Below are 72089 nucleotides of genomic sequence, written 5' to 3'. Positions count from 1 at the left end.
TGCAGAGGGATGGAGATATATAGAACTTTCTTTTCCATCTTGATCTTGGAAAGCCTAAGTAGAAAGCATGTGTCTTTGGTAACAGGAAGACTTGACCTCCACTTTAGACTCCACCACTTAGTGACTAAATGAACTTGTGCAACTGCCTTCATCTTTCTGAGGTCCAATTACCTCACCTGAAAAATGAGAATAATAATAGTACCTATCTTACAGGGTTGTTCTGAGGATAAAATGCCAACCTGTTGAAAAGGGCCTGATATGCACTAGTAATAATTCTTCTCAGGCAGAAACTTTCTGTGGCAGTGGCTCATTCACATTGATGATTTGTTCCTTTTACTTTGGTGATAATGAGCCAGGATTTCAACAACCTCAAGCTTACTTATTATCCATATGAATCTTTTCTTCTTAGCTCTAGATAAGTAGTTATCACTCCTGTGAGACCTCATACTCCCTCTTAATAACAAATATTTTGTGACTCTCCCTTCAGTATTCTAAAATGAAGTTCATATATAATATAACTTACCTATACTCATATCTTAAAAAAATCAATATAATGACCAAACTGAAATATAAGTGAGAAATGAATGGAAAGTAATTTATAATAAAATTATATTTATTCCAATATATAAATGCAAGGACATAACTACATCAGACAACAAAATGAAATGCATGATTGCAACAACTTAAATAAGTTTATATTTAAGAAAACTAAGAGGATTGAGAGTCATTATATATAAGAAAGGAAAATAGTAAGATAAAAGCTACTGTTCAGATAAGACAAGGTTAATATAATTATAAATATTTTTTTCCCAACTGTATTATTAGGATTCACTAGAACATTTGAAAACTGGGATACAGGATAATTCTTCATTATACAAGGTTATCGCATGCACTTCAGAACAACTAGCATCACTGACCTCCATCTATTAAACATCAGTAGCACCTCCCAAACATTTTGACAACCAAAATATTCCCACAAATTCTCAAACACATCATAATGGATGAAATTCCGTTAGTTATTAACCAGTACTATAGTGTATGCCCAGTACTAAAGGCAAATCTTTCAAGGGTCATGGAACTTGCTTTCCTAGGATATGGGAATCTCCATGGGTTGGAATTCCTTGATTTTGCAATGTTTCTGGTGATTGTTGTTTGGGACTCTCAGACACAGTGATGAGATCCTGATAGTGATATCAATGAAACAATCATATAAGGGAGACTTTGCTCCTTTATATGCTACTCTCATCTTATTTTATCCTCTCAAATATCTGTTACCAATTCAGCACTGCTTCAGTGATTCTGCCCAGTTTTTTGACCAATGAAGTAACTTCTTTCTCAAGATATGCCCACTATCCTACACATAGCAGAAACTTGGTATCAATTTAATGTCGTCCAATGATCATAATGTCTCTGGCTACCATTTAAGTTTCTGTACCCTCAAACTCCTCATATCCAGGCACTCTGACATCAAGCATTTGGCATCCAGGTGGTGATCATTTCACAGCTTATATGATTTCTTAATTTCACCTTGACAATTTTTTAGGTGCCAAACTTTTATTTTAGTCTGTCATAATAGTATTAAGTTCAAACCATACTCTGTTTTATTAAAGAAATGGTACTGAGCATTATTATTTCTTTGATGTTCCATGGATATTGTTCAACTAGAATTGCTAATTTCATAACTATATTTTTCCAAAATTTTATTATAAAAATCTTCATAATTTTCACAAAGTTGAAAATATTTTAAAATGAACATCTACAATTCCACAACTTAGATTCTACCATTAAAATTTTACTGTATTTGCTTTTTCAGATATACATCAGTATCCCTCTCTTTTCGTCTTATTTTTTGGTGCATTTTAAAATAAATTGCAAATCAATAGACTCATCCTTAAATCCTTCAGAATTAATATCATTAATTAGAATTAAATATTTGCTATAGAGTTTCTTGGATGTAAATTTTATGTACCATGAAATGCAAAAGTCATATATATCCACATTTGAAGAGTTTTTGCAAATTCATACATATGTGTAACCTAAATACTTTTCAATATATAGAACATTACCATCATCTCAGAATTCTCTCATTTCCCACCCCAGACAATCCTTGCCCCATTCCACCAGAGGCAAACACTTTTCTGATTTTTACCTATAATAGATTAATTTTTTCTGCTCTGGAACTTTATGTGCATGTAATAAGACAGTAAGTACTTTTATAAGTGAAAGTTTTTTGACATAAAATAATATTCTTGAAATTAATATATAATGTTCCATGTAGTCTGTAGTTTGTTCCTTATTACGGTGAATAATATTCAGTTCTGTAAATATATCAAAGTTATTTTATCCATTCTCATATAGATAACCCCCTGGGTTATCTCCAGTTCTTAACTATTATGGTTAAATATTCTATGAATTTTCATGTATAGTTTTTATGTGGACATATGATTTTTATTTATATTAAGCAAATATGTAGGATTTCAATTGGTTGTCATAAGATTATTTAATTTGATAAGATATTACATGATCATTTTTCAAAGTTGTATTATTTCACACCCCTACTCAAATGTAGGAAAGCTTTAACTGCTCCACATCCTTGCCCACATTTGATGTTGAAAGTTTTCTTAATATTAACTGTTTTTGTAGGTATACATTAATATCTCATTGTAATTTTTATTTGCTTTTTTCTGATGACTAATGATATCAAGTACTTTTTTGTGTGTATTGGCCACTCATATATTGTCTTCGTGAAATGTCTATTTAAAGCTTTTGTCCCCCTAAAAATATTTCAAGGTAAGTTTAGATTTATGGTAGTCCTGCAAGACTAATATGGAGAGTTTCTGTATATCCATCCAGCTGCTCCTAATGTTAACACATTACATAACTATGATACATTTACCAAGATTAACATTGGCGCATTACTATTAACTTAGTTATATACTTTATTAGAGTTTTATCAGATTTTCCACTAATGTCCGTTTTCTGTCCTAGGGTCAAATGCAAAACGCCACATTGTATTTACTTGTCATAGCTCCTTAGACTCTTCCAATCTGCGACAGTTTCTCAGTCTTTCCTTGTCATTCATAACCTTGGCACTTTGAAGGGTATTGGTCAGTTTTTTTGTACAGTGTTCTTCAATTTGGCATTGTCTGGTATGTTCTCAAGATTAGACTGGGGTATTATGTTAAGGAGAAAAATACCAGCACATCACACCAGGGGGCACATGATATATCCACTGAATCTATCACTAGTAATGTTAATCTCGGTCACTTGGTCAGGGTAGTGTCTTATAGATATTTTACCAAGAAGTTACTCTTCACAATAACATGCGTACTTGCTCAGCTATAGCTCATAGTCTTTCTGATATGATCAAGTCACTAAGTCTAGCCAATATTTAAGCACAGAATTAAATTCTACTTTCTGGAGGGAGGAGTACGAAAGAATTAGTAAAAATATCTTAACCACAGAAATTTATAATATTTGAGGGAGATACAAATATCCCATTTCTCCTTAACATTTTATTCACTAATTTTGACATTCATCAGTGGATCTTGCTTACAGAAATTATCGTGCTATTATAATGGTAATTTTTTATTTCTTTGATTTCTTTTACTTTTACTAATTGGAATTATTATGTAAGAGTTGCTTTTTTTTCTTATTATGTAATTATTTATTTATATCAATAATGAGTCACATATTCTTTGAGTTAAAAAACGATAACACGACCTTTTTTAGTTTGTTGCTCTGATTTGTCCAGCTTCGGCCATTGGGAACTCTTTCAAATTGGGTCTTATATTCATTTGACATAACCTTATTCTTTTGGAATTTTCAAAAGCACTTTCTGTCACTACAAGATACTCCAGTTTCATTTCATAGTTTTCCTGCCCTAGTCCTAGAATCATCCATTTCTCCAAGGAGCTCTGATTGTTTATTATGGAATGGTGTTTAGAAAATGAGATATGTGCCTTGCTGTAACTGGGGTATTACTGCTTCTAGGAGGCCCTCTTGGTGGACAGAGCTAGGAAATCTATGCATATACATACATATTTCTATTTTATTCTATTCCTATCTGTGTGTATATTAAAATAAACATGAATCTAAACTATTTCTGACTCTAATCCAGCAGTATACATTTTATTTTATTTTATTTTATTTTATTTTATTTTATTTTATTTTATTTTATTTTATTTTATTATTCCTCCTGTGGCAGGCAAAATAATCTCCCCACTCAACATGTTCCATCCAATTCTCTGAAACCCATGAATCTGTTACCTTGCTTTATTGACATTAAGTTATTTATAATATTTTATTGTTATCTTTCTTTTCAGAGTTTGAGGTTTAATTAACATATCAAAATCCATCTAATATATGTGAAATAATTCAATTATTTCATTAGATTTATGGAGTTTTGCTGCTATTATGACAATCCAGTTTTAGAACATTTTCATTCTCCTAAATAATTCCCTTGTATCCATTTATAGTTAATCCTGGCTCTCTTATATAATTCTAGGATTATAGTTAATCTTAACCTTAGACAACCTCTGATCAGCTTTCTGTCTCTGAAAATTTACTTTTAATAGATATTTCATATGAACAGAATCATATATATGTAGTTTTTGTATATTGATTCTTTCACTTAGCATGTTATTAAAGTTCATCCATGTTATATCACATACCAGTAGTTCACTGTTTAAATTGCCAAAAGAATTCCACTGTATAGGTAACCTACATTATTTTTTACCCATTCACCAGTTGACAGATACTTGTAATGTTGCCAGTTTGCAGCTATTGTGAACATTACTTTCCATGCCTTTATCTGAGCATATGTTTTTATTTTTCTTGGGTTGATCCCTATGAGTGGAATTGTTCAGTCACACTATAAGTATAAGCTAAATGTAAAAGAAAGTGCCATACTGTTTTTCATAGTGAGTGTACCATTTCACATTCCCATTAGCAATGCATTAGGGCTTCGATTTCTCCACATCTATACCAACACTTGATATATCCTGTCTTTTTCATGATATACATTCTAAAGAATGTGTATTGATATTTTATCATGATTTCATTTTGTATTTCCATAATAACTAATAATATTTAGCATCTTTTCATGTACCTATTAGCCATTTGTTTATTTTCTTTAGGGAAATGTCTATTTAAACCATTATGTAAGTCTTTAATCGGGTTGTTGGTCTTATAGAATTATAATTGTTCATATATTCTGGATAAAAATGCTTAGATGGATATGTGATCTGCAAATATTTTTCTCCATTCCAGCCTTATCTTTTTATTTTCTTAATGTGTTTTGAAGCTCAAATGTTAATTTTGTTGAAATCCAATTTAGAAATTGTTTTATCAGTTATAGATCATGTCCTTGGTGTTGTATCTAGGAAATCTTGGCCTACCCCAACACTATAAAGATTTTTTTCTATAAATTTTGCATTTTAAGTTTTAAATTTAGGTCTAGGATGCACTTTGAATTAATTTATGTGTATGCTGTGAGGTATTGAATATTTTTATCATGAAAAGGTAGTTGATTTTGTCAAATCCTTTTACTGTGTCTATTGAAATGGCCATGTAGTTTTTGTCCTTTAATCTACTGTTTATTACATTGATTTTTACATGTTTAACCAACCACTCATTCCTGGCATTAATTTTTCTTGGTCATGGTATATAATACTTTTTATGTGCTGTTCGATTCAGTTTACTATAATTTTGTTGTGGATTTCTACAACTAGATTTATAAAGGATATTTGTTTGTAGTTTGGGGTTTTTCTTATGATGTCTGCTTGATTTTGGTATCTGGTTAATCCTGTCCTCACAAAATAGGTTGTGAAGTCTTCCCTTGTCTTCTATATTTCGAAGAATTGTAAAAAATTGGTGTTAATTTTATTTTTTAAATGTTTGGTAGAATTCACCAGTAAAGCTCTTTTTCTGAGCTTTTCTTTCTTTGGAGATTTTTATTACTAATTCATTTTTTTTTATTTTACTTATCATATGTCGGTTCAGATTTTCTATTTCTTCTTAAGTCAGTTTTGTAGTTTGTTTCTAGGAATTTGTCCATTTCATTCAGGTTATTTAATTTGTTTGCATACATGTTTCATATTATTAGTTTATAATCCTTTTTATTTCTGTAAGATTTTATTTTCCCCTCTGTCTTCATTCAAGATTTCTTCTTTGTATTTGTTTTTTTACATTCTGAATATATGACCAGATGTGTGTGTGTGTGTGTGTGTGTGTGTGTGTGTGTGTGTGATATTTGTCTTGCTTGGTGTTCTCTGAATTTCCTGGGTCTGTGGTTTGTGATCTGTCAATTTTTTGGAAAGTTATTAGCCATTAGTATTTCAAATATTTCTTCTACCCTGCTCTCTCTTTCTTCTCTTTCTGGCATTATAGTCACATGTATATTACTCCTGTTATTGTCCACAATTTTTTCATATATTTTTCTTTTTTCCCCTCCCACTGTCAGAGCCACTACAGGATTTTTCTTGATACTCATTGTGAGAATATTACGGCATTCTTGGGGAAAAAATAAAGTCAAAAAAAAAAAAAGTAGGGAGACCTCCCCCATGAGTTTTTCACTTCCATAATAGTCCACACTTAACCTCCCACAATTTTTCATAATTACTAGTGAATTAACTAGTTCTACTGCTGATGGCTTCCAGCAGGTCTCCTCCAAGTAAGAGATATGGATGACCCTATCACTCCAGATTTTGAGGTGTTTGTTTGCTAAGCCACTTCAGTTTTCTGAATCCAAAAATGTCATTGATTTTCTTTTACTTTTTTTTTTTTTAAGAAATAAAGCTAACTTTTTCTTTATGGTTATTTATAGCAGTAGATAAAGACCAGGATGAGAAGTGTAGATTTAGAAGTTAGATTTTTCCAACTATATACAGCTTTGTAGATTTGACTTTGGAACCATGTAAATATTTTATGCAATTATAAAATAAATTAAAATTTAAAATGAAGCTAAGATTCAAAAGCAAAAGAATTACTGTCCTAAGGTATATTCCATTAGAGATATACTGCAAAATGACCGTGTTTTAAAGTTTTTTGGAAAAGTCATTGATTTTTCCATTCGTCCAGCATTTTTTTTTTTTTTTTTTTTTGGTAAGGATGAGAATGACAGCTTCCAAGCTTTCTACTTGTAAATACTGAAACCAGGAGTTCCCTGGATTTTTTAATTAAGAGAAAAAAGTCTTTTATGTTGGCTAAGATCTCTACCCTTTTTGATAATCTTTATTTCTTCAAGAGTATCTGATTTTCCAGTGAGATTTGACTTTTCCATTTTGTCTGTAGAAATTCTTTTACCTGTTCTTGTAGTGTAGGTCTACTGATGACTAATTTCTTTAGTTTTCTTATATATGGAATCATTTTTATTTTGCTTTTATTCTTAAAGAATATTTTTAATTGAAGTATTTTTTAATTGCTTTTTTTTTGTTTTTGTTCTTTAAGATGTCATCCCACTATCTTCAGGTTTCCATAGTTTCTGATTAGAAGCCCCTGGTAATTTGAATTGTTGTTCATCTTTATGCAATGTGTCATGTTTCTCTGGTGGCTTTTAAGATATTTCTGCATATCTTTGCTTTTCAGCAGTTTAACTGTGCTAGATATATGCAAATGCTTTCTTATGTATTTGTTCTGCTTTGGGTTCACTGGACTTTTTGAATCTGTAAATTTGTCTTTCATCACATTGTGGAAATTTTGGAGTATTATTTCCAAAATATATTTTCTGTAACTTTGCTAACAGGCACTCCAGTTAATTAAGACTGTTCATTTTCCCTGAATTTTTCACTCTTTTACAGATTGAATACTGTCTATTGATCTACCAACAAGTTTACTGTTTCTTTTCTATGTTGCCATCCTTCACTAAATTCTTATACATCAAATATTGTGTTGTTAATTTCTGAAATTTCCACTTGATTCTATTTTTATAATTTATATTTCACCGCTGATATTTTTTCATTCTTTATAAGCATGTCTTTCTTTTTGTCATTGAGCATGGATATAATAATTTTAAAAAATCTTTTCTGATAATTCAACATCTGAATCAGGTGGGACTTGGTCCCCTTTATTATCTTTTCTCTTCTTACTGGGTCACATTTTTTGGTTCTTTGTTTGTCAAGTAATTTTAGATTGTTTTCTGGATCAATATTATGTTGTGGAAATTTTGGATTATTTCATATTCCTCTGAAGAACTTGGATTATTTCATATTCCTCTGAAGAATTGCAAACAAACATGTTTAATTCTGCTTTGGGATCCCAGATATATGCTTCCTACACACTGCTTCTTTTGAAATATAAGAAAAAGCAAGGGCAATACCACTTATTATTATTAACCTTGGACATTTTTTTGTTTTTATCAGCCATTATTGAAGTATAATTTATAATTCACTAGTTGTAAGCATAGAGTTCTATGAGTTGTGATAAATGTACATAGACATGCGACCACCAACATGATCAAGATATGGAACATTTCCTTCACCCCTCAAAGTTCTCTCATTACCCTTTGCAGAAATCTTGTTCTCCCAACCACAGTCTCTGGCAACCACTGATCTGTTCTTCATACCTATAGTTGGCTATTTCTGGAATGCCACATAAATTGTATTATATAATATACGACATTTTAGGTCTCGCTTCTTTCACTTAGCATAATATGCCTAAGATTCATCTACGTTGCATGTATATATTAATACACTATTTTTTTTTTTTTTTTTTTTTTTTTGCTGAGTAGTATACTTTAGTTGTATGTAGCACAATTTATTTATCCATTCACTAGTTGATGTGTGTTTGGAATGTTTAGTTTGGGGCTATTACGAATAAAGTTTCTGTGAACATTCAAGCTGCACTGTTTGTGTACTAGCCTAGCCCCTCAATTCAAAGCAAAGGTGACTGGTGAGAGATGACTTGGTCCTTGAAAAGACTGTTGGACCAAGAATCCATCAGGACTTAATATTTCTCTCCCTCTCCATCCAGTCTAATTCATCAGCACTATTATAAGAATATTGTTATTGGTGACCACAAGTTGAAAAAAAACAGTGATTTCTCATTTGTAATTGAAGATTTTTATGAATCCAGATAATAAATTGTAGTCACTCAAATATTTGCATTTTCTCTCTCCCTCCTGTTTTCTGTATTTCTCTATTTAAATTTATTTTATTCTATCTCTTACTTATTTTCTCCTTTCTCTTTTCTTCCTTTTCTTCTTTTCCTACTTTTTATATTTGTCCTTCCTTTTCCTTATTACCTCCTTTCTCTTTTTCCTTCCATTTTCTCTTTCCTTCCTCATCACCTTTTAGCATAAAAAATTATATTTACAAAATGTTTAAATCAAGGATGTAGGCAATTTACATAAACTGTTACACACCATAAGCATTTTGTGTGCTGCTAGCACATCACACTTTATTTACTTGTTTTAACTGAGAATACTCATTTCTATCACATCAGTCAATTACACCTAATTTTCTATAGTGATTCTGAGAATTTCAGCCCAATTGAGCTTTTATGTTTTGCTTTAAAGTACAATTGCTAATTCCTACGCTGCCTACTATTGCCAACCCTTCCTGCCCAACAATAAAACTCCTATTCTGACAAATTGGAGTCAGTATTTTAGCCCTCTGAAATAAGTTTAATCATTCGGGTGATGTTCTATGTTCAAATTTTTGTATTAACAAACTCCTCCCCCCTTTTTTTCCTTGTTAAATAGGAACCTGATATTTAAGCCTCCTAGATTAGTGTTACAGGTGCACTTCCAGCCCACCCATGAGCATCTGAGCTCAGATTCCCATGTCTAATGCCAATGAGCATTAGGTGGACTAAAGAAGTTCATTTCATAGCTTTGTTAGAATTGCTCCTTTTGTACCTAGGTACTTTTTCACATGGCTTTGGCTTAAGAGTCTGTGCTAGTTAACTCATATTTTATTTCTTTTCCCAGAGTCATGAAGTTCTTCCTAAAAATAAAATGTGGAAGTGGGGGGTCTTACTATGGTCTGGTCCTGCTAGCTATGAGCAGGGAAGCACAAAAACAAGGACGAAGTGAAAAAGGGATGCAGGGAAATGTGGTGTTAAGGTATGCAAAGAAATAATACCAGTGTCAAAGAACCAAATTAGAACCTCATTATCCTGGAAAATAACCTTAGGGAGAAAGGATGAGAGAAAAGAAGAGGAGAGAAGGGGCGAAGGAGAGGAGGAAAAGGTGGAAGGAAGAGATAAGGAGGATTTAAAGACAACTTCTACACCCTGTTCCTCCTCAAACACATCTCATTTCCAGTCTAATGAAGTCCAGGCTCTTAGCAGTTCCTCACCAGCATGGTTTCCAGACTCTTCAGTATCTTGCTCTTCCCCTTCTAGATGCATTTTAGCTTGTGGCTGCTGCACAAATGTCCCCCTACCCATTTTGCTATTTTCATTCAACATTTCAAGTACTGATCTGCCAAGCACAGAGCTGGGCTGCATTATCACTCCATTTCCAACTATGTCCATTAATGCAAATGAAGATGGATTTAGTTTTCTATGCAGCAACAACACACAACTGAATAATATTGAGCTTACAGTCCTTGAAAATCTCTAAATCTTTTTTATACGTGTTGCTAGTTAGCCAAATCTCACTCTTTGCTTGTGCATCTGGTTGTTTTAGGATCCAAATGCAGGATTTCACATTTATGTTCCATAGTTTGTGAACATTTAAAAATTATTTTTGATGCATAAATTATTAGACTCATTTCAGAGGTTTCTTAAAAAATAACTCTCACCAATTTTGCAGTGAAGTAAATATCTTATTTTGTTTTGTTCTCATTCTGAGAATTAATTTTCAGAATGAAGGCACAGATAATTAAGCTTTCAAGGGCATTTATATTTTCAAAATACATCTTTAAAATGTAAATGTCCTCAAATTTAACCTGTTGATGAATAATAGATTTAAATTCTTCATTTTGCTGTCTGTTTCGGCCTTAGGTGGAAAGAAAGTGACATATGCCTAGTCTGTGTCTAGCCTCCTAAAATGGGGCAATGCTGCAAAAACAACTATAGTCCCTTGTTGCTGGGCAATGAACAGCATCATAAATCAAACTCCCTTCATTTTTGCATCATTTACCTAGCTTAATGTTGAGATGGTCACAAACAAACAAGGTATTTGTTGTGTAAATGGGATGGTTAATGTATTTCAGGACATTTTTAGCTCTTACTTTGTATTTATATGTACTTTCTGTAGTTTTGACTTTGGAAGAGAATCAAACTATTTAGAACCAAAATTAAAATTATATTAAAAGAACTCAATCTAACCTTATTACCTTGTGATAAACATGAGTCTTAGAAAAAACTCTCTGTTTATGTTTTCCATTTAAATGACTTCCAGCAGATGACATTAAGTTATAGGGCAGTGGATTTTAAAAATCACAAAATGATATTCTCATTTTAAAGGAAAATTCAAGTTGTTGTTAGCTATTGTTTCTCTCTCTAAACTCTAAGGGAACACACACTCAAAAAAAATTTTCTCAATCTAGGATCCATAATTAGTATATTTCCAGTTCTGCTCCTTTTATGTCTAGTCCTTTATAACTGCTAAGAATAGTATACAAGAACATCTTTCAAACATGTTATGTCTATTATTAGTTATAATAGCTTTATTATGTATGGTATGTCAATATTCAATCTAAAGACACCTTTTCCTGAACAGATTGTTTTTTGTGCAATTAGTTGCTATATACTAAGCTAGCTAAGAAAAAAGAAAATAAACATTGGCCTTATGTATCTAGGTTCTATTTAACAGCATTGCTATGAATGTAAATGAACAAAATGGACCTATGAGCACATTGGGGGGGAAAGAAGAATGATGTTATACATAGATAATAAAAATAATAAGTCATCAGATCTGACCTAATGAAAACTAGACAGAACTAAAAGCAATTTCACAAACCTTTCTTCTTTTATTGTTTGTTTTATTGTTTTGTTTTTGTTTTGTTTCCATGGCAATCGGTATTTGAGTAAAAGGCTCAACATTTGGATTAAATGCTCCATTAGTCTAACTTTTCTCTCCCCCTTACTCTCCAGAAGCCCCCTACCAACTGTCTGTTTAAACACATATCCATGTAAATTCAACTAAACGACTAGTTAGATCAGTAAATATGGTGAAAATACATTAAGGCTTGACTATTTCAAGATGATTTTGAAGAAGTTAAAGAAGATGAAGGGAAGTTAGCCTTTGAAATAATACCATAGGTAACATGGCCAATTGTACAAACTAGGGATGGATTTCTTCTAGTACAAGTGCCATAAGAATAGTAGAAATCTTATGATTCTGATGATTGTTTTCTTTATTATATCTAAAATTGTAATATGCATGTATATGAAATATATCTGTTCAAACTAGTGGGTTTTTTTCTACTTTTAACATGAATTTATACTTAAAGAAATGTTGCAAAATTAGTATAAAAAATTCCCAGATAGTACCTTTTTCTCAGATTCTCTAAATTTTGACACTTCAGTATATTCGCACTCTTTATTTTTCCTCTCTATATATTACTTTATATATAGTATAATACTCTCTATATGTTTGTATATGTACATATCTAAAATTATATATAGACACTTTTCTTCTGAACCATTTAATAGTAAGTTGATAGTTTAATATCTACATCACCCCTAAATATTTAAGTGTGAGTTTCTTAATGATAAGGAATTCTGATTATGTTTTAAATCTGCCCTAAAATGTTGCACAACTTTTGAAAAGTTTTTTAAATCATAATTTATTTGTTGTCACAGTAGAAAATACAAGGATGAAGAAAAAAAGAACAGCATGACCAATAATTGTCCACCACATAAAAAATGACTGTCATGAACACTCTGTTTTCTTTGAAGTGTTTTCTATGTAACCTTTATAGAATATTATTGTATATACATAACACACCATAACATTTCTCAAATGTTTCATAAAAATAATTTTCAAAAATCTAGTTCATAGTAGCTCACTCATCTTTTACAGGGAAAAATATTTATATTTCTTAGCTTAAGCTTAAAAAGGTAGTAGTTTTGCCTTTCTCATTCTTTCTTCTCCAGTTTACAGATTCAGTGATTTCTATCTTCACAATATCTCCTTTCTTCTTTCCATTTTCATTCACTAATTTACTCAAGATTCCTAACTCCTTTCTAGGCAACAGGTACTGAACTATGATAACACAGGTTTTTGAATCAAATGACCTCATTCGAATTGCAGCTCTACCTCTGACTAACTTGTGTAATTTTGGGCAAGTTTCTTAACCTTTCTGAACCTCAATTTCTCATGTGTAAGAAAGGGATACTAATAACAACATATGGTTATTAAAGCAGACTCTGGCTCCCAGTCAGGATTCAACAAATATTGTTGCTGTTGCTGCTGCTGCCCCTACTGCTGCTGCTGTTGTTATAAGCAACTCACAAGAGTGTTGTGAAGATAAATGTAACAATGTCTGAAAAATGCTTAACATAGTGCCAGGAAAATAATAAGCACATGATAATAGTAGTGATTATTTAGTGTGTTTTTTTTTTCTGTATTAAGCATAGGAGATACACAGATAAATAAATCACCCTCTCTACACTTGGAGAACTAACTATCTAGTATTTACAGCTTCCAGATTCATCTGACCATACTTCAGACTTCAGTTCAAATGTGACATTATCCACAAGGATTTCACTGATCTCCTCAGATGGAAAGAATATTAAGAATACCATCCTTTAGTAAACTTCCATGACCATTTTTTCTGCACTTTTATTATCAAACTTTAGCACATAGTACTTTTATTTTTATTTACATGTCTTTGATCCACTTCTAGACTTTTAGTTACTAGAAGGGCAGTGAATGTGTTTTATTAATCTGTTAGCTGTCAACATGTGTTCAGAGGGTTTTACATTCCTTTGTCCTTCCTTCTTTCCATCTTTCATCCATCTTATTCTACTGAATTTTTGAGGGTTCCTTGTTTATAGTGGGCACTCAATAAAGGTTGGTTAAATGAATAAGTATTAGAGTTAACCATTAGAAATTCAGGAAACTACATGTTATTATCTGTTTCATATATTTTCTGAAAATATAAAATTTTAAAAAGTTAAAGAACAAAAATTTTCACTTCATTTTGACTTTATGCTAAGAGCTACTTGATAACTTTTTGGTGCCTTCTTACAGCTATTTCAAGTGAGATTCTTTTGTGGGGTACATATTTTTAAAATATTGTCATGCTGTGTCCAGGATAGTCACAGAACTTCCACATCAAGTGCCCATTGTTGAAGTACAGAGTTATTAATAATGACAAGTCATTTGGATACTTTAATTAGTGTCCAGCAGTATTTCCATTAGTTAATATGTATTTTTAAGATCATAGCACCTAATGACAATTGTAGCATAGATTTTCCTGGCACTGCAATTTCCCCACTGGAATATGCCATACTAAGTTTCTTGAAATCTTTTTTAAAATACTAAGAAAAAATCTTCTGTAAGTAAAAGTCACATAGTTAATCAAAAAGATTTTTAATGCCAAGTGGCTAAACATTTTACACTACTCCTTTCTAAACATGTAAAAGTCTTTCCATAATTTTTCTCCTACACTCTTACCCTTCCTCCCTCATTTGCTCACTTAGTTTTGAATAGAAGGGTTCAAGAAAAGGAGCTTTGATGGGATCATCCAAAATTTCTTCAGAGTCATCTACACCCCAACCAATCCCAGACACTACCAAATGACATCCAAAAATTCAGCCGCCAAAATTTGCAGCAAAATTCAGTTCTGCATATTTAGTAATGATAAAGTTATGAGAAAATATCTTCTTATATTCAAGCATTATACAATTTATTTACTCATATACTTAGTAAAAATATTTATTGATGAATATGTGGAACTTTTTCTGTTTTAATAACTCATGATCTTCAGAACTAGAAAGCAAAGTAGGCGTGCAATTAATATATTTTTAATAAATGAACAAATGAATAAATCTCATTTGCCTAAGATCTGACAGTACCTAAACACTCTGAGCACTAAGATTATATTTTAGTTGTTTTAAATGAAGAGGTACCAAACAGTTCTAATTTTTATTAGGTGAATCCCATTGAGTGCTTAACTAATTTCCTATAGCAATTTTGAGTATTTCTGAGAATTCAGATGAGAATCAGGTGAAATCATCTTTTGCATTTGAAATGACTGCACCTAATTTTGATTTTCTATTTTCTACACATCACTTCCCACTCTAAACTGTCCTTCTCCAAACCCCAATAGAAGTTATTTGCTTGCACACATTGAAGTCTAAGACAGATTCTGAATTGAAAATTACCAGGCCTCTGAAAAGGGTTTTTTCATATATGGGTATTTAATATGCATAACTCTAATTACAAACAACTCCATCTCTGGTTTTTGTTTTCTATTGAAATAGAAACCCGAACTACTAGGAGCCTGAATTAAAGGGACAGATAGACTCTTGGCTCAAAAAAGTGGCCTCTGAGCCCTGTCCCTAAGGATCCATGCCCAGGATAGTATAATGTCAGGGAGCATTAGAAGCTAGAGAAGGTCATTTACTGCTTGGTTAGGAGCCCTCTCTTTGGACCTAGATCATGATCTGGCCTTTTAATTTTGCACAAATAAGAGATTTTACTAAAAAGTGCTATGGGACACATGGCCATTAATTATCTGTCTCCTGCCTGTGTCTCTAGACTTGTTGTCAACCACTCTCCACACACCTTGTGCAGTCATAGTTTGCATTTCTTTGCCCTGTATTCCAAAAAAAAAAAAAAAGCGAATTATATGGCAGAATGTCAGGTCAAGGAGACATCAGATGGGTGAGGCAGATTAAGCTGAGGCTAACAGAGTTCTAGATTCAGATTTAACTCACAGTTATTGAATACTCATTGATTGATGAGGAGATGGAGACAAAAAACATTCAGTAGCTTGCCAAATGTCACATGAGTACACTAGTAAGTGGCTCTGCCAGGATTGAAATTCAAATCCCCAACATAAAGTTGAAGTCTCTTTCCACAAACACTGAAATATTTAGATGAACTCTCTTACTCTCTAGTTTATAATTCTAATGCACCTAGTTGCTTAATCAGAAACATATTCTCTGTACCCTCAGCCAGGAAGAAGCTAAATATTCTGAACACTTGAGGCTTATTTTATGTACATATTTATATACATGTTTATATATTTGTGCCTTCATTTATATTATGTCTTTCGGTATGTTTGTATACTTATGTATTCAGGTATTTAGTATACTTATGTATTTATATGTGTGTGTGTGTGTGTGTGTGTGTGCGTGCGTGTTCACTTTTTCCATTTATGCACTTGTGTATTTCTTTGTTTTACCTATAGGGCTATGAAGTTCTTGCTCCCAATGTCATTAAAGGAAAACACGTTAGTTAATTATATTTTAATTTCCTATAGTGTTTCTGAGGCTTTTAGCTTAAAACAGGTGTTAAATTTTGATTAAAAGGCCCCAACTCTTGGGCTTCTGGAGGAGAGGAAAGAGAGAGCAGTGTGCAGAACCAAATTGCTGGGCTTCAGAAACAACTTGAAATCAACAGAAGCCTCAGCTATGAGAGCAAGAAAAAAGAAAATAAATACTACCCAAACTTAAAAAAAGAGAGAGAAAACTGATTTTAAAATTAAAACAAGCTTAGGAGCAAGCAAGAAGTATTGTAATGCTGCAGAGGAACCAGGATCCACAGAGATTTCAAGAGATTTAGCTGGTCTGGAGGAGCAGCAGGCAGAACCCAGAGAAAGGGCCACATGAGAGAGCTGATGTTTTCCACCTTGAAAGTGTTACAGGACCATGTGGACATTTTGAAAAGCACACAAGAGAAACTCGTCAAAGACTATGGGACACTGATAAATGAGGTCACAGGATTGAAAGACACCCTAAGAGAGGAAAATTACCAAATAAATATCAAGGAAGAGATAATCAGTACTAATGAGGTATTGAGCTTCAGTCTCAGAAGATAAAAATTTTAAGCAAACACTTCTTCATAGTACAAGAAAAGGTGATGGATCTTGAAAACACATTAAGGAGATAAAATATTTGTGTATCTAGTGTCTTTGAGGTGCATAAAATGAGAATATTCTTGAAACCATTATTAAGGAAATTATTGAAAAAAGATTTCCAGAGCTAAACGTAGATCTCAGCTTAAATACAGAGAGAACTTACAGGTCCTCACTTAAATATACCTCTCAAACTGAAAGTCTCATCCACATAATTGTACAGTTCTTAAACTGAAAGAAAAAGAAATCTTCTTGCAAGCTACTTAGAAAAAAAGGTGATTTTCAGCAAAGTAAAGATAAGGCTGACACTTGACTATGCCTTACAGGAAGAAAGGCTAAGTTGGAACCTGATCTACTGCCAGCTGAAGATCCTGGGTCTGAAGTGCCGAGTGAATCATCCAGCCAAGCTATCTTTTCTATCCAACAGTGAGAGAATAACCTTTGATAATCAAGATGATTTCAAGGCATTTGTCGGCAACACTTCAAAGCTACCGGCTTTACTGCAAACAGCTACACCCTAGGGAGAAGGTGCTCCTGGAGATAAGTGAATAAATTGACTTATAAAATCAAGTTTAAAAATAGAATGTAGATCTTAGTTTTATGATTAATTACATTTTTTTTGGCCAGGGAAATTAATGAAAAATGAAGTAAAACTAGAATGTTGACCAAGTTGTTATTAAGTGTGTCTGTCTATCTATTATCTATCTATCTATCTGTTTATCTATTATCTATCATCATCCATCCATCTATCCATGTATCCATCCATCCATCCATCCATCCATCCATCCATCCAACCTGCATGAAGATGGAGGAAGAGAAAAGTAAAAAAGAAAATGAGAAAGGATGAGAGAGAGATAAATGGGAGAGATGATATGAATACAACAAGATAATAATTAGGGGATATGCAGACATTGGAATGTGATAGATGAAATTAAAAAAAAAATAATTTTATTGTGAATATGAAAGCAATAAATTCTATGAAATTAACAGACTTGTTTAGATAAAGAAATTCTCTCCCTACCCTCTGTCAAGGGTACTTGGATCTTTTAGAAAATTTGATTATATCTTCTAGCACAAAACAAGTAGAACTTGAAGAGAGGTATGTACATCGAAATGATTTCTTATAAACAGATATCTTCAGAAACAGATTGCAAGCAGTGGGTGATGTTGCAGTGATATATTTTTAAATTACTAATTTGTGTTGCTCTTTCAGTTTAGATATCTCCATTTAACTTTAATTATATAATGGATTGATCATACAACAAATTGGAATAAAAAAACACAATTGTTGACTTCTATACTTTCTTTTGAACAAGTGATTAAAAATTCCTGAATGATATCCTGCCTCTCACCTTCGTCCATGAAAATGCCTATAATTTGGATACACTGAAGGCACAGGCTTTCCTGGCACAGGCACGTTAAAGCATCCTGCCCATGTCTGACCTAAATTAATTATAAGAGCCATTCTCCCTGCCCACCCCAGGCAATGGGACTGAGCCCAAATCTTTTCTTCTGGGGCTATCAACTTTATCCAACATAGGCAAAGGGGACATTGAAACACTTTTCAGCCCATCCTCAGAGCCCTCTTTCATTTTATAAGTCTATCTCTGAACCCATACCCCATGTACTCAGATGCACACAATATATAAGCACATGCATATCTTCTTGCTGTTCTTCATATAAACAAAAGGCATCTTGTGATGCTAGGAGGATTATTATTTCAGAATAGTGGGCCAGAATTCTACCTTTTGGGTAAATGGCACATGAGCCAAACAGAACATTGTGGCCCTGCTAGATTAGAACACAACAAGACCTCATTTTCTCTGTCCTCCCATTAATCTTAGGTTAAATTCATCTGCGTAATTCCACTCTTGGCTTGCTTTGCGATAGGCATCCGGAAGCTTGATGATATAGGCCTTTAATGTTTATGGCTCATAATACCTATGGCTCACAATGAGAGTTTTGACTAAATAAGTTTCAGTTTGGTTCATCACTTGCATTTGATTTATTCTAGTAAATTTTCCCTTCACAGTCCTGAAAATACCCTCAGTTACAGCTTCTGGAAGTGACTTAGTGCTCTAAACTGAGCCCTTAATAATTGAAATGCTTGACAAAGAATAAGTTGAAATCCAGGCTCTGTGTGTGGGCCCCAGCTTCCCTTTCCACCTTTAAAAGAAGGTACTTCCTAACTTCAAAGCTAAAATCTCCACCTGGTCTTTCTGTTGAAACTTAAGCTGTCTGGTTTGGCCTCCTCACTGTCCCAGAACACTACTTGTCTAATCTAACCTTAGTTCCTTACTTGTCTGCTCCACATGCCCTCTCCACTGCAGAAGAGGGTGACGGCTGAGACTTACTGGGGAAGGGGGGAGAGAGGTCCTAAACCACATTAATAACTTTTGAATGCACCAAATACTCTAAATATCTGGCGCAGTTTTTAGGTGGCTTACCACAGCACTGAAGTGGAGTGGGGGAGTGAACCACAATGTTCATCACTCTCTTGAGAGTGTAAGAAAATTATCAGGATTATTGGTAGTTCCTGTTTAATAGCGCAAATCACTGTCCTAAAACATAAAACTGGAAGAAAGTGGTTTTCTAGTAAAAGTTTAAGAAACATCTTTCTGGGGGGTGGGGGAAGCCCTGATTTATAGCATTTACTTATTCAGTGGTGTGGTAAATTCTCTGACCATGGCCAATTTTAAGCTACCAATATGATATTACTGAATGCTGGGTGGAAATAAGATGACACATTCATCTCTCTTGAGCCAGTGCTAGCCAGCTAAAGCACATCACTGGGTAGAGGCCAGATTTTCCCTGTGTTTCTCCTGATTGGACTGAAGACAGATTTAAGTTTTTAAAAAATCTCATTATTCTACACTGGACTCAGTTATAGAGAAAGTTTCCCCAGATCACCCTGTGCATATACACGACCCTTGGTGCCTTAGCTCCTTTGAGTTCCATCTTCTTGGAGCTTTTCTATCACTCTTCTGGTCCCCACTACAGCTTTTGTAAGATAGTTGCTCCTTTCTACTCTCTAAGCTGAAAGTCTTTGGAGCTTTGAAAACTTGTTCTACAAATCATATTAGTCCCACCCTCTACACTCCACCACATTCCCTACTTCAATGTGTATAGCATGTACTCAATAAAATCCTGTGTTTAATATTTGTCTCATAATCCATAAGAGTTGATTCTGAAGCTTTTGTTGGAGGAACCCTCTTCTAAAGCCTTGTGCTCAAGGAGTGAAAGCGAGAAGGGATTTGGCTCAGGAATATTTTCTGGTATCATCACTTTACCAGATAGTGAGGGGAGGAACTCCCATACCAGCCTCCTGCTGTTCATTTCACCAGTTTAAGGGGATGGACAGTCAGGAGATCCTGGACACTAGAAATAATTGTTTAATATCACCAATTTTAGAATAATAAAACAGGAGAGAAGCCCAGGTTTCTTGGTGTGTGTATGTGTGTGCTTGTGTGTGCGTGCATGCGCAAGATTCAGAGTCACAGAGTTACAGGCCTGCTGGATTCCTGATTGAGGAAGGCCAGCAGAGCCAATGTAAAGAATTGTATCTCAGTTGTATCACAGCCCTAGACCATATTGGCCTCTACCACCAGCTTTATAATATTGAGCCACTCAAGTTTTCTCTAGGGATGTTAGCAGAGAATATTTTTTTTTTTCCATTTACAGGCAGGCTGCAAGGTTTAAGATCCACAGACGTAGCTCAGAGATGGAACTTCTAATATCTCAATTGCCATAGTTTGAAAGAGCAGCTTCTATAAAACCTGAATAATAAATCGCTTCAAGATTCTATAGTGTCTCAGAGCAAAAGATGAGTGTGAATGGTGTTCTCATCTACATAGTCCCAGGACCTTTTTTAGGCTTTCATGGCCAGTTAGTGGGGATTCTGGACTCTAGAGTCAGGCTTCTGTTTCAAGAACACAAGCCTCAGCCCAAGGACTTATGGAGAGCAGGGGGATGCTATCATTGTCTTTTTTATATTTTATTAATAATGCATTTAATTGGTGCTTTTCTATTTCACTATTTTCACGTTTCTTTAAATTTTTAATTTTTTTTAGTTTTATCAATCTGACCATCCAATGCAGAGACAGCATAGGGTACTGGTTAAGAATATAGGACCACATTTAACATTATATACAAATATTGAATTATTATGTGGTACATCTGAAAATGTAATATTGTATGTCAATTATACCTCAATTAAAAAAAAGAATTAAAGAGCTATGAAGTTGTCGAGAAGTTGTTTAGTTACTTTGCAAAGAAATTTTCAGAAACCATTTCTATATAAGACCCTTTTCAGATATATAGTTGCATCAATAAAGTGGATTAATTTGTAAAAAAAAATGTGAGACTGTATATACAGACTGGATGTAGATACTAGCTTTGCCACTTGTTGACTGTGTAAGTATCAGGCAATTTGCTTAATTGCAGTTTCTTTGTCTGTTAAAATGGGGCTGATAATGATAGTTATCCCATAGTGTTATAAGGACACAATGAGTTAATATTTATAGTGCCTGATACTATTGTAGTGATTTCTACATAAATGTTTTGAAAATTGGCATGCATATTTTAATGACTATAATGATTATCACTGACACATAATAAATATCACTACTGTGTTCCAAACAACTAACGTATTTGGCCAATTTGACCTCCTAAATATTTTAGGAACACTTACTTTTCCCCTCTTCTTTGCTTCCACTGGCCTAGTTTAGGCCCACTGCAACAACAAACTGCTTGCAATTCTCCATACCTTACTTGCTGGTCTTTCCTATTACAATCCTCTGACTCTCATGGCACTCCCTCCTCTGGGTATCTTATTCCTCATTCTCTATCACTGTTTATCCTTAGACTACAAACTCCTTAAGAGCAGAAACTGCCATTCTCTCTGAGTGGTCAGCACCTAGAACAATTCATGGCACAAAGAAAATACTCAGCGTTTATTGAATTAATGAATGCTTGCTGTGTTCCAGGCACTATGAAGTGGTTTACAGGAGGATTTTCATTCAACTCTACCCAAAACTCTGTGTGATAGTAAGTAAAATTATTATCCCTATTTTACAAAAAAGAAAACTGAGGCTTGGAGAAACTAAATAACTTGCCCCCCAAAACACAGATTTATAGTAATATGACTATTCTATTCCTTATAATATAATCCAGTTTATAATGGTGTGTAGGAACACAGGGTGCCAGGAAGCCACCATTGATATCACCTGATGCACCGAGATATGATATTCCATTTTCTGATTAAAAGTGTTACTTTATTTTTACAATTTGATTTTAATTTACTTGTTCTGTAGATAATGTTTAACCTTTTATAAAGATAAAAATATAAATATAAAGAAAAATGTGTCTATTTCTTCCAACAATTGATCTGTGAATCCATTAGATGCTATACTTTGCTCTCATCATATATATCAGAACTTTGGGTGGCATCTTATCCATACGTTACCATTTCAAAAAGTCTTTCATGGTCAACCAAATTAGTGAAAGGTTGTCTACATCATTGAAATCATGTTACTTTAGGACATTTGGGGAACACTTTACAAGTTAATAATAGTAGTAGTAGTGGTAACAGCAGCAGTTATAACTTATTGAGCACTTACCATGTACCAGGCTTAGTGCTCTAAGTTTTACTTGTACTATTCCATCAAAGTCCTGTGCAATAGCTTCTGTTGTCTATTTTACAGATGGAGAAACTGGGACTCAAAGAATTTAACTCATTCGAAGTCACTCAGCTATTGAATAATGGAACCTGGACTGAAATCCAAATTTGTATGTCTCTAAAGCCTGGGCTTTTACCTCAAGCCAGACTTTGAAGTCTGTCCAAGTTATTTCACCTTCTCTAAGCTTCTGTTTCCTCATCTGTAAAATTGAGGGAAGTAACACATCTTGTAGAGTTGCTATGAAGATTAGAAATAGTAGATGCCCAGAGCCCACAGGCACACAGTAGGCATTTAAACCACAGTAGTAATGTGTAAGCATAAGTGGAGTATTAAATGGGCAGAAGAAGATCTGAGGAGTCTACAGCTTTGGCAGTTTTAAGAGCTGGCCCTTTCCCCTCCACAATACAGTGACACAATGAAACTTTGAGCGACAGGCAAGAGGGCAGGGGCCTGAATTTGTCTCCATAAACTTCTGCAGAGTCGAGAAAGAGGCGGAGAGCTGGGAGGGACATAGAAATAAATGCTGATTGTCAGAGAACTGCAGGTGTCAGGCAGAGTTAGCGTGGATGAGCTCTCAGAGCCAGGCAGAGGGAGGGGAGGATGTTGGAGCTGGCCTGTGAGCAAGCAGGAGAGAGAGCGAGGCGGGGCGAGGAGCCTGAGAGGTGTTCTTAGACAGTTCTCTGGCCGGGCAGTTTGCAGCGTCTGGAGAAGCTCACTGGAGAATCTCCAACATCGGAGCCGGCCATCAACTACCGTAAGTACCTGCAAATGAGCGTATAGCCCAGGGGCTGCAAATTAAATACTGGCCATCAGATCCTAAACAAAACCTCAAATAGTCTTCCCGCTGTAATTAATTGCTGTAAATTAAACTGCCTCCTCAGCCTGTCCCCTCAACCCTCTTCATCTCTTCCTTTCTTCTTCTCTCCCCATCCCAGTCTTGCCTCCCTGAGAATCTCTGCGCGCTGTAGATATTTTCCCTTGTCCTTCTCAGTCTTCCCTCCAATTCCTCAGCTGAGTATGTACCCTGCACCTCCCGCTGAGCCCAACTCCTTTGACTCCTGGAGCCATTAAAGCTATGCAGGGGGCAAGCCATTAGACATTTTGGATATGTCACCCTTAAAAGCACTTAGGTGCTGCTTCAGGTTGGGCAAAGCAGTTGGGATGGAGTAGAAAGGGAGGGTAAAAATGCTGGACTGCTGAAATTGGGGATTGGGGTGGGGGGTGCGAGTGCGAAAGGACAAAATGGGCGTGGCCAATTAACTTAAAGCTTGCAGCTGCTTTCCAAGCTCCCTGGGCATAAGATTCATCATCTGTCTGAATATAAATGGTATAGTTTCCTTAGTGATTGGGCTCATTCATGCTGAGTGGCTCAGCTTCCCTGATTCCACTCATGCCCCCAAGAGGCAAAAATCTGGTTTAGGGATTCCAGCAAGGCTGGAATCTCAGATAGTATTCATGGGCTGAATCCCTGGTTGAACCTTTCCTTCAGCAGTGAAACCTGGCTTCCCCAATAAATTCTGGCCCAAAGCCTCAGGGGAACAAAAAGCAACAGGGTGGCATCCAAGCCCGGTCCTGTAGGGACAAGGGGCTGTAAGAGGTGAGATGGAAAGAACATCTTTAGGAACTTATAACAGGTTGATGCCCTCTTTTATGAAATGTTCACTATGTGTCTGGCACTATACATATATTATCTCTGATCCAACACAACAATGCTAGGTAGATATTATTGCCCAACTTTACAGATAAGAAAAGTTCAGAGAAGGTGATTTGAGCATCCTTCAATGCAAAGGGAAAAATGCAAAAGGAAACTGCCTCCTTGGATCTCCGACTGTCCGCCTGCTTCCTACAGCCCAAGTGTTTGAAAATGAATCTTCTTTTCCCTGTTTCTCTATCTGCAAAGTGTTAGCACTGGAGCAAGTTAGAGGCTGAGGCATTAGGATCAGTTTGGGAAGGAAAATCAGCCCCTTTCTGTTCTGGGAACTGCTTTTACCCCTACTCTACTGAGACCAGGACCTCAGACTCTGAATAGAGAGTTAGGGGAGGAGAGATATCCTGAGTTTGTGTGATGCAGATACACCTCCACTTGGCAAAAGGATACTCTGGGTGGAGTGGAAGGAGGCAGGAAAGCATAAAGAGTCTAACTTATGTATATGCAGGGTCTGTGGTCAATAGTGATTTTCAGAAAATGTGGAGACCTCCCTGAACTCAAATCTTTACCATATTCCCTGAAATTCAAACAATTTTTTTTCACATTAGGGGCAATAAACAAAAATGCTTATAATCACTTACATATTACATTAGTTAGCTCAATTGGCTTGATTCTTCAACACCTACTTGAGATGGGTTTTTGAGATTTGGAGGGTAAGTGATAAGAATATTGGATCTGAAGCATTCCACAGAAGGGCAGCCCTAGATGGAAGAAAATGGGTGGGATGCGTGAAGGTGAGAATACGGGCAAGGGCTGCCTGTAGGGGTTTAAATACTGGTTTTAGAGCTTAGGCATTGAAGTTAAATATATATTTGAATGTTGGCTCTGATATTTAATATCTTTTGACTTTGGGCAAATTACAGGTCTTCTCTAAGCCTCAGTTTCCTTGCCAGCAAATTGAGATGGTAAGAACTCCTCCTCTGCTACATTGTTGGAAGACTCAGAAAATTACATATAGATAGAGATAGAGATAGAGATAGAATCATATATATAGATATAGATATATAGATATAGTCTGTAAAGGTGACTCTCTATACTTCCCATCTCCTTCATCCCATGAGGCTTCTGCTGCCCTGGATTCAGTCACCCCTCTAGGCCTTTGAGACCCCAGGGAAAAACAGAAATTTCAACAAGTCTGACATCTTAGGCACCAGCAAAGACCTTGGATGGTGGAGGGGGAAGTGGAGAGAAAGGGCAAAGGGAAGAAGTAGCAGGTGACCTTGTAATACCTTGTGTGCTTGTAAGGGGGTGGAAGGCAGTAGGATTGTCAACTGCAGTTTAGTGATCCCAACTAAACTTGAAGGATCAGAACAAAATACTTGTGCTTTTAGATCTCATCACCTGCTGAGTGACAAAACCCTTCAAGCCTTGAAGTGCCTCATGACCCAGGACAGGCCAGAGGAGGGGGCTACTATGCTGCAGACATTCACTCTCTTGCTCTTTTGCATTCGTGAGTACAAAAGGAAGGGGTGAGGGGCAAGTGATCCTGTCATAAGTAGCCCTATGAGTGGGCACCTTGGGGAGGGAGAAGAGAGTATTGAGGTTTAAGGGTGGGTGGGGACAATGAGGAGACCTTCCTTTACCATAATCTCTCTTTTCAGGGCTGAGTCTGGGTATGACATCAATAGGTAAGTGAGTCCTGCCACCTCAGTACCCTCCTTCCTGAATATTCCAAGATATCAGCCTGCCTTCAATGGCCTGGACATAACTGCCTTGAGATCCCAAAGACAATTCACAGTTTGAGCTGTGAATTGAGCTGTGCTTGGGAATCAGAGACCCTTGCTTCATGACTTGGTTTATCTCAAATATAAAGGAAGCTAGACTTGTACTTTATTCTCCAACTCACTTGGATTTCTTGAACAAGTATCCTGGGGTCCCTATTCAACCCCCCACAAGCAGACATTCCTGTCCTTAAGGGAAGGCGAAAGGAAGAATCTGGGTCAGGGCTAATTTTAAGGGACATCGTGCTACACGTTAGGTGAGAGAGAGGGTTGGACCTCTCACATCTTTGCGATCTTTGGGAATGACAGTGCTGCAGTCTCAACCGGAGCTGTGGATAGAGACAAACTACCCCCATGCCCCTTAGGAGAACATCACACTTTGGTGCAGAAGCCCTTCTCAGATTTCAAGCAAGTTTCTGCTGCTAAAGGATAAGACACAGATGGCCTGTATCTGCCCTTCCTACAAAACCTTCCAAGTTTCGTTCCCAATAGGTACTCTTACTAAGTCCAATACAGGTCGTTACAGGTGCTGCTACTGGAAGGAGATAGGCTGGTCAAAGCCCAGTAAAGTTTTAGAGTTGGAGGCACCAGGTAAGAAGACAGAGATAGTTCATCTAGAATAAACTCGAGCTCCTGGGATTCAAACTTGCTTTCTTAGTGTAGGCTTTGTTCAATTCATTCATTCATTTACCTCAAATGCATGCAGACATACATGTGGGTGTTCCAGAATTAATAAATAAGTGCTTACTCTCCATAGGCGATGCAGAATGAGAATACAGACTCTGGAACAGATCTAGAAGGCAAGCTCTCAACTTAAGGAAGACCAAGATAGGAGAAGGAGGGATGGAAAATAAGGATCACACAAGGAAGGCTAATTTAAGTAGATTTCTCTTTTGCTGCTCACGGAGCATCACTATCATTGCTCTACTTGAATTCTAGTTTATCTCTTTCCAGGCCAGCTGCCCAAGCCCATCTTCTGGATCCAGTCTGAGGACTCTCCTCTTCCTAGATGTAATGTTAACATATTCTGCCATGGCTGGCTGCAGGATTTGATATTCATGCTGTTCAAAGAGGGATATGCAGAGCCTGTGGATTACCAAGTCCCAACTGGGACAGTGGCCATCTTCTCCATTGCCGACAGTGAAGGGGTTTATATCTGCCGCACTCATATCCAGATGCTCCCCTCGCTCTGGTCAGAGCCCAGCAACCCCCTGAAGCTGATTGTGGCAGGTGGGTATGGCTATGGCTGCTGGGGTCTGATGATTGTTGTCCCTGGGATATTGGCTGGATGAGACAGGGTTTCTGATTTTACTTTCCTCGGCCAGTCCCTAGGTCCTGCAAGGCCCATGAGCTAGAGTCATTTGTCATTTTACTGAGATGCAAATTAGAATCACATGTGCTATGAGGAAGATGTGTGAGAGCCAATCACATGGCTAGTGAGCAAGCCCAGCCAAACATCCAGCAGCTTCAGATCATCAAAGTTTTGTTTTTTTCTACTTATTAAATATCATGCATTCATTCATTCACTGGGCTATATTTATTGAGCATGTAATATGCACCAGGCACTTTTTTAGTGTGGAAAATAGAATGTATTCTTCGTAGTGCTGGTGATAAAAATAAACAAAAAAAATGACAAAGAAAGTGATAGTTTATATTTTAGAAATGGCTTATAAATTGCTTTGGTCCTGAATATACAGATCGAGAAAGGCAGTAACAAGCTTCACACACAGTCGAAGGCTCTCTAAATTGTCCAAAAGCCAGACACACACCCCAGCCTCAGCTCCCCAACACCATGGCCTGGATGCTTCTAGACAGAATTTGCCACATTTGCTTTAATTTCTCCATCAAGCTCAAAACACAGAAAGGTGAAGATTTGAGTTCAGGGAGGCCTACTCACTTGAGTTCAGGGAGGCCTCCTCATTTTCTAAAAATCACTATGTATATGCCTTGCATATACATAAGGTAGACCCCTTATGCTTTCCTGCCTCTTTCTGTGGTGTTACAGAAAGTATTCTGTTCTTAGAAGCTGTAATCCTGGTTTCTAGTTCCACCTCTGACACTGCCTCCCTGTGTGACCTTGAGCAAGTGACTTCACCTTTCTGTGCTTTGGTTTCCTCCACTCTAACATGGGATAACAGTATCTCTCCAACCTACTGTATAATGTTTCTCTGTGCTTCACTTTCCTGATTTGAAAAATTGATATAATAGTAATAATAATGCCTACATCACAGGGTTGTTGTGAGGATTTTCCTAAATATAATATGTACAGTGCCTGGCATATAAGTTCTCAATAAATAGTAGATATTAATTTTATTAGTATAGCCTTTTATTGAGGATTAAAGAACAAAGATCTGCATGTACGGATGTTTGTTGTGTGAATGTCCTATCAGCGTAGATTCCAATAACGCAGCACACTTCTGCAGTTACCTGATCACTGGTATCCCCCACTAGGCCATGAGCTTTTTGCTGACAGTGAGTGACTGTGTATTCCTGACTTACATATCTCTAGACCTGTATGATGCCTTGCACATCCTAAATGCTCAATGAGCATAAGATGTAGCTGATTCTTCCAATAATGGATGGGTGGGTCTACCTGGGATTGGGTCAGGAAAGAAGGAGTGGTATGGGAAGTTTTGCCCTGGATTTTGTAGTATCTCCTTGGAAGAACAGTACATGGAAATGAGGGTGTGGCCCCATTAATAGAGATTTCTCTGAGTTGCAAACTTACCGGCCAATCCATCCTTACTGGTTTCTTCCAATAAAAATTCATCTTTAATACTGCTCTACAAAGATGGAATCAAAGTCATTTTTCAGAAGTTTGGTTTCTCAGAGGTTGGAAGAACTACCTTTAACATTTCAGGAACTTAAAGACACAGGGAATTATAGATGTAGATATCCCACTAAGACATACCCCCTGCACATAGTTAGAGCTCAGTGGAGCTGATAGAGTCTGGTGAGACAGCAGGGACATAAGTGTACTTACCTTTGATTACCTCCTAGAAGAGATAGAGATGCAAGGAAAGAGAGGAAGCAGAGGGTAAACTTCAGCTGCCACTTTCTGTTTAAAGAAACTTGGAAAATAAAAACAGGATAATAGGGAAGAATCATGTTACCTCTAATTCAGAGTCTCTTCCCTTTCTAAGACTCTATCTCAAACCAGCTCTGACAGCTTATCCTGGGCCAATCATGACACCTGAAGAAAGCCTGAATCTCAGGTGTCAAGGGCCAATCTATTGAATGACTTTTACTTTAATAAGTCTTGAAGAGTTGAAGAAGCCCTTTTACCGCAAGAGGCCACTAAAAATGAGGCATTTTTCTTCTTTTGGGCTTTGAAAATCCATGGTGCTGGACATTACCTCTGTTTGGACTATGATGTGTCATACAGAGGCTCACTCTTTAGTGATATCCTGAAAATCTGGGTAACCAGTAAGAGATGGAGATGCTATGAGACCTATGTTATAGGCTAAGGATATACAACTCCCTCGGGGACCCTGGAGAACCTAGTCATGCAGCCAGGGCTAACAATCAAGAAGGAAGCTAAATTTCATAACTGGGTTTAGGATGGAATTTGCCGAGAGTGGACTAGAGGAAGAGGAGAACAAGATCCCTAAGCAGTGGGAAGGGAAAGTCATACTATTAGCCCTTTATATTTTGGGTCTCATTCCAGACACTTTTCCCAAGACTTGGCTACTTCCTCAGCTCAGTCCTGTAGTCCAAATGGGTCAGAACGTGAGCCCGTGGTATAGAGGGTCAGTGGATGAAGTGGGGTTTGTACTCTATAAGAAAGGAGAAGACAAATCGCTTCAGCTCTTGGATACTACCAACATCAATGATGATGAGTCATTCTTCCTCAACAATGTGACCTACAGTGATGCTGACATTTATAGTTGCCACTATCTACTCTCCTGGAAGACCTCCATTAGGATGACATCACACGACACCATGGAGCTTGTGGTTGTAGGCAAGTACTAACGACTGTTATTGTTTTTATCATCAATACGGTGTTCTAAAAAGGAACTAGTGGCCCCCCTGTATCCTTTTAGAGTTATGAGCCAAGGGGAAATATAATAGGAGGGCAGTATAAAATTTCCTTTGAAAACTTTAGTTACTTCCTTTTCCAGGATTGTTACTCAAGCTCTACTTCTCAGCATGGCCTGGCCCCATTGTAACCCCTGGAAATGTTATTTTCCTTCATGCTAGGGGAAACTTAGAGGTATGAGGTCCTGACTGAAAGTTGGGCACCAAGAATCTTTAGAGCACTAAGGAGTGATCCAAAAGGGTTCTGATGCATGGTCATATTTTGAAGCCACTGAGCTAGTGAAAGTAGAAAGAAAGAGAAGACCTAATAGGGAGCTGAGAAACATTTGTTGGGGAAAGAGGTACTCAGTTCAAAGTCATATCTAACTCGTCTCTGGATTGGTTGCAGATAAGCTCCCCAAACCCTTCCTGTCAGCCTGGACCATGTCCAAGCTGGGAAAGACCATCACCCTTCAGTGCTGAGTACCTCATCCAGTACTTAAATTTTCTCTGGAATTGGAAGAAAGAGTAACATTCCAAAATTTCTCAGTAGATGCAGACTTCATTATCAATAATGTTGAAGGGAAAAGCACAGGAACTTACAGTTGCTGCAACATCTGGTCACATCGCAGTGAGCCTCTGAAGCTGATGGGGCCAGCAGAGGAGAGGACAATTCTTCATAGGGACATTCCTTCATGGCTTTGGCCATAGTACCCCCGGAATCCTAGAGCACTGCCCAGAAAGATATGAAAAGTAGAATTAGACTCGTAAGTCAGGACTCTTGGATTTGGGCACCCTTCCCTTGGAGTGGTCTTACAGTCATTCAAAGGCAGTGAGCAGGATACTTTCAAGGCTCACATTCTTCACAAGAAAGAAGGCCACTTCTGTCTTACCTTCCCTTCACATTCGGTAACCAGCTCTCCACCTCCCCCTTCCCGCCATGTGTCTTTTCACTTGTGCCTATCCCCATCAAGGTCCCTGCTTCTGGTCTTCTCTGGCCATAGGGTTGCTCACCTGGAATTACGTTCTGAATGAAGCTATCAGGTTGTCTCTAATTGTGCAGCTTGTTGCCTTGCTGTCAGTAGTGCTGTGGATAAGACGGAAGTGTTGGAGACTCAGAATCAGGTAACTGTCTTGTCTCAGACCCCTGTTCCTCAGTCTAGCTGAGTCCAAGCTCTCCAGAAATTCAGGAATGAGTTATTATCCAATTGAGACAAGCCACAAGGGTACATCTGTTGTATCTCCCACTCTCTGGGCTTAATATACAAGACTTTCTCATCCCAACTCTTTCTCTTTCACCTCACAGAGGGGTCAGCAGCCAAACCTGAGGGTGGAGAAATGCATTATACTCAAAGGCTGGAGGATTAATCAGAACCTCATTCATTGATCCTCCCAGGAGAGTACTCAAATCTCCTTCCAATACTACAGTGTCCCTCAGAGATGACTGATGTCTCCCACATTAACTTGGTCAGAACTTTTTTCTTTTGTGATAAGCCATACTTGTCCTGTCACTCAGGATGTTATCCAACTCCCATACCAACTTTCCACCCTTATTCCTAGCCCTCAAGGGATACAGAGCCTTGTGGTTTATCTTAATTGTCATAGAAACCAGTCTTTCTGCCACTCTAGCTTCCAATTATCTGTGCAGAGCATTCTGAGAATATAATCTTAACCCAGATGGGCACTTGACGAGGTAATGGATTGGACCAGGGAATCAGACAGCTTCCTATGACCCAGGAAATGGCAAGCCAAACAAGTTCTCCTGCCACTTCCTAGGCCATCCCCCTCTCTCCCCAATTTCTATGGCCTGCACTCAAGCTATTCTGTTTGAAAATAAGAAGAGAATGACAGCTCCTAGCATGGTGGGGTCCTCGGCTCCTGAATGTCTTGTTTACTCCCCCCGCACACACACAACCTTTGCTTCTGACTGTACCCCCACTACAATCCTTTGAGTGTCTGGGAATATGGATAATGACTATGATTGTGTGTGTCTGTGTTTTACATTGGGATCTGAGAGACAGAATGCTTCAGTAATGAGAAGGAAGCCACCTAAGCTTTTTGCGAAAACCACCACTCTGAGTTTTCAAAGTTTCAGTGGGGGCCAAGTTCTAGTTTTCCTCAGAATCTATCATGAGTCCCACATACACTGGAGTAACCTCTAAGCCAAGTGTTAGAAAAAAACGTAGCTTCACGTGCCTTACTTCAGCCTCAGACCACTGCATTAAAGAATAAGTTCAGAAAGCAGATTTCCTAGAAAGCAGCCTAAAAACATGTTTTCCTGACTAAGAAAGAGGGTCAGTGTTTTCTAAGTAAGTTCTTTCAAATGGATTTTTGCTTAATATCATCTAATTATATAGGACCCACAACTCAAAGCTGCTGCACATTTCTAGTCATAATCTGGGTGAGGGTAGAGATATCCCACTCTGACAAGCTTAGCTCACCACTGACAATCCTCTGGTAAATCACCAGGGCTGCCTAAGCAACCCTTTCATAACAAAGACAGGTAAGGCAGGTGGGTCTGAGGACCAATACTGTCATAATAAAAACTGCTTCCAAACTTAAATTTGATGATGGTGAAACACCCAAGATTTCTCCCTCCATCCCCACACCCACCACCCAGAGCTGCCAATCACATTGAGCTCCAGGGCTTCTGAGAGCTGGAGTTACAAAAGCATTTTCACATCTGACATCTCAGTTCCAGTAACAGCCTAATCAGAGGCCATGGGGAGCTGACATATGATATAGGCTGGGGAGGGGAGGGAGGGTCACGTGGGTCATGAAAGAGCAAGACGTTCGTAGGTGGTGAGGCTCTCAAAAAGAAAAGCCATCGATGTCAGAAAAGATTATTTACCATTATCCTGGCCTTTTCCAATCTCTGTTGGGTGGTGAGTAAGCCAATGACATAAAATGCAGCCCCCTTCTCTCCACCTTCCCCTTTATCCCAGCAACTCCTCTCATCTCTTTTCTGGTCTCACTAGAGAAGCCTGGTTGCTGAGAACAGCTCAAGGGATCATCATGCTCTTCATAATTATGGCCCTTCTATGCTGTGGTGAGTACAAGGGGGTGTGGTAGGGGTCTGCTCAGAAGACTTGGGAGAAGTCCCATAGGGGAGGGGCCAGAGATCTGGCAGCAATTTCTTTTGCAGGACTGTGCAATGGGGTATTGACAAAAGAGACTGGTAAGTTTTTCCTGCTCCAGACTGGGACATTCCTCCCTGGAGATCTGAAATAACTACAGAGTATCAGTATCAGTGGCCAAGGAGAGACTAGTTGGGAGGGAAGGACAGCTAGGAATGGGCACTTTCTAAAGTTGCTGGCATAATTCAGCTTTCAAATCTGCTTTTCCACCTGCAAAATTTTCCCCAAGCTTCTGCACTTTTCTGAGGTTCAGCTGAGACATCAGCTTTCCCTTTCCCCAGCACCTGTGGAAGGAAGGAAAGAGTTTAGAAATGAGTTGAAAGGGGAAGTGGACTGTGTGATCTAGGTAGGGAGTTCAAAGGTAAGAAATGGGGAGGAGGAGAGGGAGGGAAGATGGTTTCACTAACTCTTCTGTTTTTAGAAATAATCATGCCAACCCCTAAGCCTGAGCTGTGGGCAGAGACCAACTTCCCTCTGGCCCCGTGGAAGAACTTAACTCTCTGGTGCAGAAGCCCTTCTGGCTCAACTAAGGAGTTTGTGTTGCTGAAGGATGGGACTGGGTGGATTGCAACTCACCCGGCCTCAGAGCAGGTCCGGGCTGCCTTCCCCCTTGGCACCCTCACCCAGAGCCACACTGGGAGTTACCACTGCCATTCATGGGAAGAGATGGCTGTATCAGAGCCCAGTGAGGCACTTGAGCTGGTGGGGACAGGTAAGAAAAGGCAGAGCACCATTTTGGAGTAAACCTCAGTGCCCCTGGAACACCAACACTGTTCCCGAGGATAGGAGAATGCACAGAAACTAGGAGTCAATGGGCTTGTGCTGCATGTAGGAGGAATGCTGAAATGTGGGAGCGGGGGTGGATAAGATAGTGAGAGGAGACAGGAGGAGCATAAGGGCAATCCAGGATAGATTTTTTTTTTTCTGACAAAGTGACTCCAAGTGTTCCATCTGGGCACCTCAAAACTTCAGACTCCTTTTCATCCCCATTTTTTTCTAGACATCCTCCCCAAACCTGTTATTTCTGCCTTCCCCCCAATCCGAGGCCAAGAACTACAAATTCGGTGCAAAGGATGGCTGGCAGGCATGGGGTTTGCTCTGTATAAGGAGGGACTACAGGAACCTGTCCAGCAACTTGGCGCAATTGGGAGAGAAGCCTTCTTTACAATCCAAAGAATGGAGGATAAAGACGAAGGCAATTATAGCTGCCGCACTCACACTGAAAAACACCCCTTCAAGTGGTCTGAGCCCAGTGAGCCCCTGGAGGTTGTCATAAAAGGTAGAGCTGAAAAGTGTGTGTGAGGAAGGAGGGGGGAAGCAAAACTCTGGGTCAGATACTCTCTTCACAGCGAACTTTGCTGCTGGTCCTAAGAGCCTGTGTCCAATCTTAGAGCCAGGCAGGCGTGGCGCTAGGAGTGCCAGGGCCTCTGGCTGCACGATATTAATAGCTGAAATTGTTATTAATAGCTGAAGTTTGTGGAGGGTGATTTAATTTTTCTAATTATTGTTGTATCAATTATTTTATTTAGCTATAGAGCAAATATTTAAGGGACATTTGGACAAGAAGGGGAAATGGTACCTGCTCCACAAGGTACCATTTCCCCTTCTTGACCAAATGAGCAAACTGAGGTACAGAGAACCAGCAGAGCTCCAATGGCAATTCATTCTTTTCACTAGCCTTCATTGTCTGCCCTGATGATAATGAGGATTCAGCTGTAGTTGAGGAGTGGGGGTGAGGGGGTCCCTGTGAAATGTCCATCTGCAGAGTAGACTAGCCTTTTTTTAAAAAAAAAATATATTTTATTATTAGTTTCAAGTATACAGTACATTGCTTGGACATTTATATAATTTATAAAACGATCTCCCCTAATTGCTCTTTCTCTCCTCTGGCTCTCCACATGCTCCCCATCCCACAACCATCTATCAACTACTAATTTGTACTTTAACTCTTCACTCCATTCTCCCAGCCTCCCAACCCCTCTCCCTTTTGGCCGTCACCAGATTTTCCTCTATATTTGTGAGTCTGTTTTTTTTTTATTAGTTTGTTCTTTTTGTTCCTGAGAGTCCTCATATAAGTAAAATCAAATGGCATTTTTCTTTTGCCTTAATTTTTAAATGCACCTACTTCTGAACAAAACGTTATTTTTTTAAAGAAAAAGGAGCTCCCTGGAACCAATATTTGCTATTTTAGCTATCTTTCTTTCTTTTCTTCTTTTTTTCTTTTTTTCTTTCTTTTGTTTTCTTTCTTTTTTGCCTTCTAGAAATGTACCCGAAGCCCTATTTCAGGATATGGGCCAGCCCGATGGTCACTCCTGGTGCCCGAGTGACTTTCAACTGCTCCACTTTCCACCAGCACATGAACTTTATTCTTTACAAAGATGGAAGCGAAATTGCATCCAGTGACATGTCTTGGGCAAGCCCAGGGGCCAGTGCAGCTCACTTTCTGATCATTTCAGTAGGCTTTGGTGATGGAGGAAATTACAGCTGCCGCTATTATGACTTTGCTATCTGGTCTGAGCCCAGCGACTCTGTGGAGCTTGTGGTGACAGGTCAGGAGTGGGAAAATGCAAGTGGATGTGGTACTTATCCTGGACAATGGGTGGAAGGGCTGCCAGTGGCAGAGCAAGAAGTGCTCCTTCTAAAAGACACCAAGAAAGTGCTTAGAACAGTGCCTACCACACAGTAAACAATCTATGTAAGGCAGCTGCTTATATTATTATCAATACAAGAATAAGAGACAAAAAGGAAGAGCCAAGTAATTCACTTCTGGGGAAAGAAGTGAGGCAGATAAGGGTATCTAATCCCTAGAGCCAAGCTCACATTGCCGCATTTCTGAAATCATTTTATTGCTTGGCCTTGAGTTTTAGGCTCAATATCTACTTTTTGTTTTTAGCTGAGCAGTCAGAGATTGGTGGGCTGAATGGCCCCTAGAGAAAGAGCAAAGACATTGAAATGACGGCTGCATAATGTGCGGCCATTACAAGTGATAATTTTTAAAGGCTAATTAACATCATAGGAAAATATTTACAATAAAAAGTTAAGTGAAAATATTAAACTATACAACTGTGCATACAGTAGGATCCCACGTATGCAAATAGTTACTGCTACAATGACATGGGAATGTATAGAAAACAATGGAAAGGAAATATATAAAAATGTATAAAGAATGTTTATCTTTGAATGGTAGAATTATATTTTTATCAGATATTCCTGTATTTTCTAATTTTCTACAATAAACATGTTTCTTATAATAACAGCGAGAAAGCAATTTGCATAATGTGGAGGGGGCAGGCTTCTCTCATGTTGTGGTCTCTTTAATTTCAGAATTCTACCCCAAACCTACTCTCCTGGCACAACCTGGTCCTGTGGTGCTTCCTGGGAAGAATGTAACCCTGCAATGCCAAGGGACTTTCTATGGAATGAGGTTCGCACTCTTGTATGAGGGAACCCCTGTTCCTTTACAGTTCCAGAGTGCCTCAGGAAACTCAGCTGACTTCCTCCTCCACATTGCTGGAGCAGAAGACTCTGGAAACTACAGCTGTGTCTACTATGAAACAGCCATGTCAAATAGGGGATCACATCTCAGCAAGCCCATTATGATCTGGGTGACCGGTAAGGACGGAAAAAACACAGAACTCAAGATACAACTGGAGTAAAAGCTAGGGAGGGGAATTCTTCTTTAAAGTCTAGGCTAGGCCATAAAAGGGAACTATTTTGTCCAGAAGGAGAAAGATAATGAGTTAATTCAGCAAATGATAAGTTTCCAAACTCACTACTTTACATATTTGGTCTCTTTCTAGACACATTCCCCAAGCCTTGGTTGTTTGCTGAGCCCAGTTCTGTGGTTTCCATGGGGCAGAATGTTACTCTCTGGTGCCAAGGGCCAGTCCATGGAGTAGGATATATTCTGCACAAAGAAAGAGAAGCCACTTCAATGCAGCTCTGGGGAGCCACCAGTAACAATGGGGCATTCTTCATCACCAATATATCTGGTGCTAGCATAGGGCGTTACTCCTGCTGCTACCACCCTGACTGGACTAGCCATATCAAGACACAGCTTAGCAACACCTTGGAACTCATAGTCACAGGTAAGGGGAAGATGCTGCTCTGAAGTGGGCAAGGGGATGTAGAAAGGAGGGAATAGAATGGTAGATGGTTCAGATGGTTTTCAAAGAGCTCTAAGAGAGGCAAGCAATAGTTTTCCTCCTTATTGAACAGAGATTCCAAGGGTGGTGCACTAGAAAGTACCCTCATCTCTCTGACCAGGAGTTAATTTCTTCTAGGTTTACTCCCCAAACCCAGCCTTTTAGCCCAGCCTGGTCCCATAGTGGCCCCTGGAGAAAACATGACTCTTCAATGTCGAGGGGAACTGCCAGACTCCACATTTGTCCTGTTGAAGGAGGGTTTTCAAGAGCCCTTAGAGATACAGAGGCCAAGTGGCTACAGGGCTGACTTTTGGATGCCAGCTGTGAGAGGTGAAGATTCTGGGATCTATAGCTGTGTTTATTATTTGGACTCTGCTCCCTTTGCAGCTTCCAATCACAGTGATTCACTGGAGATCTGGGTGACTGGTAAGGTCCTAGAGACTTCAGTAAGAGTCTAGATTTTGTAGGGGTTTTTTTTAGTAGTTAGCCCTAAATGGGTAAAGGGCTGGGTTCGGGGCCACTTCTTCTAACTCTGTGTCCTGGTTGGTTGCAGTTAAGCCCCCTAAGCCCTCCCTGTCAGCCTGGCCTAGCACTGTGTTCAAGCTAGGTAAGGACATCACCCTTCAGTGCCGAGGACCCCTGCCAAATGTTGAATTTGTCCTGGAACATGATAGAGAAGAAGCACCTCAGCAGTTCTCAGAGGATGGAGACTTTGTTATCAACAATGTAGAAGAAAAAGGTATTGGAAACTATAGCTGCAGCTACCACCTCCAGGCCTACCCTGATATCTGGTCAGAGTCTAGTGATCCTCTGGAGTTGGTGGGTGCAGCAGGTGAGTGGATAATCCCTCCACAGTCTTGGCATAACACATCTGGGATCCTAGAGACAGTCCCCATGGAAACAGCACAAATACGGAGGGAGTAGGGTTTGGAGTCAGAGACCTCAAGTGTGGTTACCTTTCTCTTAGGAATGGTGAGGAAGTGAGACCTCAGTTTCTAGTGAGCAGGATACTTTCGAGGCCTTTTCCACCCCCCAAAAGGAGGGCTGCTTCTGCCTCAGTGTAAGCACTGCCTCTGATTACCCACTCTACAGTTTCAACACATGGCTCCCAATTAAAGCTTGGAGGAGGCCAGATGAGGGCATGAGAGATCAAGTGAAACATATATGTGCTAACCTCTACAGCCTTGGTTTCTGCTCTTGTATCATTACAGGGCCTGCTGCTCAGGAATGCACTATGGGGAACATTGTCCAAAGTAGCCTGATTGTAGTGGTGGTTGTAACTTTGGGGGTGGTGTTAGCCATAGAGTGGAAGAAGTGGCCTCGTCTCCAAACCAGGTAAATGTCTCATGTCAACCTCCTTCTATAAACCCAGGGCTGCTGGAAAAACAATGGTCTGAATGCTCCTCTATCACCTGATCCTCACAATGTAACCTGTTTTCAGGTTGATAGTTCTAGATAATTCCTTAGTCATGTCTTCTTCTCTAAACAGAGACTCAGAGACAAATGGAAGAGACCAGACCATAGCCCTTGAAGAGTGTAACCAAGAAAAAGAACCAGGCACCAATAGCAACTCTCCCTCATCAATTTCCCAGGTGACCTCAGTGGAACTTCCAGTCCCAGTATAATACTCTCCTTTACAAGAACTTTATTCTCCACTCTTTCATCCTCAGAGACCTGCAAATCCAACTTGATAACCCAGGAATCAGGCCCATCAACTGTCCCTTAGCCATTGATCTCCTGAGCTGGGTCAAGGGGATTCTGAGAGTTGAGAGCTCTACCCTCAACTGTAGATGTAGGGTGAGATGTTTCCTGAAGAGAGATTCTCTACTCCTGTAACTCTTCAATGTACTGATTTATTCTATTAAAATGTATTCTTATGAATAAAGAATAGTATTCACTATTTAACTATAAAAAACTATGGCAGTGGTTTTCCATTGGTCTGTTGTCCACTTACAAGTTAAAAGAAATAGTATATTAGAGCTAAACTCTAGGGCAGAATAAGGGAGCATGGGGCTACTAGAACAGAGAAAGGAACTCAAGGACTGAATAAGAGAGAAGGGAAGGTTCCAAAATAGTACTTACTAATTTGATTTGAGACATGGTCATTTAACAAAATGTCCTATTGTTCTTCCACTTCATTATTGAAAAAAATGAATTGAGGAATGAATAAATGGCAAATATTCTCTCCAAGTTGAGCCTGAAGGGAGAAAACAGTGAAGTTAAATCTTTTACACAATACTACTTCTAGGTCCATTATACACCTGCTTTCAAACATCAGGATTAGTCCTCTGCAGAATTTTGAAATCGGCAGAGTGTGCTTTGTGGTCCTTACCTCACAATCATAACATGCACATTAATTAACCCTTAAATATGAACAATTGATAAAAGCTGAATAATTGCCCCTCTCAAAAAATAAATAAATAAATAAAAATAAAGCTCTGTTTTCCCAAAGGAATTGGTCTCTGATGGCAGGATTCTTAGGGTGTGAGTAAGCAGATGAGGTAGTTGCTTTGGAGCAGGTGACCTATCAATGTCCCCGCACAGGACTCCAAATGGAGTCTGGCTCACATTCTGAGCCCCTGATCTCCCTTGTCACTCACTCCATGGGTGGGAATTCACATTAATGGGTTGGATGGGGGGCTTACCTAGTTCCTTGAATCTGTTCAAAACCTCTGAAGAATTAATCTATGGCTCCTAGAGGAGGTCATGATCTCTTCAAATCTAACCATAAAGTTTCTTACCTCCCACCACTGTCTAATTCTAAGCTAACGCTATTCAGTAGAGTGATGTACAAGGGAAATACACACAGTAAATTATTATCGCTGGTTACAGTACATTTTTAAAAGCAACTCTTGTATTCTTACATTAGGAAGATTATTTACCCAGCAACTTAATGGGAAAAAATGCATCCTATCCCTTAATCCTTACGGAATGAAAGATTGTGAGTACTATACGCTAATTTATATTAAGGTCTTTGGAATGTAGAAGTACAAAGTCTCAGTCTGATTCCCATTTGGTGAGATTCTATTAGTCATTTACACTAATTTCTTACAGTATTTCTAAAAATTGCATTTCAAAAGTGCTTTTACATTTGAATTTAGCAAAACCTTATTGTTAATTTCTGCTGAACACCACTCTCTGCCTTCAAATTTTCCATTTTGAACACTGGATGAAGCACCATCCTTGGTTCTTGGCTTTAGGATAGAAATCCTTTGATCAGGTCTGATTTTGTTTTCCAATCATTGAGCATTCCAAAATGTATTGTTAAGGCTAGTGTTACGGCTGTGTAAGTTAGTTAGTGATCACTTGATTAGCTGTTCATCAGGGAAAAGAGAAATAGGAAGAAAAGAGCAGAGGGCCAAGGGCTGAAATTTAGTGAAGCCTCTGAGTTAGAAAAGCAGGAAGAAGATGAGGCAAAAATGACAGAAAAAGACTTGTAAAATTCAGACACTGAATCTGGGATCTCCTTTGTTAAAAAGATTCAAACAGATTCTCATGCAACCAGAAAATTTTGATAAACATTTTAATGGGAAACAAATAGTGAGAAATGTTGTGACACTGGACTATTAGTTGATTTTCTAAAAACACTCACATATACCATTCTCTCACTTAGAGAACCAAGGTCTACATGTTTTAGAAGGGAAGAAATAGTTGTCAATTAACTGTGAAATACTTAAAAATAATGAATGGCTCTGAGATTTACTTTCCTACTAGCTGTCAGAAGTATCTCAGTGAATTAAATATCTATTTATAATGCAAAAGTCATCATAAACTCTCAATGAATTAAATATCTTTTTATAACACAAACTTAGCTTGTTGCTGACAATGCTCCACATGGTATGCTTTTTTTCAACCTGGTTACCATGGGAATCAGTCTCTGTACCCCTGGCTGGCCTCTAATCATCAGCCCAGCCTTAGGTAATTTCTGGGAAATGGAATTTCAGTTAGGGTGGAATGGACTTTTGAAAGGAGAATTTGTTTCTGGGACTCCAGGAACAAAGGCCAAAGATCCTCTTTCCAGTTCTAAAAAATAAATATAAATTTGGCCCCAGCAGCTCAGAGCTATAGATTTCCAAGACGGTGTGGTCCAATCCTTGCTTAGTACAGAATCTCCATTACAGCAGTGCTGACAGGGACACACGTAGCCTCTTTCTGTATACCTCCAGGGATGGGAGCTCACCACTTCATGAGACAATCTGAGAACTTAAAACTGTTTGATCACTCTCTAGTTCTGACTCAAGTTTCCACCCAGATGAAACCTACTTCTTACAAATAGTCTTACAGAGTTCAGAAGATGTGAGTGGTACTCCCTAAGTCCAGAATAGGTAGGTGGGGCAGAGACATAAAATGGACTGGTGTCACACCCACATGTGGCAATTGAGAATCTGGAGAAATATCTCAACTGTGGAGGACCTCAGAGAAGGGAAGAGTCTCAATCTCACACTAGGCTCCCCAGCTCAGGGTTCCGGTGTCAGGAAGAGAATTGCCCACAACTTCTGGCTGTGAAAAACAGTGAAGATTGTGGCAGAGTGAGATGGAAGCCTGAGGAAGTTGCAGACTTTTCTCTTAAGGAGCCCACATGAGTACTTATTCGCTGATGGACTCACTCTCTCAGAGCTCTGGCTCTTGGGCAGCAGCTCGAAATGTACCAGGGACATGTGGGGAGGAAATGAGTGGTCTGGCTTCAGGGTGAGAGCTGGAAGGGCAGCTTTCTCAGAGAGAGAAGTGCTGGCAGAGGGCATTGTTCTCTTGTTGAGCCCTCCCCAAGCCAGCTTGCAGACCCAGGCTAGTGCCATATATGAGTCTCCATCAAGTAACTAACACTGGTCTCCCCACCCTGGTGATTTCCTGAAACCAAACCCCTCCCAACATGGGAGCCCATCCAAGCAGCTTCCAGTGGATTTTCCATACAAACAACCTATCTTGGCTCTTGCTGCAGACTTTCCTAAAATCTCTCACAGGTTCACCAAACCTAAACAAGCATCAAGCCTCAGAGTACCCTATACCTCTAGCTGAGCAACCCCAAGCCCAGCACTAGTGGCAGCTGGACTCAGTTTGCAGCTTGGCATCGTGAGGTACTTCAAAATCCAGCATAGATGGCAGCCATCTGCGAATTGCTTGATGGGTCATGCCAAGTGGTCCCAGGCAGGGCACAGCTTGCAGTGGAACTTGACCTGCAGCAGAGTTCCTCCAAGGAGGCCCCGGCCTGTATGCCCAGTGGCTGGCTCTAGTTTAAGCTGGGTACCACCTAGGGTGACATCTGTTGGATGTTACACTTAAAGTGCAGACAGGGCAGGCACCACAGCCCTGCTAAAGTGAATCCTGCTCTATAGGGTCAGCCCCTGCACAACATCTCCTCCACTGCTCATGGCCAGTCATCACACCAATTAGCCTGGGAGTCAATTCTCCCATTGATGAGAAAACAGGAACCAAGGCTCAACTACAGCAGGAGAGCACACACAACCCATACAAGGTATATATGCCTGGAGAATCCAGAGCAGGTGACCAAGAAAGACTGTGCCACTGAGATTCACAGCATGCCTACTACAGAAGGCCACTCTACTAAGACTGGGAGACACAGCAGCCTTACCTAATACATAAAAACAAACACAACTAGGCAGCCAAAATTGGAAGACAAAGAAACATGTCTCAAATGAAAGAAGAGAAAAATCTCCAGTAAAATAACTAAACAAAATTGTGACGAGCAATCTACCCAAATGCAGAGTTCTAAACACTTGTTATAAGAATGCTCGATATAATGGAATATTACTCAGTCATAAGAAGAGATGAAATTCTGCCATTTGCAACAACATGGATAGTCCTCAAGATAATCATGCTAAGTGAAATAAGCCAGACAGAACAGATGAAAATCCCATGATATCACTTATATGTGGGATATAAACCTAAAAGCAACAAATGAACAGGACAAACAAACAGAGACTCATGGACATGAACTATAGACTAGTGGTTACCAGAGAGAAGGGGGTGGGGGAAGGGGGAGGTAGATGAAGTAAAGGGGGTCAAATATAGGAGGGTAGAGGAAGGGTGAAGTGAGTAAAGGGGATCAAATATATGGTAGCTGAAGGAAACTGGACTTTGAGTGGTAAACACACAATAGAATATAAAGATGTCAAATTATAATGTACAACTGAAAATTATATAATTGTATTAACCAATGTTACCCAATAAACTTAATTTAAAAAATGGAAAAAAGTAGAATGCTCAATGAACATAGGAGAAGAATAGATGAACTCAGTGAGAACTTTAACAAAGAGAAAGAAAACATAAAAGTGGAAATAGAAAACAAAAAAGAACCAGTCAGAGATGAATAATACAATAAGTGAAATCATGAATACATTAGGAGGAATCAACAGGAGATTAGATAAAGCAGAGGAGCAAATCTGCAACTGAGGAGATAAGGTAGCAGAAAACACCCATTCAGAACAGCAACAAGAAAAAAGAATCCAAAAAAAAAAAAAAGGAGAAGGGACCTCTGGGACAACTTCAAATGTGCCAACATCTGCATCATAGGCATACCAGAAGGAGAAGAGGGAAAGCAAGGAATTGAATATCTATTTGAAAAAATAATGACTGAAAACTTCCCTACCTGGTGAAGGAAATAGACATATAAATCCTGGAAGCTCAGAGAGTCTCAAAAAAGACCCAAAAGAAGCCCAAACCAAGAGATCTCATAATTAAAATGCCAAAGGTTAAAGACAAAGAGAGAATCTTAAAAATAGCAGGAGAAAAGCAGTTCGTTACCTACAAGGGAGCTCCCATAAGACTGTCAGCTGATTTCTCAACAGAAACATGTGAGCCCAAAGGGAATATTCAAAGCAAGGACCTACAACCAAGATTAATCTACCCAGCAAAGCTGTCGTTTAGAATAGAAAGACAGATAAAGAGCTTCCCAGACAAGAAAAAGCTAAAACCATTCATCATCACCAAGTCAGTATTATCGACAATGTTAGAAGGATTTCTTTAAGAAGAAGTAAAAAAAAGATATTTTTTTGAGGTGATCACTCATCAGTTATATTGAGGTGAGTTTTATTGAGGTTAGTTTTATTGAAGTGATCACTTCATCAGTTATATAAATGTGTAATCACTGTTGTACACCTAAAACTGATATAATATTGTATGTCAACTAAAATTGAAAAATATTAATATATAAAAACTTAATAAAAAAAGAGAATAATACCTTGCTGAGAAGGTAACATTTGACTTAAGATTTGAAGAATGAGAAGGAGCAAACCATGCATATATCTATCTAGGTAAAGTGGGTTCTGATAAGAGAGAAAAGCAAGTGCAACAGCCCTGAGACAGGAGAATGCCTTGCTGCTGAAGAACTGTGACTAGACTGCAGTGGCTGGATCAGAGTTAGCAAAGGGGAGAGTAGAAAGACATATGGTCAGAGAGGTAACCTTTGTCTTTGTAAGGACTTTTACTTATACTCTGAATGAATATAAGAAGCCACAGGAGTGACAAAATTAGACTTACATTTAAATAGTGTCATACAGTCTTCTGTGTGGAAACTAGACTAAGGAGCAAGGATGAAAGCAGAGAGATCTGCTAGGACGTTATTGCAATAATCAGGCAAAAGAGAATTGGTTAGGGTAGCAGAGAGGTGATGAGAAATGCTTAGATTATTAACATAATCTAAGGAAGGAGCCAACAGGATATGCTAACAGATTGGTTGTGGGATGTGTTCTGTAAACATTTTAATTAGAAGAAAGAACCGTTTCAAATGTTTCCTTCCCAGGGTTATTTTAATTTCATCCTCAAGAAAGGGTTTTCTAATGCTTCCCAACCCAGGTCACCACTTCTAGACAGTTTGTCAATGAATTTGGGCAATGGCCCATCCAGGAATATGTAAGCTAAATGCATTCCTGTACTCTGAAGTGATCCCACCAACACAGACTACAGTGAAATAATGATTTTCTGGAGTCTCAACTCACCATTTCTATTAATTCCATCTAAAATTACATTCATCTTTACGCAGCCAGATCACATTGTTGGCTCATAGGAAACTTGTGATCAACCAAAAGTCATAGCTCTTTTTCACCCAAGTTCTTGCCAATTCAATTCTCTCTTATCCTTCACTTGAGTTTTTTTCCCCCAAAATGCTTAATGAAGTTTTACTGAGAACAATAAAATACAGAAACTTCAGATTCTCATTTTAAAGTAAAATTGACACATTTTCCATAACTTTCCTAGTACTTCACTATTCTTATCACTATTAAAAAAAATTTACAGATCCACTTAATTTGACAGCGATTACTACTAGGTTTACCATATAGAGCAAGCCCCAGCTTACAGAAGTAATATATTATCACTTAGTGAGTCCCCTTCTATATGGTACACATATAGACACTACCTCATTTACTCCTAACAACAATCTTGTCTGGCCCTGTGTTATCTCAGTTTTACAGATGAGAAAACAGAGGCTCAGAGAAGTTAGGCAGTATGCCCAAGGCCACCCAACTCATAGCCAAGGGCAGAGCTGAAATTAGAATCCAATTTTGCCTGATTCCAAAGCCAAATTCTCCTACATTGAACCTTGGATAGCACAGTATCTGGAACATAGTAGGTGTACAATAAATATTTACTAAGTTGACAACCTTAGAACCATTCTTTTTAATTTATTTTATGGAAGTGATACTTGTATTCACTTAATATTTGTTAAGTTCTGTTCTAGAGCTTTATATTTATTAAGCATCTTAAACTTTACAATATATTCTATGAGGTAGGTACCATCATTATTCGCATTTCTTAGGAAGAAGGAAACAGAGCCACATTGAGATTAAGAAACCTGCCTAGGTAACATAGCCAGCAGACATTAGAGATAGAATTTGGATCCAGGCAGTTTGTGTTTATAACCACGAAGCTATGTTGTCTCAGGTTATTCTGATATCCTTCCTTTTCACTCTTTAGGGAAAGTGGTACCTCAGTCTAACTCTCTGCCCACTGTCTAATTCCAAACATGTAGCCTTCCTGTTGAAATCCAGTTCAGCCTCGCCTTTTTCTCCATTCCGCTTCCTTATCAATGAAAGCTGGTCTTTAGGCTTATTAAAAAGGAAGACTTATTTATGTAACCAAACTTAGTCTTGATCTCTCCCCTTCCTTCCCAAAATGCCACGCTACTCCGCTCTGCTGTAGACCAAATCTTTCAACTCCCCTCCCTAAAAAGGGAGCCAATATGATAAATTGGTCTCTATTCAAGAGAAATACCTGAAAAAGAAAACACATGCCTGTTGATGACAGATCAGTAGAGACCTGGAGAAAAAAAGATATTCCCTCAACCTGCTTACCATCCCCAACAATGGGCCCTAACATTACTATAACATACTGGGAAATTAAATCTACAGGAACTGTTGTAGCTGCCAGGCCCCAATAGACACACGGAGCACCAGAAATCAGTGAGTTATAGGAAACACACTCTTTTTTCAGCCAATTGGGTCTGCCAGGGGTACGCAGACCCCAAATTAAGCAGCCCCGAAATGTAGAGGTACAGGGGTTTTAAGCCCTAAAACCCCATTCCTCATTCTGTCTTAAACACAAAGGTCTATTTTTCTTCTATTTACTGTCAACCCACAGGTAGGTTGTGCAAGCGGGAGTACAGAAGCAGAAAGCTTATTGTTAGAATGTTATGTTCCCATGGGTGATAACCTATGTTCCCATGGGTGATAGCTAAGCAGTAATTTTCCAGCCAGCACATTCCCCACTGGCCTTAGCAAAAATCAAATCCTTGATTCTTCATGCGGAATTTGCTCATAGCCTCTATTTTGTGATACTAAAAGTTTAATAGAATTAATTCTCTTCCTTATATATGCAAACAAGAAATTGAAGAAACATGGGCTAAAAGCTAACAAAAGGAGGAGAAGGATTAAATGTCCAGCTACAGCAGTTAGGAGGGTCGTTGGCCATGGCAACCCATTGAACATCCCATGAAACCAGTTATCTGATTCTAGTCTTTGTTTTTCTCTGGCATCTAAATTTCTCTTTACTAATAGTAAGCTTTCTCTAATTATTCCAGAGTTATTGGCATAAAAGCAACAGGTTTCACCTAGAGCCATACATAATCTGTCTTGTTCTAAGAATAATAAATCTAAACCTCTTCTTTTTGGGAGGACTACTTCTGCTAGTGAATCGACTTGAAGTTCTAGCCTACTGAGCTCAGTTAAGTTTAAGGGAGTTCCTACCCCGACATAGTAAAGGGGGTTTGGGGTTTAGGCACAACTAGCAATCTTGTCCTATGTCTGGGGTGGTCTTATTTAAGACCTTGTGTATTGTCGTTAGCAAAGTTATTAATGCTTCTTCTGATTCTGGTTGTGGCTGGTCGAATGCCTGGGCTAAAGAGGAAAAAAGGAAGAAAGAGAGGGTTAGACTTATGTACACTTGAGTTTAGTCTTAAGGGCCCATCTTCCTGAGCTATCCACTCTCGTGCTGCCTTCACGTGGGACTGATAAATCCATGATGGGATGCCGTCTACTTAACTGCAGTGGGCATCGTTAGGGAGACAGTGAAAGGTCCTTTCCTTTGGGTTCTAGTCCCTTAGAAGTGAACTTCCAGATTCACACAGAGTCCCCAGGCTGAAACTGATGGGGAAGTCTATCCCCTGGGGCTGAGTGGGCAGCATGAACCCCGGACCAAATCTCCTTCTGTACACTGGGAAGGGCCTGTAAAGACTTAAGTAAGACAAGGTTACGTAGTTCTGCCTTTTTCTCATCTTCTATTCTAGGTACTGAAGGTGGAGGTTTTCCAAAGAAAATTTCAAATGGGGTGAATCCATTAATATATGGAGTACACTTGGCTCGGAGAAGAGCAAAGGGGAGAAGTTCTACCCAGGTCCCACCAGTTTCTAATCCTAACTTGACTAATGTCTCTTTTAGGGTCCAATTCATTCTCTCTACTTGGCCCGAACTCTGGGGCCGGTAGGCACAGTGGAGTTTCCATTGCAAATTTAGGTAGCTAGTCAATTGTTATGATACCTTTGCTACGAACGCTGGCCCGTCATCCGACCCTAAAGTTCCAGGGAGACCAAATCGAGGGAGAATTTCTTCTAGTAGTTTCTTAGTAATTACTAAGGCAGTCTCTTTCCTGGTAGGGAAGGCCTCTACCCATTCTGAAAAGGTGTCTAGAAAAACAAGTAAATATTTGTAGCCCCCCACAGTCGGGATCACCTCAGTGAAATCTACTTCCCAGAGGTCCCCCGGATAAGTTCCTCTTTTCCGATGCCGAGGTTCTTCTATATTCCCCTTCTTTGAATTAACTTGGACACAAGCCGAGCATCGTGAGGCAATCTCCTCTGCAGTTCTTCTCCCTTCTAACAAGTGAAAGTAGAGGTCTAAATCTTGGAGCATCTTAGTTCACCCTAGATGTGTGGTCTGGTGTAGTTGGTGGAGGAGAGTCCTTCCAAGGGCCGTGAGAGCCCAATATTTCCATCTGGGGTTGTCCACCACCCCTGTTGGTTCCTAGTGGCTCCCTTATCTTGAAAATATATGTTCTCTTCTGCCGTATAGGTTGGAGACGGAGGCAGTTCTGGGTAAGGGCCAACAGTCAGTAGATGTGGTGGGGGCACCACTGGCCTTGTGGCCGCTGTTCTTGTCTCTGCGTTGGCTCATCGCTTTCCCTCAGCCTCAGGACTATTCCCTTTTTGATGCCCTTTACAATGGACAATAGCCAGAGCCTTAGGCATCTATATGGCTTCAAGTAAGGCTAAGATCTCCTCCTTGTTCTTGATATCCTTCCCAGCTGAAGTCAGAAGCCCTCTTTCCTTGTAGATGGCTCCCTGTACATGTGCAATGGCAAAGGCGTATTGGCTGTCAGTGTATATTGTGACTGCCTTATCCTTTCCCCATCTTAGTGCCTCAGTGAGGGCAATGAGTTATGCCTTTTGAGCAGAAGTCCTATAGGGAAGAGCTTGTGACCAGATGGTGCTAGATAGAGTTACGACCACTGCCCCAGCATACCTCCTTCCTTCCTGCATGAAGCTGCTCCCATCCATGAACAGAACTTCATCGGCCTCAGGCAGAGGGGAATCTTTGAGGTCTGGCCGCGAGGAACACACAGCGTCAGTGAAACCTGTGCAGGCATGAACAGGGGTCTCAGGGTCTGGGTCTGGCAACAGATTGGCTGGGTTGATGACAGTAGCTTTGGATTTTAGCCATATGTTTGGGGTCATCTGGTGCCTCTCTGTTGTTGAACACCTTCTGGGCTATCTCAACAAGTTGGGACAGGTTCATCCTTGCAAAATCTTCTAATTTTTGCAATTTACGCCAGATATCAGGGGCTTCCTGAGTAGCAAAGGCTATATTAATTGCCTGCTGTTTCTCAGGGGCCTCAGGATCAATGGGGATGCATACCCGGTACGCCTCATTCAAGAAACGCTCCAAGGGATTCCTGAGATCCCTCCTTGTATAACTTCAGTTACCTTAGAAAGGTTAGTTGGCTGACGAGCAGCCATCCTAATTCTCCCAATTAGAATCTGGTGGTACCAATCTAATGCCATTCTTCCTGCCTGAGAATTGTGTCCCCAGTCTGGGCGGGTGGAGGGAAATTCCTCCTCAATCTGTTCCTCTGCTTCCTCAACTCTCCTCCCTCCCACAGCTATCTTTTGTGTTTCAGTCCGAATGCATCCGCGTTCTTCAGAGGTCAAGGGTGTAATTAAAAGCTGTTGGCAATCGTCCCAGGTGAGGCAGTGAGTCTGAAAGACACTTTCTAAGAGTCCTATTAATGCCTGGGGTTTCTCAGAGAAAGGCGGATTGTGTGTTTTCCAATTGTACAGGTCACTAGTTGAGAAAGGCATGTAAACCATAAAGGGCCTGTCTGTGTGAAGTCCCTGGGGTGGTGCTTCTCACAAGGGGAGGATGGCCAGAGTAGTGGTATTGGCTGGTGCCTCACCTAGAGCGGGAGCAGGAGGCCCATAGGAGTTACCTGCCCCTTACCGAAGAGGTGAGGTGGTGTTATTGGCTCTCTGTTGTCCTGGATTATAGGGTGGGGGAAGGTCACTGTCCTCCAGTGGAGATTGGAGGACTGAGGGACTGGGCTGTCTTGGATATTCAGTTACTGCATGTTTCGGGGGGCCCACAACTAAGACTCGCGCCCCTAGAGAAAGGGCACACCGGTGGAGCCAAGGACGGGGTGTCTGAACAAGGTTTAACCATTGATCGATGTAGGGGAACTGATCGGGACATTCAGGGTCTCCCGTGACGATCTTCCAAACATTCCTCACTAAACCCCTGTCAAAAGAACCCTCTGGAGGCCAGTTTATACCCAAAGACAGCCACTCAACTTCACACAATGTTTTTAGTCTGCCTGGAGAAAACTTTATGCCATAGTCAGCTCCCTCTACAAACCCTTCTTTGAAATGTCGCAGGAGACACCTCAAGGGTGTCTTTTGTGAACTCGGGCTTCCCCCCATCACTTGCATAGAAAACACAAAACAGACACTCAGACGAGAACAATTACTGGGATGTAGTTGGACCCAGAGAAGTCCACCACATACAACCTAGACAAGACCAAAGACAATAGACAGAACCCGATAACAGGGCACAGGAGGCAGCGTCCTGTGGCCTGGCCACGGTCCAGGAGATATGACTGCGTCCAGTCTTTCCACAGACCTTCAATGACCGTTCAACAGAAACAGAAAGGTACCTTTTATCCAGATGTCGAGGCCTCGGAGATTCCCATCGGGACCAGGAACAAAGAGTGTTTCCTAAAGGTTGCATCCTTGATGATTGCATTGACCCCGTCACGGCATTCAAGGGCCCTGGAATGTCTCTGGTTTCCCACCCCTTTGAATCTGTAACAAGGACAGCAACCGCTTTGGAGGCTGGTCCGGTCTTAGATCTCAGGGCCACTCCCTGAAATCTCGCTGGGGCCTCCAAATGTTGTAGCTGCCAGCCCCCGATAGACACACGGACTACCAGAAATCAGTGAGTTATAGGAAACACACTCTTTATTCAGCCATTTGGGTCTGCCAGGGGTACGCAGACCCCAAATTAAGCAGCCCCGAAATGTAGAGGTACAGAGGTTTTAAGCCCTAAACCCCATTCCTCATTCTGTCTGAACACAAAAGTCTATTTTTCTTCTATTTACTGTCAACCCACAAGTAGGTTGTGCAAGCGGGAGTACAGAAGCAGAAAGCTTATTGTTAGAATGTTATGTTCCCATGGGTGATAACCTATATTTCCATGGGCGATAGCCAAGCAGTAATTTTCCAGCCAGCACAGAACCTGACCAGAGTCATGTTTTAGACTAAGCATCATAAGGGTATGTGGAGAAATTCAAGCCATTCACATGAGTTATCGGCCTATTAATAATGACTTCTGTGAGGAAATTCCTTGTTATTTCAGAAGGCCATCTTTAGCAACATAGTCTAGCAGAATGTACATTAGGGGCTAGAATTAATTTCAAGCCAGAGACAAATCCTATAAATGGTGGCATGTCATAGCAAACTTTCCAAAACTAGCCACAGTTTCCTTATTTTGCAGGATCATTACTCAAGCCGTTGTTCCATTTTAACTCCAGGGGTCAATCCTGAGGAATTCAGCAATTGATATCCCAAAGTTGAACTCGATCATATACATCTGAACACAGTGAAGGAATCTTAGACTTGCAAAATTTTTAAATTGAAAGGGCCATCAAAATGAAACAATACACAAATTTTCTACAACATACAAAACAAGCGGCTTACCAATCTCTGCTTAAACGCTTCTAGAGGATGGATGCAGGGGATGTGAGGTACATATGGGAGACTTACTACCTATAAGGAGTGGTTGTCCCTTCAATTATCAGGTAGCTGTAATGGTGAGGGAATTATTTTATGTTCTAAGAGTTGCCTTCTTCCAGCTTTCATACTCACCGGCTCACAGGAAATGTGTAACACAAAATCCTTCCTTAAGTCTGCTTTTTAAAAGTAGTACATCCTCATTTTCTTCAAATGCAGCAACCAATGTAAAACAAAACCTTGGAGATGCTCTGACCAACTTTAGATACAAAGAAACTATCACCTTCGATTCTATGGACACTATAATTCCATTAATATACCCTTGAGATCTCAATAGTATATTTAGCAATCACATGTCACTATGTGTTCATACTAAATTTGAAGCTAATTGGAACCCCCATGCTTTTTATAGAAGTACTTTTAAGTCTTGCCTTCACTTTGAGCTTATGCAGTTAATTTTAGAGCTGAAAACACAATTTTATATCTGTTCCAACTACGTTAGTGTAAGAGGTTTTGTTTATTTATTTGTTTAAAGATGTTCAGCTGCACAACTATTTGTCGCCGTGGCAAACTACTGAATCTTTCAATTTCATTTTTCTGATGAGTATCAGATGAAACGATATATGTGAAAGTGTTCTATAATTAGATAAGTATCATGCCAATATAAGGCCAGATGATGACAACAAAAAGTATTCTTATTTTCTGTTGTACAATGTACATTGATATCCCTTCAAGCCTTGTCTTAACCCCAAATTTGGTCAATGTCTCATCTTTATCCTTCTCAAATTGTTGGAAAGCACATGTCTTCCTGGGTTTACAATAATTAAATAAATGCATACATTTCGTATATGATCATTTAACAAGTTAAATATGCAACTATCTGTACTATCAGCCGATCTTGTTTCTCTGCCCTGTCTGAAAAGACATCATAGAAGTGTTTGTCAAGATCCTCACTAAATTCATTATTTGTTTGTTTGTTTGTTTGTTTCCTTTAGTAAAACCTTTTCTTTTTTTACTTTTTTCCCATCTTCATTGAAATAGACATTGGTTCCTTGTATTTACAATGTACAATTCAATGAGTTTTTTTCAATTACAGTTGGCATACAATAATACACCAGTTTTGGTTGCATAGCACAGTGATCAGAGATCCATATAACTCACAAAGTGATCACCCCACTAAATCTAGTACCTTTCTTCTCCCTTACATATTTATGACATTATTAACCATCTTCTCCATGCTACATTCTACATCTCCATGTCTATTCTGCAACTATCTTTTTGTACCTCTTACTCCCTTTGCGTTTTTTGTCCCCGCAGTCTCTTCCCTATTTAGTATCCCTCAGAATATCCTCTGTATCTATGAGTTTATTTGCTCTTTTGTTGCTGTTGCAGTTGATTTTATTCTTTAGATACAACATGTAGGTGAAATCATGTGATATTCCTCTATCTTTATCCAACCCATTTCATTCAGCACAATACGCTCTAGGTCAATCAAGGCAATATCTTTTACCATCCCCATCTTTTTAGTCTGTGTGTGTCTTTTAATTTGAAGTGAGTCTCTTGTAGGCAGCATATGTACGGGTCTTGTTTTCTTATCCATTCAGCCACTCTATCTTTTGGTTGGAGCACTTAATTCTTTTCCATTTGAGGTACTTGGTGATAAAAATGTAGTCATTACCATTCTTTATTCACGTTTTTGATACATGTTTTTTCTTCTTAAAGAAGTCTCTACAACATTTCCTGTAATACTGGCTTGGTGTTGATGAATTCCTTTAGCTTTATTTATTTGTTTGTTTGTTTGTTTGTTTGTTTGTTTGGTCTGGGAAGCTCTTTACCTGTCTTTTGACTGTAAATGATAGCTTTGCTGAATAGAGTATTGTTGGTTGTAAATCCTGGATTTTCATCACATTGAAGATTTTGTGCCAAGCCCTTCAGTCCTGCATAGTTTCTTTCGACAAATCAGCTGCCAGTCTTCTAGATGCTTCTTTGTAGGTAACTAATCGCTTTTCTCTGGCATTTTAATTATAATGTGTCTTGATGTGGGCCTCTTTGGGTTCATTTTTTGAGGGACTCTCTGAGTTTCCTGGGGTTTTATGTCTATTTCCTTCACCAGGTTAGGGAAGTTTTTCATCATTATTTCTTCAAATAGCTCTTCGACATCTTGTTTTCTTTCAGGTACCCTTATGATATGAATATTTTTACCTTTAATATGTCCCATAGGCCCCTTGAAATTATTATTATCGTCTTTTTTTTTTTCTTGACATTCTAATTGAGTGTCCTTGGCTTTCTCATCCTCTATATAGGTCATTTGATCCTCTTCTTTATTTACTTTGTTTATTCCATTTAATATATTTCTCATCTCAGATAATGTGTTCTTCATTTCTGACTAGTTCCCTTTTATAATTTCCATTTCCATCTTTATGTTTTTCTTTTACCTTTTTGTTGAAGTTCTCACTGAATTCATCTACATTTCCCATAAGTTCATTGAGCATCTTTATGATCAGTGTTTTAAACTCTGTGTCTGTTAGAATGCTTGACTTCATTATTTCTAGATCTTTGTTCTGTTCTCTCATATGGTTTCTGCTTCTTTGTCTTCCCATTTTGGCTGCTTTTCTGCATCTATTTCTATGTACTAAGCAAAGTTGTTAAGTCTCTTGGTCTTATTAGTGCGGCTTTGTGTGGTAGGTGTCCAGTGGCACAGACCTGAGAGGGTTTTAGCTGCAGGCCAAATTTAGCCCCAGCCTGTGCCCCTCTGGTGTCACCTGTTAAGATTCAGCAAGCAATCCACAGATGCTGTGCTTATAATTGTCTCAAAAGGCCATGCCAGAAACTGAGGCCAGATGCCACCTATGTGAGTCTTGGCACTGCTCAGCCAGAGGCACCTGACTAAGAGAAGACACACTTGGATGTGGCTTGGTTTGGGCCGCAAGTTGGGGGAGGTGGAGTTTCAGGAAATCCTCTGGGCAGAGCGACCTCTGTTATCCAGTTTGATGACGTCTCTGCTAAGGCAACAATGCGTCTGCCCACTGGAAGGCGGGAGGGCTCAACAGAGGAACAATGGGTACCACTGGCGCTTCTGTCCCATAGAGATCCTTGCCTCTGGCCCTCATCTGACAACTCAGAGTCCTCCTGTAAGTCCCTGGTGTCCCCTGCACAGCCAAATCGGTGCTGGTGCTCGGAGCGAGCAGGTCTATCACTGGGAAAGTCCTCTCATGGACATGGCCCCTTTAAGAGGAGTCAGCAGTGCTGGCTGCCACTGCCACTGCCATAGCCTCCATCCCACTCCGCTGCTCGGTACAAAGAAGCCTTGTGTCTTCGCCTCATTCTGCCTAATGCCGTTGCAGGATGATTTCTTAGATTTCTTCCTAGTGATATGGCTTGTTCATCTAGATCCCAGGTGATTTTTCTTGCTGTTTACTCCTTGTTTCTATCACCACTTTGATTTGGTTGCTAGAGGGATGACCAGAGCTTCTACCATCTATTCTATTTTTTTCTGACCTCTGAATTTACTCATTCACCTACTGAAGGATATCTTGGTTGCTTCCAAATTTAGGCGATTATAAATAAAGCTACTTTAAACATGAATTTAAAAAAAAGATCTTTATTGACGTCCAGGTAAATGATTTTTCAGCTTTCTTTTGTAATCTCATCCAAAAGAAAATGAGTTTAGTCTGACATGACTTGCTGTTAATGAACCCACCCTTGTTCCTAGTGACTATTAAGACCTTTTTCAAGATCTCAGAAAACATCTTCTTAATAATCCATTCTAGAAATTTGCTGGGGATTGACATCAAGCTCAACAGGCTAACATTTGTGGATTCTCTTTGCTTTCTTGGGGAAAAATCATTGTTTTATTTGGTCTTTTGGCACCTCTCTGCTTATCCACAAGTCTTTAAAGACTACCAATAGAGGTATCCAAGCTAATAAGACAGACCAGAAAGAAACAGTGATTAAAAAAAAAAAGAAAAGAAAAGAAAAATAATGCTAAATCCTAATCTTTTCCTCATTTTTCTGAAGTGGGAAATTTATTTTTGTTAGACTAATGTAGACACACTTTCTACAATTGAAATCGTAGTGTTTATATGCCATATTTTAGAAAACTCAGAATGTCAACACAGAGATTGTTTGATAATGCGAAAGTGTTCTTTCTAGGTGATGGTTTACAAGAGCTCACACTTCTAGAGCAGTGCTTTTCAAACTTCAATGTGCATATGAATTACCAGTGGATCTTGTTAAAATGCAGATTCCAATTAAGTAGATCTGGGGCAGGACTTAAGTTTAGGCATCTCTCATGAACTCTCAGATGATGTCCATGCTGTGGGTACACAGGCTATGTTTTGTATAGCAAGGCTCTAGATTAATTGGTCTAGATGTTGGCTACACACTAGAATCACCCGAAGAGCTTTTCAAAATCCCCATAATCAGACTGCTCCCCACATTGAATAAATCAGAATCTCTGGGGTTGGGACCTAGGAATGGGTATTTCTAAAGCTCCTCGTGTTATTCCAGCACATAGCTAAGGTTGAGAACACTTATCTAGGACTAATTGTTTTTAATCACTTTGCTAATAGTTTTCAGAAAGACTCAAAATTTATCCGCAGACTCATGTAACTGCTAAAGTGTAGGTTTTCATCTGCCTATTATAGGCCCATGGATAAAAACACTCCTTTTTAGTAAAATGTTAACTAAGTGTGTTAGAAATGTTGTAAGCCTTAAGAGACTATATTTCAATGTTGGTGATTTTAGGGTTACTTTTGCTTTTCTGCTGCTGCTTACCACTATTTGAGGGACTAGAAAGTTGATATGTGTGGAAAGAAGATTAGGTTAGAAATAGTCCTATAGCAATAAAAACTCACTTTTCCTTAGTGGGTTATTTTATATAACACTACCACTTATACAATAATTTAGAAAGTACTGTAGAAATGGCCAGGTTATGGTTTGGTTTGGACCTCCATAGAGAACTCCTCTTATAGTAACCTCTCTTTTGATTAGAGTCACGCATAAGAAAAGAATATGCTTTATTGTTAAGCAAACCCTGTCTTTCATGAAAGTGGGTCAATGACAGCAGAGGCTAGCTAGTCCAAGGAACTAAAAGAATTTGAGACACAGAATATTAAACCGAAGACTCGAATACAAATCAATCAAAGGTAGACTCTTCCGTGAAGATTCTCCGACATGAAGGTTAAGGATCAACACGCAAAAGAACGAAAATGGAAAGAGAGCAAGGATTTGAATTTTACAGAACTGAGCATTTCTTAGTTGAGCAGTCTTGATATAAATCTGCTCCCTGGCAGTCAAGCTAAAGGGTGGGGTGTGTGAAGGGCAACAGCTTGGATGGCATGCCAACTAGGGGCATATCAGAGGGAGAACAGCAAAATGAGGCCAGGCTCAAAGGGGAACAAAGAGCAGACTGGATGGTGGCAGGTCTCAAAAAAGTTCTAGGCAAGAATCTTCCCTCAGCAGCAATTCTCGCTGGTGCCAGACCTGACAGTCCTTGGAGCAACATGAAAAAGGGCCACTTTGAGGCTTGCTAATAGTTCACCATTATTACACTACAGATGTTTTTGCAACATTAAAAGAATCAACTTTAAGCAATTCCTTCTCTTTATGCCCTGGGCATACATTAAAGAATCTAAAAAGAGAAAACCTGCCAGATCTCTCTGAATCTGTGATTCCTGAATGCTTTTCAGCAAGGACCCATCAGAAGACTTTTTAGTGACTCATTTCCTCCTGGAGAACCTCCTAAAGACAAATAAAAGATGAGACTTATTTACCTTCCTCTCCTTCAGAATTGAACTTATCCCCACTCCTTTACTCCTTCAAACCTCATACACTTCTTCCAACATTTCATTTTAAGTCTTCTGTAGAGAGGGGGGAAATCACTTCTTGTAGCACATCTTAGTTCCAGATGCCACTGTGTGCATCTGGAGTCACCCTTCTGAAGGAGACACGTCTAGACTTACAGGTTTGTTAATACAAACTCCTGGGGAGTCTTATTAGTCTACCAAGAGCTCACCACTCACTTTCTTTCTTCCATGGGTTTTCCGCATTTTTCTGTGCTCTCTGTTAGACTACCCCTACTCATACTCCCAAGGCTAATGCACCATAATACTTTTATTCCTCCTTGTTTGGCCAAAAGCAAGCCATAAACTCTTCTGAGGCAGCACAATACACGAACAGTTTATCTTATGATGTGGTGAAAAACATGAGCTTTGGAACGAGCGAGCCCAGGATTTGAATCCCCCATTTTGCCATTACCAGCTACATTCTTTTGCATGCCCATTAAAACTCTCAGAGCCTCAGTCTCTCTTTATGTCAGATAGAAGCGAATAACAATAGTGCCCAATTCTAAAGGTTGTTACAAGGATTAGCTATGATGTATGTCAAGTGCCTAGCATGCAGTGTGTAAATGGTCAACAAATAATAGCTTTAAGTATTATTTTCCTAGAGACTTTTCTCTTGGAAACTATAGAGAAAATAACTAGTGAGGTTTAAAAGATATGAATTGCAAACAAAAGTTGAATGCTACAAAGTCACAACAATTTAAAAGGAAAATACTAGAGAAAATTATAAAAATCACAACCTGTGGTAATCACTGAAGTGTGATAAAAATAACCTTGAGCTGTCTCTGCCCCAGGCTTGCTCAGCTTCAAGATTTTTTTGTCCTGTAAACTGCAATCTAAGGTAGAGATCAAAGTCCCTGGCCTAGGAGTCAGAAAAGCCTGGGATCCCATGCCAGCACTGCCCCTTACCAGCTCTTTTACCTTAGACAACTCTTAATTTCTCCCAGCCTCAGTTTCCTCATCTGCAGGAGGAAAATAATAAAAGTATCCAATTCATATGAGTGCATTTAGGATGTAATGGCACAGTGTAAGAACTTAATAAAAAGAAATTGCTTTCATTAACTTGTGTTCATACCTCCTGGGTCTGTGAATTTCTGGGGATGTGTTCATAGAATCTATTCGTGTCCAAGAAGTTCTTTCACCTTCTATTTACTCCTAAGTCCTAGGTCCTCTTTTGCTTTCTGGGAAAATTTGAGCTGACTTGTTTCCACCTACTGGTTGAGCTTATTTATTTCAATCACTACACCAAGGAGGAAAAGATTAGAGAAAACAGACTCCAAATCTACAGGAGACCCTGTGACCCTGGCAAGTAGGGAAGGGAGGGTAAGGGTGAAAAGCAGAGAGAAGAAATCCTTTCATTTCTGCCTTCTTGGCCCCTCCTTTACTCCTGCTAAAAGCAAGTAGGGCAGATCTGAAAAGATGCACAAGGAGTGGAGTGTCAGCTCTGCTGCTCCCTCTAGTGGCGGGGCCTGGAGTAGTCATGAGGCTGATAACAGGGTGAGGATTGTAATCCTAGGACTCATGGAGAAGAGAAAATAATGTCAGTGACAGCCATAATAAAAATGACAACAGGAACAATAAACAGTAGTACTCTCATAGCAAAGAAGAAATGGTAATTTAAAAAAAAACAGTAACAATAATATTTGGTGGACTTATGAAGAAAAAGATATAATTTGGGGCAAGATGCATGGGTAAGAATGGGTAATAATTTTAATATGACAAAGATCATAGTAATCCTTAAAGTGCTTATGTAGAAGAGGGAATAATCATAATTATAAAAGCTAATACTTAACAACTACTCCTTATATGTCATTGCTAAGTGCTTTGTATGTAGTATTTTACACAACCCTTCAAGGGACTTGCACCTCAGAAAGATTAGGTAACTTACCCATAGTCACAGGGCTAGCAAGTTGCAAAGCCAGTATGAAAATTCAGATCTGACTCCAAAACTTGTGAACTCTTACCTATATCTTGTAGTGGTAATGGAGGGAAACCAGCTGACCTAAAATGTACCTGTTTTACTTCCAGTTCCTCTTAGCGACAAATGTCCACAGGGTTCTGAATGCAACCGACTGATTACCACAGAAGCTATACTCTCTCTTCTAGTGTCTTTTTAAATAATTTATTTTTAATTACAGTTAGCATACTAGTTTTAGGTGTACAACATAGTGATTAGATATTTATATTACAGAGCAATCACTCTGATAAATTTAGTACAAATCTGGCACCATATTCAGTTATTACAATATTATTGACTATATTCCTTATGCTATACTTTACAACCCTATGACTATTTTGTAATTACCAATTTGTACCTCTTAATACCTTTCCATTTTTCCCTCACCGCTTCAAATCCCCTCTAATCTAGTAACCATCAGAATATTCTTTGTATCTATGAGGTTTTTTCTGTTTTGTTTGTTTATTTTGTTCTTTAGATTCTAATGTAAGTGAAATCATACGGCACTTGTCTTTCTCTGTCTGACATATTCCACTCAGCACAATATCCTCAATCCATGTTGTTTCAGATGGCAAGATTTCATTACTTTTTTTTTTTTATGGCTGAGTAATATTCCATTGTATATATGTACCACCTCTTCTTTATCCATTTATCCTTTGATGAACACCCAGATAGCCTCCCTATCTTGGCTATTGTAAATAATTCTGCAATAACCATAGGGATTCACATGTCCCTTCAAAGTAGTGTTTGGGGATTCTTCGGATAAATACCCAGAAGTGGGATAACTTGGTCCTTCCTTGTCTCCTATTATAGCCTTTGTTTTAAAGTCACTTTTATCTGCTATAAGTATTGCTCCCCAGATTTTTGCTTGTTTATTTCCATTGTCATGAAACATCTTTGTCATCCCTTTACTTTCAGTCTGTTTGTGTCTTTTGATCTGAAGTGAGTCTCTTGTAGGCAGCATGTGTAAGGGTCTAGTTTTCCTATCCATTCAGTCATCCTTTCTTTTGACTGGAGCATTTAATTAATTTACTTTTAAAGTAATTATTGATAGATATGTAGTTATTGACATTTTATTGTTTATATTTTTTATCTTTTTTTTTTCCTTCTTCTTAAAGAAGTCCCTACAACATATCCTGTAATACTGGCTTAGTGGTAATTAACTCTTTTACCTTTTAATTGTCTGAGAAGCCCTTTATCTGCTCTTTGATTCTACATGATAGCTTTACAGGGTAGAATAATCTTGGTTTTAAGTCCTTTCTTTTCATCGCTTTGAATATTTTGTGCCAATCCCTTCTGGCCTGCAAAGTTTTTGTTGACAAATCAGCTGACAGTCTTAGGGAAGCTCCCTTGTAGATAACTAACTGCTTCTTTCTTGCTGCTCTTAAGATTCTCTTTGTCTTTAACCTTTGGCATTTTAATGATGATTTGTCTTAGTGTGGGCCTCGCTGGGTTCATCTCTGTGCTTCCTCGGCTTGTATGTTTATTTTCTTCACCAGGTTAGGAAAGTTTTCAGTCATTATTTCTTCATAGGTTTTCAATTTCTTGCTCTCTCTCTTCTCCCTCAGGTACTCCTATAATATGAATGTTAGTATGCTGGATGTTGTCCCAGAGGCCCATTAAAATATCCTTATGTTTTTAAATTCTTTGTTCTTCTTGCTGTTTGACTGGCTGTTGTTCTGATTGGGTGTTTTCTCCTACCTTATTTTCTAAATCGCTGATTATTCCTCTGCTTCATCTCATCCAGTGGTTCCCAACCATTTTGGCACCAGGTGTTATGGCTGCCAGCCCCCAAAAGACACACAGACCACCAGAAATCAGTGAGTTATAGAAAGCATGCTCTTTATTCAGCCAGCTGGGTCTGCCAGGGGTACACAGACCCCAAATTAAGCAGCCCCGAAATGTAGAGGTACAGGGTTTTTACCCTAAATCCCATTCCTCATTCTGTCTTAAACACAAAGGTCTATTTTTCTCCTATTCACTACCTGTCAACCCACAGGTAGGTTGTGCAAGCGGGAGTACAGAAGCAGAAAGCTTATTGTTAGAATGTTATGTTCCCATGGATTATAGCCTATGTTCCCATGGGCGATAGCCAAGCAGTAATTTTCCAGCCAGCACATTCCCCATTAGCCTTAGCAGAAAATCAAATCCTTGATTCTTCATGTGGAATTTGCTCATAGCCTCTATTTTGTAATACTAAAAGTTTAATAGAATTAATTCTCTTCCTTATATACATAAACAAGAAATCTAGGAAACATGGGCCAAAAATTAACAAGAAGAGGAGGAGGATTAAAGGTCCAGCTATAGCAGATAGAAGGGTTGTTAGCCATGGTGACCCATTGAACATCTTATGAAACCAGTTATCTGATTCTAGTCTTTGTTTTACCCTGGCACCGAAATTTCTCTCTACTAGTTGCAAGCTCTCTCTAATTACTCCAGAGTTATTGGCATAAAAGCAACAAGTTTTACCTAGAGCCATACATAATCTGTCTTGTTCTAAGAATAATAAATCTAAACCTCTTCTTTTTGGGAGGACTACTTCTGCTAGTGAATCGACTTGAAGTTCTAGCCTACTGAGCTCAGTTAAGTTTAAGGGAGTTCCTACCCCGACATAGTAAGGGGGATTTTGGGTTTAGGCACAACTAGCAATCTTGTCCTATGTCTGGGGTGGTCTTATTTAAGACCTTGTGTATTGTTGTTAGCAAAGTTGTTAATGCTCCTTCTGATTTGGGTTGTGGCTGGTCGAATGCCTGGGCTAAAGAGATAAAAATGAAGAAACAAAAGGTTATACTTATGTATGCTTAAGTCTTAGTCCTAAGGGCCCGTCTTCCTGAGCTGTCCACTCTCGTGCTGCCTTCACGTGGGACTGATGAATCCATGATGGGATGCCATCTACTTAACTGCAGTGGGCGTCGTTAGGTGGACAGTGAAAGGTCCTTTCCATTTGGGTTCTAGTCCCTTAGAAGCGAACTTCCAGATTCACACAGAGTCCCCAGGCTGAAACATGGGGAAGTCTGTCCCCTGGGGCTGAGTGGGCAGCACAAACCCCAGACCAAATCTCCTTCCGTACATTTTCAAGGGCCTGTGAAGACTTAAGTAAGACAAGGTTACGTAGTTCTGCCTTTTTCTCATCTTCTATTCTAGGTACTAAAGGTGGAGGATTTCCCAAAGAAAATTTCAAATGGGGTGAATCCATTAATATATGGAGTACACTTGGCTCAGAGAAGAGCAAAGGGGAGAAGTTCTACCCAGGTCCCACCAGTTTCTAATCCTAACTTGACTAATGTCTCTGTTAGGGTCCAATTCATTCTCTCTACTTGGCCCGAACTCTGGGGCCGGTAGGCACAGTGGAGTTTCCATTGCAAATTTAGGTAGCTAGTCAATTGTTATGATACCTTTGCTACGAACGCTGGCCCGTCATCCGACCCTAAAGTTCCAGGGAGACCAAATCGAGGGAGAATTTCTTCTAGTAGTTTCTTAGTAATTACTAAGGCAGTCTCTTTCCTGGTAGGGAAGGCCTCTACCCATTCTGAAAAGGTGTCTAGAAAAACAAGTAAATATTTGTAGCCCCCCACAGTCGGGATCACCTCAGTGAAATCTACTTCCCAGAGGTCCCCCGGATAAGTTCCTCTTTTCCGATGCCGAGGTTCTTCTATATTCCCCTTCTTTGAATTAACTTGGACACAAGCCAAGCATCGTGAGGCAATCTCCTCTGCAGTTCTTCTCCCTTCTAACAAGTGAAAGTAGAGGTCTAAATCTTGGAGCATCTTAGTTCACCTTAGATGTGTGGTCTGGTGTAGTTGGTGGAGGAGAGTCCTTCCAAGGGCCGTGAGAGCCCAATATTTCCATCTGGGGTTGTTCACCACCCCTGTTGGTTCCTAGTGGTTCCCTTATCTTGAAAATATATGTTCTCTTCTGCCATATAGGTCGGAGACGGAGGCAGTTCTGGGTAAGGGCCAACAGTCAGTAGATGTGGTAGGGGCACCACTGGCCTTGTGGCCGCTGTTCTTGTCTCTGCGTTGGCTCATCGCTTTCCCTCAGCCTCAGGACTATTCCCTTTTTGATGCCCTTTACAATGGACAATAGCCAGAGCCTTAGGCATCTATATGGCTTCAAGTAAGGCTAAGATCTCCTCCTTGTTCTTGATATCCTTCCCAGCTGAAGTCAGAAGCCCTCTTTCCTTGTAGATGGCTCCCTGTACATGTGCAATGGCAAAGGCGTATTGGCTGTCAGTGTATATTGTGACTGCCTTATCCTTTCCCCATCTTAGTGCCTCAGTGAGGGCAATGAGTTATGCCTTTTGAGCAGAAGTCCTATAGGGAAGAGCTTGTGACCAGATGGTGCCAGTTAGAGTTACGACCACTGCCCCAGCATACCTTCCTTCCTGCATGAAGCTGCTCCCATCCATGAACAGAACTTCATCGGCCTCAGGCAGAGGGGAATCTTTGAGGTCTGGCCACCAGGAATACACAGCATCACTGAAACCTGTGCAGGCATGAACAGGGGTCTCAGGGTCTGGGTCTGGCAACAGATTGGCTGGGTGATGACAGTAGCTTTGGATTTTAGCCATATGTTTGGGGTCATCTGGTGCCTCCCTATTGTTAAACACCTTCTGGGCTATCTCAACAAGTTGAGACAGGTTCATCCCTGCAAAACCTTCTAATTTTTGTAATTTACACTGGATATCAGGGGCTATCCGAGTAGTGAAGGCTATATTAATTGCCTGCTGGTTCTTAGGGGCCTCAAGATCAATGGTGATGTATACCCGGTACGCCTCAGTCGAGAAATGTTCCAGGGGATTCCTGAGGTCCCTGTATAACTTCAGTTACCTTAGAAGGGTTAGTTGGCTGATGAGCAGCCATCCTAATTCCCCCAATTAGAATCTGGTGGTACCAATCTAATGACGTTCTCTCTGCCTGAGAATTGTGTCCCCAGTCTGGGCGGGTGGAGGGAAATTCCTCCTCAATCTGTTCCTCTGCTTCCTCAACTCTCCTCCCTCCCACAGCTATCTTTTGTGTTTCAGTCCGAATGTGTCCACGTTCTTCCTCCGTGAAGGGTGTGATTAAAAGCTGTTGGCAATCGTCCCAGGTGAGGCAGTGAGTCTGAAAGACACTTTCTAAGAGTCCTGTTAATGCCTGGCATTTTTCAGAGAAAGGCGGATTCTGTGCCTTCCAATTGTACAGGTCCCTAGTTGAGAAGGCACGTAAACCATAAAGGGCCTGTCTGTGTGATGCCCCTGGGGTGGTGCTTCTCTCAAGGAGAAGATGGTGGGGGTGGTGGTATTGGCTGGTGCCCCACCCGGATCGGGAACAGGAGGCCCTTAGGGGTTACCTGCCCGCATCTGAGGAGGTGAGGCTGTGCTATTTGGCCTCTGTTGTCCTGGATTTTAGGGTGGGGGAAGGTCACTGTCCTCCGGTGGAGATTGGAGGACTGAGGGACTGGGCTGTCTTGAAGATTCAGTTGCTGCATGTTCTGGGGGGGCCCACGACTAAGACTCGCGCCCCTAGAGAAAGGGCACACCAGCGGAGCCAAGGACGGCGTGTCTGAACAAGGTTTAACCATTAATTGATGTAGGGAAACTGATCGGGATGTCCCAGGTCTCCCGTGACAATCTTCCAAACATTCCTCACTAAACCCCTGTCAAAAGAACCCTCTAGAGACTAGTTTACATCAAAAGATAGCCACTCAACTTCACACAATGTTTTTAGTCTGTCTGGAGAAAACTTTATACCATAGTCAGCTCCTTCTACAAACCCTTTTTTGAAATGTAGCAGGAGACAACCCAGGGGTGTCTTCTGTGAACTCAGGCTTCCCCTCATCGCTTGCATAGAAAACACAAAACAGACACTCAGACAAGAACAATCAGACACTCAGACAAGAACAATCACTGAGGCGTATGTGGAACCAGAGAAGTCCACCACCTACAACCTAGACAAGACCAGAGACAATAAACAGAACCTGACAACAGGGCACAGGAGGCAGCGTCCTGCAACCTGGCCATGGTCTGGGAGATATAACTGCGTCCAGTCTCTCCACGGACCCCCACCTACCGGTCAACAGAAACAGGAAGGTACCTTTTATCCAGACACCGAGGCCTCGGAGATTCCAGATTTCCATCGGGACCAGGAACAAAGAGCGTGTCCTAAAGTGTGCATCCTTGACGATTGTACTGACCCATCAGAGCATTCAAGGGCCCTGGAACATCTCAGGTTGGCCACCCCTTTGAATCCGTAACAGGGACAGCAACCGCTTCAGAGGCCGGTCCAGTCTTAGATCCCAAGGCCACTCCCTGAGATCTTGCTGGGGCCTCCAAATGTTGTAGCCGCCAGCCCCTGAAAGACACACGAACCACCAGAAATCAGTCAGTTAAAGGAAACATGCTCTTTATTCAGTCAGCTGGGTCTGCCAGGGGTACGCATACCCCAAATTAAGCAGCCCCGAAATGTAGAGGTACAGGGTTTTTACCCTAAATCCCATTCCTCATTCTGTCTTAAACACAAAGGTCTATTTTTCTCCTATTCACTACCTGTCAACCCACAGGTCGGTTGTGCAAGCGGGAGTACAGAAGCAGAAAGCTTATTGTTAAAATGTTATGTCCCCATAGGTGATAGCCTATGTTCCCATGGGCGATAGCCTAGTTTCCATGGGCGATAGCCAAGCAGTAATTTTCCAGCCAGCACACAGGGACCAGTTTTGTGGAAGACAATTTTTCCACAGACCGAGGTGGGGGTGGTTTTGGGATGATTCAAGTGCATTACATTTACTGCACACTTTATTTCTATTATTATTACATTGTAAGATATGCAATGAAATAATTACACAACCCACCATAATGCAGAATCAGTGGGAGCCCTGAGATTGTTTTCCTGCAACTAGATGGTCCCATCTGGGGGTGATGGAAGACAGTGACACCAGAAGTGTGTTGCTTATGTCCAGTCTACACCATAATCTCATTTTGGTTGCTGTCACTGCAGAAAACTCTGCTTCACAAAGATAAGATGTTGGAAATGGAAGTAGGCTTTTCAGTGTTGTGTCAATCTCAGGATTTCCATTTTGGCTTTAATCCAAAATGTATGGAGATTTGAAAATGTCTCAAACATATTTTTAAGGCCACCGTCATTTGCAGTCTCAAGTAGTTGATCCACTTCTAGCACGGACAAAGTTGATTTGCCTAGCTTTTTCATAAATGCGTCACAGATCCATTCCTTTCCATTTGAGGGAGGTCTTCTCTAGTTGGGAAGTTATGCTCAAACTCTTCTGAAAGTTGAGATAGGTGAACATGCACTAGCTGGGAATAAAAGAAGACCTTGGTTCAGTCTCTTTCAAAATCTCTGCTAATGTTTGAAACATGTCAAAAATCCCAATGTTCACTCATCACCCCCATACTTTGAGTTAAGCTTTGAATGCAGCCTCTTTATCTGCCAACTTGAATACAGTTGTTCTTGCCTGAAGTGACAGATTGAGTTAGTTAAGCAGGTTGAACATGTCACACAAGTAAGCATGTTTTGAGACCCATTTTCTGTCACTGAAATGTGATGCCAGTGGTGACTGTTTTTCTAAAAGAAATCTCTAGAGTGGCTCTCATAACTTAAAAACTCTGGCCAGTGATCTACCTTTAGAAAGCCATCTCACTTCTGTGTATAAGAGAAGATGTGTGTGCTCTGCATGAGCAGACATGAGTTAAGGGCATGTACTTTAATGTGGTTAATAATTTTAACCACATCCTGCAAAACGTTGTTAAGTTCGGGAGACATTTTTTGGCTAACTAGCATTTCTCTATGGATGACACAGTGCATAGACCCACATTCATAAGCTAACTCTTTGACCTGAGTCGTGAAACCTGAAAGCTGTCCAGTCATGGAAGCTTTACTGTCTATGCATATACTAACATAAAATGACTAATTCAGTTTTTCTGATATGTAATAATTCAAAGACTTGAGTAGTTCTGCAGCTGTGATATTAGTTGGCAACAAAAGTGCATATTAAATATCCTCGTGCACATTCTCCTGAAAAATATATCGCACAGAAACAAGCATTGTTGCCTTATTGTTAACATCAGTAGACTCATCAACCTGGATTGTGTACCATAGTGATTTATTAATCCTCTCTAACAATTGTGCTTCAATATCCTCTACTTGTTCATCAATTCGTCTAAAATGTCCAAAAGAGAAACATGTGCCACCTTTGAACTGCAGCCTCTCCTAAAAGTTTACGACAAGTGTCCTTAGCAGCAGGCAGGATCAACTCTTCACGAATAGTAAAGGGCTTACCTTTAGCAATGCAGTTAGCCACTAAGAGTGATGCTCTCAGTGCAGACACATTTGATGAAGTGGTGGCCTTTAATAATTGCTTCTATTCTTTATGTTCACACTTATTTTTCTTTTGAAAAAAGAACTCTTAATGCAGAGTTTTTAGTCTCCATATGGTGAAGCAGTTTTGAAGATTTCACAGCTTCATTGGATAGCGGGTCACCACATGTTATATAAAGCGGGTTTGGAGAATGTGACTCACCTGTTGCAATGAACCTAAATTTAAATAAAACTCTTGATAAATTTTCTTTTAAATGCAGCTTTCTTTTTGTTGGAAGTCTTAGTCTTCTGTTCTCTCATCATTGGATTTTTTTCCCCCTTTTCAAAGAAGCTCCCCAGTGACATTTGTTTTTTATTTATTTTGGCTATGGTTAGCTTGTGAGCTTACCAAAACTGTGACTGAGACAAGTGCACAGTGTGGGAATGAGGCACGAATGGAAGTGGTAAATAAAATAATGGGTGGGCTGCATGTGCACTAAAATCAGTTTTGGATACTTAAAGCCTGCCACCAGATGCGGCTTAATTGTCACTTGCCACTCACTGATAGGGTTTTGATATGAGTCTGTCAGCAATTGATTTATTATGGTCTCTGTGCAGTCAAACCTCTCTGCTAATGTTAATCTGTATTTGCAGCCACTCCCCAGCACTAGCATCACCACCTTAGCTCCACTGCAGATCAGTCATTATATTCTCATAAGGAGCACACAATCTGGATCCCTTGCATATGCAGTTCACAGTAGGGTTCACGTTCCTATGAGAATCTAATGCCTGATGATCTGAGGTGGAGTTGAGGCGGGATGCTAGTGTTTGGGAGCAGCTGCAAAAAGAGATGAACATTTGCTTGCTCACCTGCTTCTCTCCTCCTGCTGGGAGACCTGGTTCTTAACAGGCCATGGATCAATACTAGAGTTGGGGACAAGTGATGTAATCTACTGTTGATTCCCCCTAAGGTATTCTTCATTTCAGTTATTGTATTCTTCATTTCTATTGCCATTTTTGTGTTTTCTATCTCTCTGTTAAAGTTCTCATTGTGTTTCTCTTCTCTCTCCTAAGTTCATTGAGCATCCTTATCACCAGTGTTTTGAACCCTGCATCTGGTAGATTGCTTGACTCCATTTTGTTTAGTTATTTTTCTGGAGCTTTGTTCTGTTCTTTCATCTGAGACATATTTCTTCATCTGCCCATTTTGGCTGACTCCATGTATTAGGTAGTGCTACTATGTGTCCAGGTCTTACAAGAGTGGCCTTCTGTAGTATGTGTGCTGTGGATCTCAGCGCCACAGTCTTCCCTGGTCACCTGAGCCGGGTGCTTCAGGTGTGCCCCTTGCATGGGTTCCACGTGCCCTGCTGTTATAGTTGAGACTTGGTTGCTGTTTCCACATTAATGGGAGGAATTTACTTGCAGGCTTACTGGTTGTAAAGACTGGAAGGTGACTATAGTGGAGGAGCTGTTATTCAGAGAGTGACCCTAAGGGGCAGGACTCACTTTTACAGAGCCCCAGTGCCTGCTCAATCTGCCTTTAAGTGTGTCATCCTCAGATGTGGCCTCAGGTAGTACTCCAGCTCATATTGAAGCTGACCACAGTGCATGCAGTTCAGGGCCTCCTCGGAGGGTCACCTCTACAGTTCAAGTTCAGCCACAGACTGTTGCCTGCCTAGGGCCACCTGGCATAAGCCACCAATCAATCCACAGATGGCCACCACCAATGCTGGGCTTAGATGTGCCTCAAGAGGCCAAACCATGAACCAAGGGCCAGCTGCTGCTAGTGCTGGGCTTGAGGTTGCTCAGCAAGAGGTGTGGGATGCATGAAGGCCAGATGCAGCTGGTTTATGTTTTGTGAACCTTCGATAAATTTTAGGAAAGTCCGCAGCATGAACCAAGGCAGGCCGTTTGTATGGAAAATCCACTGGAAGCTGCTTAGGTGGGCCTAAATGTTGGGTGGAGTGGGGTTTCAAAGAATCACCGGAGTGGATGACCAGTGTTAGCCAGGTTGATGGAGACTCAGATATGATGGCTGCCTGAGTCTGCATGCCCAGAGCAAGGAGAGATTAACAAAAGAACAATGCCTTCTCAACATACTTCTGTTTGTGAGAAAGCTGCCCCTCCAGCCCTTGCCCTGAAGCCAGACAACTCAGTCCCTCCCTGTATGTCTTTGGTGCCTTTGAGCCCCAGTGCTGGATCTCAGAGCCAGTGAGTTTGTCTGCAAGTAAGTTCTAGTATGTGCTTCTTCAGAGAAAAATTTGCCACTCCCTCAGCCCTCCATCTCACTCAGCTACAATCTCTGCTGGGTTTCACAGCCAGTAGTTGTTGGTATTTTTCTTTCCAGCTCTGGAACCCTGGTCTGGGGATCCCTCTGTGAGGCCAGAACCACTCACTCCTCCAAGGAGATCTCCTCAGCTGAGATATCCCTCCCAATTCTCAATCACCACATGCGGGTGTTCAACCTGCCTTTTCCGAGTCTCTGCCCCTCATGCTATTTTAGAAGTGGCCTCTTGCGTGTGTCACCAGTTGTAGAAATTCTGTTTAGCTAGATTTCAGGGGACTCCTAATGATGGTTATTTTGTAGTTTAGTTGTAATTTTGATGTGATTGTGAGAGGAGGCAAGAACAGCATTTACCTCCTCCGCCATCTTGACCGGAAGCCTCACCAAGTTTCTTATTACCAGTCCTGGACAAAGGGGCTTCTGGAAAATAGAATCCTTCTCCACCTCCAGTAGAGTGTCAAGTTACCCACTGAGGAGAACAGTCTGATACCCAGACAACCAAGTGCGTCATCTTCTCATAAATGTGTGAATTGAGGAACATGAGGGAGATACCTCCTTCTTAATTATTAACGCTTGAAATTGGACCTTTGGAACATTTTGTTCTTTATTAAAATGCAAATACCTGTTTTGATTCATTTACACCACAGTGTGAATCTTTTAGTTCGTCATTTCCAAGAAAACAAGTCTCTGAGACTATCGTCTAATGTAGTTAACATGACAGTCAAAGCCATTCATAATATCTAGTCTTTATCTCCATGTCCAATTTCAATTGCCCCCACTCTCTATCCTAACACCTCTCCCACATTCCAGCCCAAACCAATAACTTGTAATATGTTAATGTGTTCTCTACTTGGAATGACCTCTACCTAATTCTTAGTTGTCAATCAAAAGCAATACAGGTGCCACCTCCTTCCAATAAGCCACTCCCCTGACCCATCTGCCACCACAGACACATATCTATAGTCTGGCTCAGGTGACCACCCCTTGTTCCTTGTGCTATTAGAGAAGCTTGTATTTTTAATCTGGCTTTTTATATATCTATATAATTATACATATATCATATATGTTATAATTGTTCTTGGTATGTATTATTATTTAGTTACATATAAAATAGTATTTTTAAATAAGAATAATAGTAACTATAACTAAATGCACATGGTTAAAATATACAAACAGTGCAGAAGATTATGAAGTGAAAAGTAGAATATTTATATATCCTTCCAACCACAGTCTTAATCTCCAGAAGTGGTCTCTGTTAACAGTTTCTTATGTATTTTTCAAGAAATATTTGATGCATACACAAAATTATCTGTATATGTTTTGTCTTCACACAGACAGGATCATACTGTTCTGCACTCATACTGTTCTGCTTTGCTCATTCAATATACCACGAAAACCTTCCCATATATATTTTTTCTAACCTGTTCAGGGGTCTCCAACCCACGGGCCATGGGCTGGTACTGGTCCGTTGTTTGTTAGGAACTGGGTCACACAGCAGGAGATGAGTGGCGGGTGAGCAAAGCTTCATCTGTGTTTGCAGCTGCTCCCCAGCACTAACATCACTACCTCAGCTCCACTTCAGGCCATCAGGCACTTCACTTTGG

General features: G+C 39.7%; 1 protein-coding gene and 1 long non-coding RNA gene across 2 annotated transcripts; one reads left to right on the top strand and one right to left on the bottom strand.

The window, feature by feature from the left end:
- Positions 1-25745: 25745 nt before the first annotated feature.
- On the top strand, positions 25746-39010 carry IGSF1 (immunoglobulin superfamily member 1). Its single transcript, XM_011384240.1, is given in 20 exon segments — positions 25746-25815; positions 25967-25993; positions 26396-26677; positions 27041-27320; positions 29230-29378; positions 29381-29512; positions 29754-30047; positions 30513-30762; positions 31106-31228; positions 33082-33152; positions 33249-33281; positions 33662-33952; positions 34241-34519; positions 35502-35789; positions 36565-36852; positions 37041-37328; positions 37524-37816; positions 37944-38217; positions 38597-38720; positions 38875-39010. Coding segments are annotated over 20 exon segments (3972 nt in total).
- Positions 39011-55483: 16473 nt separating this feature from the next.
- On the bottom strand, positions 55484-66715 carry LOC111733422. The gene is made up of 3 exons (XR_002777985.1): positions 66705-66715; positions 57091-57094; positions 55484-55613 (listed from the first exon to the last, which is right to left on the bottom strand). It is a non-coding gene; the product is annotated as an uncharacterized LOC111733422 (long non-coding RNA).
- Positions 66716-72089: the final 5374 nt, after the last annotated feature.

The sequence above is a fragment of the Pteropus vampyrus genome, unplaced genomic scaffold (assembly GCF_000151845.1).
Source record: "Pteropus vampyrus isolate Shadow unplaced genomic scaffold, Pvam_2.0 Scaffold566, whole genome shotgun sequence".
Taxonomy (NCBI): domain Eukaryota; kingdom Metazoa; phylum Chordata; class Mammalia; order Chiroptera; family Pteropodidae; genus Pteropus; species Pteropus vampyrus.
This window is presented reverse-complemented; position numbering and strand designations above follow the sequence as displayed.